The sequence below is a fragment of the Rhinolophus hipposideros genome (assembly GCF_964194185.1).
Source record: "Rhinolophus hipposideros genome assembly, chromosome: 12".
Taxonomy (NCBI): domain Eukaryota; kingdom Metazoa; phylum Chordata; class Mammalia; order Chiroptera; family Rhinolophidae; genus Rhinolophus; species Rhinolophus hipposideros.
In genome coordinates, this window is record NC_138058.1 from 38,351,347 (window position 1) to 38,412,294 (window position 60,948).

Here is a 60,948-nt window from a genome sequence, read left to right on the forward strand (position 1 = left end):
GGTTCAGTCTCAGATGGTGTGGGGGAGCAGGAGGATGCAGAGGCAGTTTGTCTGACTCTTATTAAATCCTGCTAGCGATGCCTGGTCTCCAGTATTCAGAATATGGGGTACTTGGTACCTCTTTGTCCTTAATTTTGGCTCCTAGTTGACAACTGCCCAACCAACACTCTGGTATGTGGTATGCAAATGAGAAAAAGAGAACCTGGTCTGTTGGGAAGAACCAGATTCTTGCCTCTGCTTGTCAGCATTAGCTATTACTGTACTATTATGGTAGCTATTACTATCCTATTATACTATTATTACTATACTATTAATTCACCATATTTTCTCATCTGTAAAATGAGAATACTACTTACTCGATCAGTTGGCCCATACAGGTTAAAAACATCAAATCACATTAATTTCATTCAATATTTAAGATGTGTCTATAGAAGAGTAGTCAATAAAAAAATAAATCAGTTATATCAGTTTCTTAGCACTGATATATAATCCCAACTTGTCATGTATTATGAGGTAATAGGACTACCCTGAGAATTAAATATCATCATGCATGAGAAGGTCTTGGCATAAAGTGCTCAATTAATATTATCCACCATCATCATCATTATCATTATTATTAGCTCTGTGACCTAAGACAAGTCATTTAAGCTCCCTGAGTTTCCATTGCCTCATTTTTAATTGAGGTTAATAATAGAGTTCTGAAGATTCTATAAAATCATGTTATCTGGAAGAAATTGTAAATTTCTTTGTAAATGTTAGGTATTACATTATCTATGAAACAAGGACATTGGGCCTTTAAAGTATTTTCCTCTTCTAAAATGCTGTGTATTTACTATGTGATATTATGAAGAAAGAAAAGGTAATTTTTCGCTTTTCAACAGGGTGTGTAGAAGTCATTAATAAATAAAATCAGCAAACACTGCCTTGTTCTATCCATGAACTCACAATTTCCACAGAGTATAAAAGACCGCTCTTCCCTTCTAGCACACTTTTCAATTCTTATCTGGTCTCCAAAACGTTTACCTCCTTAGTGTGTACATTTCAAGCACCTTCACATAACTTAAAATGTAAAGGAAATGATTTAAGATGCAATGGTAAACTACCAAAGATTCAGCCAATAAAATTTGGTCATAGAGGTTACTTATTCCAATTCCTGACATCTGAGATACTGGAAAATTTTCTTTCTTCCACCCTACCTTCAAATGTGAACACTAATTGTATCACAGGGATATTAACTCCATTTTTGAAATTCTAAATCTTAGCATATTCCTTGCCTGTTGAATAAAGAAGAAAGTGTATTCAAAAACTAAGGGTTTTTACAATAATCTGTTTAATTTGCATTCATTCGCCAGTCTGTCAAAAATATCTTGACTGCATCAGCCAATAGAAAATTTGAAAAAAACACAAATTTAAGTTTCTGTTGTCACAATTGATCATAATTATTTATTGCAATCTTTAAGTACAAAATGGAAGCAAACTTTACTATGTCTGCTTTTAAAGGAATAAAATAGTAGTTATAATGTATTTTTGCTACTTAAGACATTCAGACTCACAATTGTCTCTAATCGTTAAACTTTGAAACAGGAGATTCTCTTGGGAACACAATCAATTTCAAGGTTGAAAGTTGGAGCCTCTGTGCAAATTTGCAAGTGTCTCTATATCAATCAAGCAAAATATTTTTTGAAACCTCTGCCACATATTTATGTAGCCCTTTAAAATTTGAGAAGCATTTTACATGCATTGCTTTATGTGATGTGTAAAATTCCAGGGAGAGAAGCAGAGCAGATAAGAAAAATGTAGCTCAGTGAAGACCAGTGACTTGCACAAGGTCACAGGAAATGGCAGAGCAGAAAGAAGAATGTGGGTCTCTTGATTCCCAAGCCCAGGGATTCTGCCCCCATAACAGACTGCTTCAGAAATCCATGGAGCCCTCTGAAGTTCCAAGAGAATGTATCACCTATCACCCTGTCATCAACAAATTAAAATCATGCCAGTTAAAATCAGCCATTCGAAACCATATCCAACGTGAAAAAACGCTTATGACCTTTTTCATTTATTCATTTACTCATTCAGAAACTAGTTTTCGTGGGCACACTATGTGCCCAACATTGTGCTGGCACTTGAATGTAGTCGTGAGCAAACCAGACATGGTTTCTACTCTCCTGGAGCTTACCGTTTAGTCATGGAGGTAGATACTACTCCTAATATCACACAAATAAATGTGTCAGTACAAACTGGTAGTAATGCTGTCCAGAAGGAGCATAGCATGCTTAGAAAGTGTCTAACAGAGAGACCTCACCTCGTCTGAAACATCAGGGATGGCTGGGACTGGGACAGGAGACAGGGCTGGGGAAATAAGTCTCCCCCTCCAGGCCATAAAAAGATAGCCCTTGCCAAGAGGATCACACCTATGGAAGCCCTGAGGCACGAGGGAAAATTGAACATACTTTGTGATGGCAGTTTTATTTAAGTAGAGGGCAAGTCCTGCAGGAAACACACCCAAATATTAAGGATATTTTATTTTGGCGAGGAATTGGCAATGTTCGTTTGTCATTTATGCCTTATTGAATGTTCCAAATTTTCTACAATTAAAAAATATAAGCTTATTAATGGGGTGGGGTGGGGCGGGGGCAGGTGGTGAGGAGTCAGCCTAAAGAAATGGGAAAGAGCTGACTAGAAAATCTGGCCTGAAAGGTGAAACGCAACTCTCCCAGTCATGCCAGGCCAGAAATTCAGGAGCTGGAGTTTGAAGCTGAAAGTAAATGGTACAAGAACATAATTAGCTTTGGTGACTTAAAAGGTCCCTCAATACTTAAAATGTATAACGCTGTGAATGAAAAGAAACTAATGTGTGTTGAGTCCTCATATGTGCCAAGCCCTATGCTACACTCTTTATTGCATTTCCTGGAACAGTAGTATACAGGTAATGAATGGTGCTTTACTGCCCCAAATTACCCTCTGGTTGTGTTCCTTTTTCTCACACCAACCCTATGAGATGGATTTTATAATCTCCATTTTACAAACGAAAAAGAAAGTGAAATTTAAAGAGAGGTCAAGTAATTTGCTCAAAGTCAGACCTCTATTAGGTGGGAGAGCTGATATTAAAAGAAGAGCTCTGTATGACACAAAAGAAGCTCCTAGAACTCCTGTCACCTGTGTAAATGTGACAGGGATTGTTTATATTAAGATTTTCCATAAGAATTGGGAAAAGATGATTATGGTTGTTTTGCTACTGACCAAAGACGGTAAGATTGCAATGGCAGGATGACAGACCTATGCAAAGCACAGTATTTTTAAATAGTTACATCATGCCTGAGACGGTTCTGAGTGAATTAGAAATCTTATCTGATTTAATCCTCATAACAATCCTATAAGATACTACTGTTATTATCCCGAGTTTACCGATAAGGAAACTGAGTTCAAAAGAGGTCAAATAACTTGCCCAATATCAACCAAGCTATTCTATTATTTGAAGCAGGCAAGGTGGATCCAGAATCTGTAGTCCTGACCATTAAGCAACACATCCTTCCTAAATCCTAAACTGACTTTCTTGGTCCCTTCTACACAGGAGTGATCTATTTCCAAAACTTCCTTCCATGGGCTGGTGCTACTGCTTAAACTGGTGAAGGACAAGTTCCTTTAGAAGCTTCAAGCAGGTAGGAAACCACTTAAAGACACTGACTACCATTTGCCTAAGCGTCAGAGACCTCGTCTGAAAAGAAGTCTGCTCCTAATTCTTAGAGGGGGTACTGACCAATAATACTGAGGCTCTGGTTGCCCAAACGCAGATTGCCTTGTGAAAATAAAGTGCCAAGCCTGGTGGTTCCCAAACTGTGTCGTGTACACCAAAATCATCCAGAGAACTTGTTCAAATGCAGAGTGCTATGCCCCATCCCCAGAAGTTTGGATTCGGTAGTGCTGGTGTGGGGCCTAAGAGTTTTGCATTCTCACAAATTCCCAGGTCATGCTGATGTAGGTGGTGAGGGGTCTTTGAGAGTCGTTGGCATAGCCTAACAGAGGGCAGGACCATCCTGGGAAGCAGGACTCACCAGAGCGCTGGTCAGCACCTTGCACCCAAGCCCTGAAATGGAATGTTCCTATCAACCTGGCCCCATCCCACGCTCAGTAACCTGGTTCCAGAGTAGGTGGATGAAATGAAGAAGGACCCGTGGCTCTCAAACCTGCAATGAACCAGAACTGGAAGTGTTTGAGAACAACAAAAACAATCGATTTGGGGGTGGTGGAAGTTTGAATGTATTTTTTCTTTTTTTTCCCTTTGTTTCCTTCCTTCCTTCCTTCCTTCCTTCCTTCCTTCCTTTTTACCTTCCTTCCTTCTTTCCTTCCTTCCTTCTTCTCTCTCTCCCTCCCTTCTCTCCCTCTCTTCTTTTTTTTCTTTTTTTCTTAGAGGGGGTTCTGATTGCTATGTCATTTTGGGTAATTATTTTTAATCTGAAAGGAAAAACAAAATGTACTCAAGCTTTAAAATACTGGAGTTATATTAATACCAAAGTCTAACTAAGTTTACCTACAAATATAAAAAATAAAAACTCCATTTTACATTTGAGTTACAAAGGAGGTTCCGAAATCTAGAGATGGTTTAAGTAACACCTGAGCGCCCTCTGGTGAGAACTGAATTCTCCGTTGTCTAAACAGGAGTGTTTCCCATGCTAAACAATAAATGAAATTGCCATTATTTTTGAACCCTTTGAATTTGGTGAATGTTTTGCGCATTGCGGAAAAATATAAAGAAAAAGATTGACTAAAGGAGAGAGATTTTGGAGAGCACTGTTATAGAAATAAATGGAAGGAAGCTAAATTTTAGATCAGAAATTGATCTAAATCAAATGTTACTCCTCAAATTTTTACCCATTACTAGTTTTGGCTACATTGATGATTCTTGCCTGAATCCATTATTATGATGATTACATAAAATATTTTTATTTACGTTATAGATTCCAAAGCTTTGGAACATGTTAATATACAAAATGGGGATTCTGGTAAACCTTTGAAATTATCTCATTATGAACATTTGCTGGTCTTACTTGAAAATGTCTGTGACTTTTGTTGAAGTCGTCAGCCTTGTTTCCATTTACTGACATGTTGGAAAGCTACCTTATGTATTTTCTAGTGTCTTGACCTGCTGCATGGATCTCTCTAGATTCACAGAACATACCTGTAAGTTCAGAGCCAGGAATAAGGGATTCGGCTCAGGACATCTTTAAAATATTGATTAAATCCAACAGGTAATCTCTAGCATTTGCATGTTGATTGTAACCACTAGCTGGATTATCATAACGTATTGATACTTTCTTACCAATCCTTCCATCCGTCAAAAGAGCTGATGAAAATTTTGAATGAATTATATTATTGAACAAAGTAACTAAATTAGACTTATATTTTGCAGTATTTCTTTCCTCTTAGAATTTTAATAATAGCAGCTAGCATGTATTAAATGCCATGCGCTATTCACAACAACGTTTCATGGTAAGTATTTTTGCTGTCACAGATCAGAAAACTCAGACTTACTGTAGTTGGAATGCTCATGCAAGTGCATATAGCTAGTTAAGAGCAGAGCAGAGATTTAAATCCAAGAATTTTTTGTAACTAAACACTTAACCAGTATGGCATACAACCTCCCATTTTGTTTTGTTTTGAATCTCTTTGCCAGTGACAAAGAAAAAGTCAAGTAGGGACATAGGCAGTCTTCCATTTTCTTCCATTTGAAGGTGCCCACTTTTACCATTATCTTTATAAACCTGTTTCTCTGTTAGACTCCTGTATTTCTATAGAGGCAGCACCATCTTCTCAATTCCTTATAATCCAAACATCTATAACTTTTGACCTGAGCTCCAATCTTTTTCGTCACTGGTCCTGCCTCTCTATTCCTGTTGCTAGCACCCTGGTACAGCATCCTGACTCTTCCACCTTTAATCTCTCTACATCTATTTTGTCTCACATAAGATCTAAGACGTTTCTTCCCAAAGCATGGCTCTGTTTGGATCATTGTCCCGTGCAAAGCTCAGTGCCCCTTACACACAGAACTCCAAGGCCTTTCATGACCTGGCTCCAACCTACCACTCCAGCCACGTCTCCCTCATCCGGCTTTAGCAAACTCTTTAATCATAAACAGGAAGTCTCAGTTGTTCTCAAACAGTATCAGGAGGGTGTCTGTGCCTTCGCTTGGACAGTTCCCTCCCATCACATCCCTATACCCAAATCTTACCGATTCTCCAAGGCCTAGATCAGACACTACCTTCTTTATCATTCTAACTTACCTGATTCTGTGAAATATAAATTATTTCTGCTTACCTGAATTTTATTTCTAATTCTTCTGTGCCTTTTATTATTTTCAACCTTGTGTTACAGGACAAATCTCCATGAGTTGTCAACAAGCACGTCACACTTTGCGTAACCCAAACTGATATCATCATCTCTCACCCTCCAAACCTTTCAGAAACCTGAGAGTCATGCTACGGTCCTCCTCCCTCACCCTCATCCCTTATTTTGAGTCAGAGGCCAAATTTTATACCTCTTGAACATCCCTAGCATTCCTTCCCACTCAGTCCTCCTGTAATGCCCTAGTTTATGCGCCCCACCCCACTCCATCACTCACTGAACTACAGCAATTAGTCTCAACTCTTTTCTTGTCCTCTATCTTCCCCACTCCAATTCATCTTCCACCCGACCATACAAGACATCTCTTAGGAACTCAAACCTCCACATCACTCCCCTGTTAAACCCATCTAGGGTTCTCCTACCTACAGAGCATAGTCCAAGATCATAGTATGCATTTATCCATTCTCCAGATTTGTGTCCTAGCACTTTCCATTTCATTTTACAATCTAGTCACATCAAACTGATTCCAGTTCCCTGAACACATTTGGTTATTTTACACGTCTCTGTCTTTGTTCTGCCTAGGTGGATCTCCCTCTCTTCCAGGTTTTCTCTGTTGCATTACCCATGGGATCACCATTTACACAGGGTACAATGAGTGCTGCCAGTCATGGCCCCTGGCATCCTCAGCTCCACTTCTGTATTTGATGAAGCCATACTTATTACTCTAGTTCAGTTCAAACTTTCATCTCTTCCCTGGAATTCTTGGGTTGGCACAGGGCTTATATTATAGCACCTTGCCATACTTTTTTGGAAACCATCTAGTTATGTATTTGTGTCTCTCAGACTTGAGCGCAAAGACCTGACATACCGTATTTGCCGGCATATAAGACGATTTTTTGGCCCCGAAAAATATGCCTCCAAGTGGGGGGGTCGTCTTATACGCCAGGTACACTTCAGATAGACTGCCCATAGTGCTTGCCCCGTGCCATAGTGGCCTCCCGATGCCCGCCCACTTCATTCCACATACCGTTCAGTCATCAGCAGCGCTGCTGGGTGTATGCTCGGCTGTTATGCGATTTTGCTGTTATGCGATTTTACCACACTCGCAAAATCGCACACAGCCGAGCATACACCCAGTATGAAAGCGCAAAATCGCGAATCGCGATACCATACTGGGTGTATGGTCGGCTGTGTGCGATTTTGCGAGTGTGGTAAATTCGGGTTACCGTATATTTCTTTACATATGCATTGAAGATTCGCGATTTTGCGCTGTCATGGTGCCTGTTAGAATGTTGAAGAGCTCGCACTTGCGCACTAGTGAGGTCCCAGGGAGATGCTGATGCAAGGGTGGACCAGACTGCTATAGTGACAGGGCGGGCAAACAGGGAGCAGGGACCAATCAAATCAGGCTTTGTATACAGCCAACAGCCAACCACAATACTGCACCATTGTACAGTACAGCATAGAAAATGTCGACCAGTCAAACCCCTATCATCCCTATCATGGCACCAGCCAAAAGAAAGAAGTATGATGCAAATTTTAAACTGAAAGTTATTTGGTGTGTGGAAGGTGTGCGGAAGAGGGGGTAGTCTTATACGGCGAGTACATAACAAACTCTGTATTTTGAGTGGAAATGTTAGGGGGTCGTCTTATACGCCCAGTCGTCTTATACGCCGGCAAATACGGTACTTACCTGTGTAGCTCCAATTCCTAGCCCAGTGTTTCAGACATTCATTAAATGTTGATTAAACTGGAATATTACATTCACGCCATCTCACTTTCAGGACATGAATTTGCTGGAGAGGAGGAATTCTGGCTTACGGTATATCTCTTTATATTCTGCATAGTCATCATGCACAAACCTGACTGAATATCAGAATCTCTTGAAGAGCTTTTTTAAAAACAATTGCTTCAAACTCATAGATACAGAGAAATTGATGGTTGTCAGATGGGAGCGGGTTAGAGTAGATAGGTGAAAAAGGTGAAGGGATTAAGAAGTATAAATTGCCAGTTATAAAAACAGTCACAGGGATGTAAAGTAGAGCATAGGGAATATAGTCAATAATATTGTAATAACTATGGACGGTATCAGACAGATCAGAGTGATTCCTTCACAAGTTGTATAAATGTTTAATCACTATGTTGTACACCTGAATCTAATGTAATATTGTATGTCAATTGTAATTGAAAAACATTTTTAAATTTTTAATAAAAATTTTAAAAATAATAAAGATACAGCTCCTTGGAATTGAGTATATTACTAAGGTAGAATTTCATATCATTTGGGGGAAAGGATAGTAACAATTTATCTGACAGTGCTCTTTTCACAACACATAAGATATAATGGGATCAACAGCTTACTAATTCGATTGTGATAGGGAGCTAACACTAAATGAGTAGAGAAAATGTGTACAAAGCATAGGACACAGAGCCACTTTGCTGGAATGGCTGGCTACTCTGTTGGCAGGTTCAATATTTATTTACCTCGGCATATGTTTGCTCTTACATTTACGTTGGTGCTTCTAAGGTGTGCTGCAAGTAAAATTGTCAGGTCAAAGCGAAAGATTATAAAGCACAATGAGGCTCTGGGGTGAGTGGCATGTAAAGAAAATAAAGAAGTTTGTTTTGTTGGTTTTTACATAATGTTTTATTTTTAGCATTTAATAACTAAATGCACTTATATTCAAAATTCCTTTATTTATGAAATCACTGCAGCAAAAAAAACTTGGTTATTGCTAATCTAAAACTCTCTAACTCCTAATTTCCTTTTCTACTGAAACAATTGTTTTGATAACATACTTTAAGTATTAAGAAATATCTTAAGAATGGTACTATTGAGTTATAGTAGAATAGATTATATTTAATAAACCATGTTGGGATAACCGGTTGACAAATGGAGCTTACAGACTAGGGCAGAAGGAAATCATTAAATAATGCCAACATGACCAAACCGGAACTCATCTGTTTTCCCAAATCTAGCCTTCTTCACACCTCTCCAAGAGAAGCACAGTTGCTCACACCTCTCTAATACAGGTATGCCATGTCATATTTGACTCTTCTCATGCCCTCTCCCCAACATCCAATGTATCACCTAGTCTTATCAGTTCTCTTAAGCATCATGTAAACTTGTCCACTTTTCTCCAATGAACTTCCAACACCTCAGTTTAGACCTCCATCATCTCATATCTAGATTTCTGCCATAGCTTCCTAATGAGTCTACCTTCCTACATTCTTGTGCTTTTTCAATCCATTCTTACAAAGCAGAGCCAGAGTGATCTTTCAAAAAATAAATCCAATCAGGTCACTCCCCTGCTTATAATCCTTCAATGGTTTCCCATTTATTGTAAGATAAAGATCACACTCCTTAACATGGTTAACAGAACCCTACATTATCTGGCTCCTTCTCTAGCCTCATCTCTTGTCACTTTCTCTCTCAAACATTCTTATCCAGACCCAATTAATTTATTTCATTTTTCTCTCACTTCCTGGCTTCTATGTATGTGTGTTGCATTTGCATTAACCATTCTTTTTCTATCCCTTTTCCACTTTCCTACTTATCAAGCAGCTCTTCACCTCCTTTAGAAAGCCTTACCTGATACTACTCCCCACCTGTTTATGTTGGATTCTGATCTCTCTGTTCCCTATGTCATCCTGTGCTATGCACATCATAGATGCTACCACACCAAATTGTATTTATCTGTTGACTTGTCTCTTTTCTCCTATCGGACTATAAAATCATGGAAGGTAGGGATTTTTGCCTCTCATGTTCACTCTCCTACCTCCGAGCTTAACAAAATGGCACATAGTAGGCATTCAGTAGATCATTGGTCAAATGGATGAATAGATGGATTAATTAATGAATGAATAAACAGTGTAAGTGTTACAACCAAAAATTATTATAGAGTAGCAAGACCACCCATAGGTTCTATCACTAGAAACACTCATAGGACAGAGAAAAGTTGTTATACTCACAGTTATGGTTTATAAAAGCAAAACATTACAGATTAAAATCAGCAAGGGCAAGAGGTACATAGTGCAGAGTCTGGGAGAAACCAAATGCAAGCTTCCAATTGCCCTCTACCAGAAGAGTCTCACAGAGCTTAATTCTTCCAGCAACATTGTATTACAACACTTACAAAGCATTACCAACCAAGGAAACCCACCTGAGCCTTGGTTCCAGAGTTTTTATTGGAGGGGAGAGGGTAGGTCAGTCATGTAGTCATGTACATGACCAACCTTAGTAACTCAGTCTCCAGCCCCTCACCCAAAGGTCAAACTAATACAGATGGCCCAAAGCCCAAGGCATAAAAAACAAAAACAAACAATAGGCCTTCACTACAAATTGTGCTGTTAGCATAAACTATCTGTTTAAGTCTCAGGTATACAAAGACACTCTTACCAGGAAGGATATTTCAAGGACCCAGTAGGTGGTCAAAGGCCAGCCCTGAAGACCTTTAGAATGTATAAGGTTTGGGTAGCTCAGGCCTGCTGAGTTAATAATCCTTTACTGCTGGGGCAGCTGGATGGCTCAGTAGTTTAGAGTGTGAGCTCTTAACAACAGGGTTGCTGGTTTGATTCCCACATGGGCCAGTGAGCTGCGCCCTCCACAACTAGATTGACGGACAACGACTTGGAGCTGATGGGCCCTGGAGAAACACACTGTTCCCCAACATTCCCCAATAAAAAAAATAATCCTTTACTGCTTACAGAAACTCAGTAGATTGGGGTGGGTTAAGGGAGACCTTCCAACAGAAACAACACACCTGATTTGAAAGAAAAGTATCAACCAAAAGATATGTAGGTAAGAAAACACTTCCAGCAAATGTAGAAGAAGCATGAGCAAAATCACGAGGGCAAAAGTGAGCATGGTCCTTTAGAGAACTGAAAGTAGCTCATATGGCGGACATCCCCTCCACTCACAGACCCTCAAGCTTCCGTAGCATTCCTGTTGCCGTCCCTCTCCCACCTGGATTTATCCTCTCTCTAAGACATCTTTTCAAAAATGAGAAAATAATTCTTACATCAACCTGTATTCTTCCCGTTTCTATTTCTTTATAGTATATGAAACAAGTGGTTTTGCAGACGGGCATGAGCTGTTGCTAATAAATGGATGATTGTGTGCAAAGTAGCTTTACGTTATCATTGTTAACCCTCATTAAAATCACACGCCTTTAGCTTCTTGCAGCTTGTTGTCTTTTAAAGAGATGATGTTAAAGAGAAGAGGTCATGCTCTATACATAGTTGTTGCAACATAATTGACCATACTTTCTATTTTCTTTTCTAGGAAGAAATAGCTGTGAGAATACTATACCCTATATACTTCCTGAGTAGAGCAGAATGTTAAGACAGCAAAATACGAGAAAGGAGGAATAAGTTAGTATTTCAAAATATAATCTCCCTGTATTTGTATGTCCCCATGCATATTTCTCAAGAGAGAACAGTCTTCCACATCATTTGAATTCCCCATAGCACATACTGCAGCTCATGAATTTATATGTGGCCAAATCTGCATGGCCATGCTCCCTATTCTCTACAATTAAGTAAAATAATACATGCGAAACAGTATAGTGTCTATACCCAACAGACTCCGTAATAAATTATTGTTGAGACGGAACACTAATACTTTGAGTACCAATTCCAAATTTACCTCTTCATCAAAAGGTGTAACAATTTGAATGTGTATAGAACTCCAGGTTTGAATGAAGTATGCCTTTTCAACAATCAAAGCCACCAAACTTTACAAAAACTAAAAGCCAAAACTAAAATTTTCCGTAAGAAAATATTAGGAAAGAAGGAGAAGTTAAACTTTGATGGGGAGAGTGGAGCAAACCAACTATGAAACAATTAAACTAAACTATATACCTAAGGCCAAAACCAGATTAAAGGAGGCCTAATGAGAACTAGGCAGAGGCCTAAAAGAAATCAGATATGCCCTCTTCACCCTGGTATTGCTTTGTTGGGAGTCCATGTGATTCTATATTTAAAGGACAAAAAAATGTGCAGTCATGTGCTATAGAAATTGCTGTGCTTTCTCATGTAATGGTATAGACTCCATAAATGTTTGGTGGTAATGAGAATGATGCATTTTGGAAGTAGAAAAAAACACAGGAATTGTTTAAAGGAAGAGAAAATGCAAGTGTGAATGCCCAAATGGAAATTAAGTTATGTGAAAGACTGAAAAAGACAACAGAATATTAAAGTTAATATTACTTCTCAACTTCAAAGCCTCCCTTTCTCATAAGACTGTGCGTGGGTATAGCCACAAAAAGACAAGTTTTATTTTAAATGTAAACATTTCAAGGAATAGTGCAAAGCCACCTGTTTCATATCCAAGACACAGTAAGTGTATTTTACTATAAAACCATAAGTTGCTCCAAGACATTCTAAATTTAGATCAACATTATCATATGCACTGAGCCAAAACTCAAAAGTACGGATTGCTTCTCTTTTGATCAGCCTTTTGTGTGAATTGTCAAAGGGAGAAGGAGAAAATTGGGTACGGGGTGGTTTACATTGTTCCTGAGTAAACATTAAATCCAGCCTATTCCTATTAGCTTATTCCAGAATAATTAGATCAAAGACATAATTATCCTGTTAAGAAAACAGAACAAATTCAAGGAGCAAGAGAAAATGTTAATATGGTCGGAAATTCCCACTAGCATAATCAACCAAAAATAACTCCAAAAATATCCTCCAAATTTTAATCCACATGAATTACAAATGACAAACACAGTTAATATAAACCACAATGGTCTGAACTAATTTGATTGAGCATGCCATGCAGTGTTGGCAAGGTTAGGCTTTAGTGCTCAATTACTATTCCTTCATGCTGATTTTAAACAAACTGTTTCGTGAGAAGGACGATTCCACTATCCCAACATGAATATTTAAGTAACAGTCCAATGGGGGAGCTGCATTTAGTTCTGTAAAGATATGAGATAGCAGAACCAGTCCATAATTATCAACTCCCATTACCCATTCCAGCCAAAACAGAGAACACTAGAAATTTAGACATGGACTTGAAGAGAGTCATTGAGGTAGGGAGTTGTCAGCCTAGTGAGGGATCATGTGGCATTTTTCCTCTCCTGTCTGTGGAGGAAGACAGAGCTTTCCCTGCCCATCCCACCCTCAACCAAACTAAGCAATAGGAGCCCAAGAGAAGCACTATTAGAGAATAAGGAAAATATTGGCATTTCCTCCTCAATTGGACATTAATTAATTATGGAATCACCCTGTGCTGCCGTGAAATAGGAACAAATACAGGAAGAGAGTTCTCAGGAAGTCTTGACAAATGTCCTCCTAGAGCTGGAGAACTGCAATAAAGAATGTAAATCCATTTTCTGATGTTTAATTATTGATAACTTAACCCTTGTGTCTTACATCTGAGCATGCTGATAAGAAAGCTTAGCTGTTCCCTTTTGTACCAGTGGGAAATTCAAACCACACAAGCCCCTGCCTTACCCATGCATAGGGACCCTCACCTCAGCCATACCTCATAACCACAATAAAATTCCAAGCCAGTCTCTTTTCCCTGCTCTCTCAACCCATTTTCAGATCAGCTTGTGAAGTGTCTTGCTCACCCAACCCACCTCATTGTGTAAGTAATAAACCTTTTCATACCTACTTGGTGTGTGGTGAGGGGGAGGAGTTGTCACACCATTCTTAACATCTCAACCAAATTTTGGGGGAGGGTCCATTCTGCTACTACAAAGTGGCCAAATAGGAACATTTAAGAATGTAGACTCTAGAGCTTGCTTACCACATAAGAATATTTGGCAACCAGAAGCTGACTAGAGCCACCTGCAATGGCAGGACAAGAAAACAGGTTAGTGGTTGAAACAAGCTGTAATTCTACCTGTTTGTACCCACATTAGGAAAGTGTGTGGTTTGGTGGTCCCAGACAAGCCACATATACACCCCATATCATAGCCAACTTTCGGAGTCTGAAGCAATGGTCAACATGAAAAACAGCCAGTACAGGTCGAGTAAGAACTCCACTGGCTCCAGGAATTGAATTCTTTCATCCCTCTTCTGCTGCTTACTCTTGTGTCCCAATCCTGGAAGAGCCATAAAAATTATGGAGGCAAGAGGAGTCAAAAAATAGTGAAAGAACACATTCTACCTTTCCTTCACTTCTCTGGACAAGTGGAGCCTGAGAGGTCTTGAATTGCATGTGAGATCTGGCTTCCAGTGAGCATGCAGAAATCTGGAAAGAGCACCCCACCCTCATTAACAATAGCAACAGTAACAACAAAGCCAGACAATCTGAAAATTCACAACTGTTCTAGAACCCATCAGAGTCAAAGTGACAGAGCAACTTAACTGATATGAAATCGAAGGAAAGATAAGACCCTGGGGAAGGAAGACAGCAGCTAATGTGGGAGGAGCAAAAGTCCCACTGGATTCTTCTCCCCTATCTCTCTATAGAAATAAAAACCATACGTCCTGTGGGAAGGTAACAAACACTGTCACCCTTAAGACACTGTGAAAACCCATTGCAAGTGGGAGAAGGAACAGGACATAACACTTTATCCCTGAGAAAGAGGCAGAATACATGCTGGGCCCAGAATTACAGCTAGGAGAGGGGCCTGAGCACTGAGAAGGCTACTCCACTCAATGTGTGGGTACACAGTACCTTCCTAAGACCGAATGAAAGTTAATCAGAACAGCAGAGAACAGCTTGGCCTTCGCCTCCCACCTCCAGGGTAACAAGTAACAGTGGTCTACTGCCGGGAGAGTGGCAAGAATGTGAAGAGAGACTTTCTCTGAGGAGCAAAGGGATGCAGAAAACAGATTATACCCATAAATCAGCCTAGGGAAGTACGAGAGTATACTATTGAAGCTGAGACCTGATGGACACATGGGAGGGAATATGTGCCGAGCAAACAGAATTGTACATGCAAAGACACAGGCAGGAGGCAGGGTGGTGTATGAGTAGTACAGTTTACTTGGAATATAAAATGAGGAGAGGGAAGGAAGGAAATAGGGCAGACTTTGAAATTGACGAGGCTAAATAGAAAAGGTTTATAGTCCACACCATACAGTTTAGATTTTATCCTGTAGACTAAAGATTTAGGGAGCTATTGAAGAAATTTATTCAGGATGAGGACACTATTAGGCTTGTGATTTAGAAAGCTCTGTCTGGCAATGGTGCAGAGCTGTCTTAAAGCTGAATTTGCTACATTCTTTCAAGGGGAAAAATTTTCATGGACCCCCCCCTCAGTGTCTGCTGATACTTTTTATGTTGCTTAAATATATACAAATATATTATAAGACACAAACTCCTTATAGACTGTCTAAACCAAACTACAAACTAAATTAAATTTCAACTAACAATAGTTTAATGCAATGATGCTTTCCTTAAATGAAATTGCTACTCAGAGCGTAACTATTTTGATTCAGGATCATTGGAGTTTGAAGAAAAAAGGAGATCTGAGTAACATTGCTGGTGGATTTAAATTGGATCACCTTTAACATCCTTCAACAGGTATAGATGAAGAAATTCCCTTTAAATTATATTTTGTCTGTCAGCCTATACTTGGCAGAGCTATGCTTCTAGAATGTGACGTCTCAGATTGAACCTCATAGATCATGCGTCAGAGTTACAAGCACAAGAATTTAAACTTTCTATATTTGTGTTTCTTTGTTAATATTAAAATGTTTAATATACACATAGTCTGAATCACCTGTATGATTACTTCATAACAAAGTGCTAACACAAGAGTTCAGTACCCACATTTGCCTTTGAGTTTATGATCCAATTCTACCATTTCGATTATTTTGGATTGGTGTGAGGAAACACGTGAGCTTAGTCCATAAATACTGCTTTCCAGCATTTCCAGCTGGATGAAAGCTAACTCATCCATGGAGGTCTGAAGAAAAGAAGATTGTTCAGTATTTCAAACAAGAAACTAGAGGGGAAATTAAGAAAAGGCTGCATCAAAGCTGAATCTACCATTTATTGAGTGCTGACAATGTGCCAACATCTTACATCCTCTGTCATGTTTAATCTTTACCAAACCCTGTGAGATTCATATTGTTTACCATTTCTATAGATAAGGAAACTGAGGCTCAGAAAGATAGGGACAGACAACTAGCAAGTGTTAGAGCCAAGACTGGGACCATTCAGGACTAACCCCAAGTCTATGTTCTAAACTATTATGCAATACTGCCTGAATGAAAATGGATATACAGTACTTAAGTATGTTATCAAAAGGTGATTTAGTATTCTTATCATATAAAACCAAAGACATGTTGAATTATGGCAAGTAGATTCTGATACATTCGTTGTTATGACAGGTTTCAAAATCAATGGATTGATTTTGAAAACACTGCTGCAACACAAGGTCAAGTCAAAGGCAGAGGAAGAGGCAAAAACTATACGTTAACACCAAATACCCATAAACAGAGTTAGTCACTTTTATTGGCATGGAAATTCCAAATCAGTGATAATAGTGATTATTATCATGACACCATGAAAGCAAGGTGTCAGGGAGCTGCTTTGTCACCAAATCATTTGTCTCTTTGGAGCTTAACATTTTTAGTTCTTAAAATCATGTTTGAGTGTGTGTTGGGTTTTGTTGTTCCAGTTTCTTTGGGGAAGGGGGTTATAACCTTAAAAGAGAAATAGGACCCTCATAATAGAAAAATGACCATTGGTTTATTCAAGGAACCATATTAAGAGGGGTGAGAAAGATTTATCCACTCCCTAAATATTTATCAAATTCAAATTCTAAAAATATTTTTTTTTATTTTCCAAAATATTTTTTAAAAATAGTAGCTGGCATTTGCATTTGAGTTGGCTTAGAAAATACTAATATTTGACCAAAAGAAGTGGAGAAATGAATTGCTAAATAAATAATAATGGAAATGAAAATGAATCAGAAATTATGATATAAAGATATCTAAAATGATATGCGAAATTGAAATTTCTCAATGAGAAATTTCTATAGTCAATGAGAAATGAAATTAACTTACTAAAAATAAACTAGCTTTGCAGTAATGCATTTGTTGTGTGAAATTCATAAAATAAAAATCAGGGCGAAGGAAGGGAGAGAGATTTCTTTCCATGGCCCACCACACAAATTCTAATTCTCAGGTCACTGAAGCCAAACAATAATAATGTGTTGTCTGATGACTTCCATTATTACTACATTTACTCTACTTATTAAACACATTATTCTAGGACTTTATTTTAAACTATGATAGCAAAAAAAAAAAAGAAGCATTATTTTTCTAATTGCCTTCTATTGACGGATACTGAAAAACGACAAGTTGTCACAGTCGCGTTCAGATATATTTGACCCTCTCTAGTCTTCGTAGAAAGTGGCCAAGGTATCCCTGTCCCCGGCGTTCCGCCCGCACCACGGAAACGAAACTGCATCAGGCTCCGCCCCTCTGCAGAGTGAGCCAATCAGGGCGCAGCCCGGGCTGGGCGCGTGCCGGGTGTCATGGCGGCCTCCAGGCATTGCTGCTCGTGCCTCCGGCTGCGGCCACTGGGCGATGGCCCCCTCCGTCTGCCAGGGCGGGATCGGGCACTCACCCAGTTGCAGGTGCGAGCACTATGGGGTGGCGTGGGGTCCCGTGCCGTGGCCGTGGAGTTAGGCAGCAGGTAAGATATGACGTGCGTTCTTTGTCCTTTCACAAGTCATCCTGTCCCGCTAGCCCAAGTACATTCATCCCGCAGGACAGGAGTCTAGCACCTCTGGTCTCTTTCCCCTCTGTTTACCCCAAACCTAAATTCCAAATTTCCCTCTGCGGGGTTGGAGTCTGTCTCCCGGCACCCATCCACCTCCCTCCCTGTCTCTCAGCCTCGTGTCCTTTGCACCTGATCCTCCCTCTTGCCCAGTTCTGGGCTCCTTTCTCCAGCTAAGCCAGTCCACCAGACTTCCATTCTCTTTACTTTCGGGGATTCCTGGGCTCTGAAATAGGAAACATTCCTTCTCGGGATAATGGACTGACAATAGATGCTTACGTCATCCAGTTCGATTTACTGCCTAAAAGCGTGGCCCTGGGTACGAAGGGAAGGGAAACGTCAGTTTATTGAACACCAGTTGTATGACACCCTCGTTTTAAATCTGAAGTAAAGGTACTGTTACCCCATTTTATAGTTAAGAAAACAGAGGCTCAGAAATGGTTAAGTAACTTTTTCAGAGTCAACAAAGCTAGTGCAATGAAACTAAGTGGATTTTGAACTCGTGTTTCTCTGCTACAAAGCCCATACTTTTCCCAGGAGTACTTTTGCCAGAATTCACGTCTAAAATAACTTTAAAAACTCGCCTTGAATAATTTTTAAAATAATGAAACTGTGAACACTTTCTATATATACATATATTATTACATGTACTTTAAAAAACATTTTATCCTAGTTCATACAAAAAAACAGAAAAATCTGGTTTTGAATCCAGCATTCCTCCCTAACTTACTAAATGACTGATCTTGAACAAATTACCACTTTTTTATTTTGCAAAATGAGGAGACTGGACTAGATCAAGGGTCTGCAACCAGTTTTCTGTAAGGGGCCAGATAGTAAATGTTTTAGTCTTTGTGGGCGGCATACTGTCACATATTTGTGTGTATTTACAAGCCCTTTAAAAAATGTTAAACTACATTCTTAGCTGAAAAGCTGTGTAGAAACAGGCTATATACTCGTGGTTTGTTGACCCCTAGACTAGATGATCTCTAAGGCTCTTTCCACCTCTGGCATTCTTTGATTCTGATTTTTTCAAGGAGAGGATATCTCTTCCATTCTTCAAGGACTGAACATTCCTCACTGAAGAAATGACCCAGAACATTTTATTCAACAGACACCTACTACCTACCATGTTTCCCTGAAAATAAGACCTAGCCGGACAATCAGCTCTAATGCATCTTTTGGAGCAAAAATTAATATAAGACCCAGTCTTATTTTACTATAATATAAGACCAGTTCTTATATAATATGATATGATATGATGTAATATAATACTGGGTCTGATATAATGTAATATAAATTAAGACCCGGTCTTATATTAATTTTTGCTCCAAAAGATGCATTAGAGCTGATTGTCTGGCTAGGTCTTATTTTCGGGGAAACATGGTATATGGTAGGCATTAGCGACTCAAAGCAACAAAATCAGCCCCTGCCCTCCAAATTTTCCATAAATAATTTACTTTGAATCTTTTATTAATTAGTCAACCTGGACCTATTTTGTAGCTAGTTCTTTTTAAACCTGTGTCATGTGTTGTAACAACTGGATTCATAAATAGTATACCTTCCGGGTAAATACATTCTTTTATCTTTGTTCTAAGTTTGTTGCTTTTAACATTTATTGGGTGACTGCTGTGTACCATGCAGTTTATATTGTTATCATATGTATTCTTTACAATGCCCTAGGAGGTTGTGTACTATTGTGGTAAGTGTTTTTTAGATGTGTATTTAATACAGTAACCTTTGAGGCAACTGTTAAATTTTTTATTGAGCCTCTATTATATATTGAGCACCGTATAAGGGAGTAAGATAAACACAAGTTCAGTCCTGGGAAAATCACTGTGGGAGAGGTATGGACGGGTTGATAAGGGAGCACAGAGGCATATTTATCCCACCCTAAAGCTTGTCATTGAGGGTAAATCTTGAAGGGCAAGGAGAAAGGAGCACAGAAAGTGGCAAGTGCAATTGCAGAGAGGTGACAGAGTGCATTTGAGTAGCTACAAATAACTTACTATGAATGGAATAAGCTGATCTGTTTCAAATCCTCAGTGACCTCTTTATGTATGTCTGCAGAAACTGGGAAATAAGGCTGACATTGCTGCCTATTTCATATATATGTTAGCTTTATTAAGATATAATTCACATAACATACAGTTTACCCACATTGAATGTACAAGTCAGTGGGTTTTAGTATATTCATAGAGTTTTGCGATCATCACTATAATCAATTTTAGAACATTTTCCTCACCTAAAAAAGAAATCTCTGACTCATTAACAGGAATGTTCCATTTCTCCCCAAACCCCATAATCCCAGGCAACCACTATTCTACCTTCTGTCTCTATGGATTTGTCTATTCTGGGCATTTCATATAAATTGAATCATATGATATGTAGTCATTTGTGACTTCTTTCACTTCACGTGTTTCCAAGGTTTATCCATATTGTAACGTGTATCAGTACTTCATTTTCTTAATGCCTGAATAATATTCCATTAAATGGATTATACCACATTTTGTTTATTCATTCATCAGTTGACAGACAATTGGGTTGTTTCTATTTGGGGGCTATTATGAATAATGCTGCTATGGAAGTTCATGTGCAAATTTTTGCATGGACATATGTTTTCTTTTCTCTTGGGTATATACTACACCTAGGAGTAGAGCTGTGGGGTCATATGGTACTTCTGTGTTTAACCTTTTAAGGTATTGCCAGATTATTTCCCAAAGCAAGTGTACCATTTTACACTTCCACCAGCCGTGTATATGAGGGTTCCAGTTTCTCCACATCCTCACCAACATATAACCAGCTTAGTTTGTGTGAAGTAGTATCTCATTGTTTCTTTTTAATATAAATTATTTTTTTCAATTACAGTTGACATTCAATATTATTTTATATTAGTTTCAGGTGTACAGCATAGTGGTTAGACATTTATGTAATTTATGCAGTGATTCCCTCTAATTAGTACCTACCTGGCACTATACATAATTATTGCACTATCATTAACTGTATTCTTTATGCTGTACTTTACATCCCCATGACTGTTTTATAAGTATCAGTGTGTATTTCTTAATCCCTTCACCTTTATCACCCAGCTCCCCAAACCCCCACCCCTCTAGCAACCATCAGTTTGTTCTCTTTATCTATGAGTCTGTTTCTGTTTTGTTTGTTCATTTATTTTGTTCTTTAGATTCCACATAAAAGTGAGATCATATGGTATTTGTCTTTCTCAGTCTGACTTATTTCACTTAATATAATAGCCTGTCGGTTTATCCGTGTTGTTGCAAATGGTAAGACTTCATTCTTTTTTACGGCTGAGTAATACTCCATTGTATATATGTACCACATCTTCTTTCTCCAGTTGTCTGTTGATGGGCACTTACGTTGCTTCCATATCTTGGCTATTGTAAATAATGCTGCAGTGAACACAGGTGTGCATATGTCTTTTTGAATTACTGTTTTGGATTTCTTTGGATAAATACCCAAAAGTAGGATTGCTGGGTCATAAGGTAGTTCTGTTTTTAATTTTTTGAGGAACTGTATAGTTTTCCATAGAGGCTGTACCAATCCCCAGCAACAATGCACAAGGGTTCCCTTTTCTCCGCATCCTTGCCAACATTTATTTGTTGATTTATTGATGATAGCCATTTTGACAGGTGCAGGGTGATATCTCATTGTGATTTTAATTTGCATTTCTCTGATAATTAGTCATTAAGCATCCTTTTTTTTTTTAAGTTTCAAGTACATTAAACAATATAGTGATTAGATATTCATGTACTTCACAAAGTGATAACCCCAATAAGTCTATTATCCATGAGCATCTTGGTCTATTGGTTAACTCTATATCTCATTGTGGTTTTGATTTGCATTTCCCCACTGGCTAATGGTGTTGAGCATATTTACATGTACTTTTTGGCCATTTGTATGTCTTCTTTGGAGAGACATCTATTCAAATCCTTTGCCAGTTTTTAAAAATGGGTTGTCTTTTTATTGTTGAGTTGTAAGAATTCTTATATATCCTAGATACAAGTCCCTTATCAGATATATGATTTGCAAATATTTTCTCCTGTGGGTTTTCTTTCACTTTCTTTTTTTTGAAAAAATAGACCTTTTTTAAAAGCAGTTTTAATTTCACAGCAAAATTGAGAGAAAGTACAGAGATTCCCCACTTACCCCTGCGCCCAAATGCACAGCCTCCCAATTATCAATCCCCCCACCTTTCTATCAGTTTCTTAATGATATCCTTTGAAGCATGAAAGTTTTTAATTTTGATGAAGTCCCATTTATCTTTTTTCTTTTGTCACTTGTGCTTTTGATATCATATATAAGAAGACTTAGAAGTTTATTAAGATTTACTCCTATGTTTATTCCTGAGAATTTTATAGTTTTAACTCTCATACTTAGGTCTATGATCCATTTTGAATTAATTTTTATTTATAGTATGAAGAAGAGATCCAGCTTACTTTTTTGCATATGGATATCCAGTTGTCTCAGCACTATTGGTTGAAAGACTAGTCTTTCCCCCGTTGACGTGTCTTGGTACCATTGTTGAACACGAAGGTCTTTGTAGGCAATTTTTGAAGTATATATTTTGTCCTGAAAAGCAATAGGGAAATTTTAAACGATTTTAAATAGGGAAATGATCCAGTCTGTGGGTTAAAAGTCTACTTTAGTCAACAAGGCAAGGGATGATGAGACTATATACTAAGATGGTAAATGGGAATTAACATTTAGGAAAAGAACTTCTTTACCCCTAAAATACTTTATTTCTCATTTAAATTACTCTTGTACCTTGGTTTCTATAATATATTTTCACTTAAACAGCTCTTAAATTCCCCTTGAACTTTTAATAATTATTACGAACTCTATCCCATTTTTGTTTGTTTGATTTTTGCTGGGTGGGGTCCTGTGGGACTTGGTAACCTTTAATTCTTATGTTAGAATGTTTCACTATTTTATACTAAGCTGACTGATGACTTAAGTCCTGTTGTACTGAATTTTTATTTTTAAACAGAAAATTGGAAATATCCTCTGGAAAACTGGCCAGATTTGCTGATGGTTCTGCTGTTGTACAGGTAAAAAGTCCAGTTTTTTATACTGACATCTTAAAAATGGTTATAGAGACTGGCACTGAATACTTTTACAACATCATATAACTTCTGAGAATTGTGATAATGGTAATTCAGACCATTTCTAGACCTGTAAGATCTCTTCCAAACTTGGGGTTCTATTTTATTTTGTTAGTAAATTCTATAAAGCTTTTCTAGAGAAAGGACTTTACTGGTTTCTTCAATAGTAATACTTGGAAAGTTTTTCTTTAAGTATAGCCTAAATTTCCTCATAAGAAGTAGAAAATATAATTGGATGTGACTAAGCTGTCAGTGAGCCTTTTTTCTTTTAATTCTATTGCTTTTGAAAAGCTCAGTGACTGTTCTAATACAACCATGATCATGCCGAAGGGCTCAAGATTGGACTACTTGTGAAGAATTATTTTCATTGTCACTGGGTCATGGATAACAGTTTTCTTTCTTTGGGTTAAACTGGAGCAGGGATTCATTTAGTCACTACTTATATGTTAATATCTGGTTTTAAAAGAATTTGCAAGTATTGCTGTTTGTGTTTAAGTCAGGTGATACTGCGGTGATGGTCACAGCAGTCAGTAAAACAAAACCTTCACCTTCCCAGTTCATGCCTTTGGTGGTAAGTATTTGCTGATTTATCCAAACTGTCATATAGCATAAATGTAGATTTTGTCTTATTTTTGTCCAGTGTCTAGTGAATGTGAAACGTAAACTTCCCACAACAAATGATTTTCCTTAGTTGTTTGATACTGAGTAATTAAAAGAACTTAAACTGAATGAATTCTCATATTAGTTAGCATACTTCAGAGTGTTCAGGTTCCTAAATTGACAAGAATAGTTCAAGTGCATGAGTGCTTTGATGTTGAATATGAATCCATTGCTTCATAGGTTTCCCTTCAGTATGAGTCTGCAAGTATATGAGTATGTTTGCTGAAGAAAGAAAAGTTCCTTACAATTTGATGGCTTCTTTCTATTATGAATAAGGGGGAGATGCAGTTATATCTAACAGAGTTGATACAAAAAAGAAAATGTTCAACTTAACCAGAATAAGCTACTGTGGGGAGTAGTGAGGCTAGGTGGTCATCTGACTGCTAAGTGGTAGGCTTTTGAAAAATGAATTTGCTGAAACATTTCTATCAGCTCTCCTTTCCTTCAGTGATACAAAATGCTAAAAGTAAATAAAATATTCTCCACTCTTAGTCTGGAACATGTTGTTAGCAACCTCAGCAGAATTGGCATCATCATAGTATAATAGTTCTTAGGGACTAGTTTGTTAACGACAAAAAGCAGTCAAATAAACTTCATTTTCTTCATTGCTACTTCAGGTTGACTATAGACAGAAGGCTGCTGCAGCAGGTAGAATTCCCACAAACTATCTTAGAAGAGAGATTGGATCTTCTGATAAAGAAATTCTTACAAGTCGAGTAATAGGTAAGATCTTAAGATAGAAGCATTAACCCTCCCTGATATGCCTGTTAGCGTCTCTCTCTTCCATCTGTGTTCTATAATATCTCTTACATTTTCTTTCATTACATTAATACCGCCTAAGATTATTTACCTTCTGTATTCCCTCACTCAAATGTGGGCTCCGTGAGAGAAAAAACTTTTTGTTCACTACTGAATCCCCTGTACCTGCTACACTGCCTGTCACAAAATAGGTATTCAGTAAATATTTGTTGACTAAATAAATTAATTTCTATTGATCATATAAATCTCATGGCCCACACCTCTACTCTGTTGAATCTGTCCCTAGTCATTTTCATTTTCATGTTTAGCATAGTAATTCCCAAAAGCATTATATTCATCAGCTACTGAAATGTCTATAATCTTTCAAATCTTTCACATCCTTCAATATCGTGAGATTGTAGTTTATAGGTCTTCTACCCAGAAACTGCTAGTTTGTATATGTTTATATGCATTCGTCTGACACAGAATACCAAAGATTTTCTTTTGGTTTGCTATTGTTCTTAAGTCTTTTTCCTCTGCTTATATAACTGATACTTGTGAAATCAGAATGAAAAGTTGCTCCCCAATTTTAGACGTGTGTGTTCCTGCTCTGCTAATTTTTTGTTGTTAGGCCATGGTGTGTATTAATTGAAGCATTGACATTTGTCTTTGTCCTTTTCTGTAAATTAGTCTAAGGGGATTTTTTTTTCTTTTTCTTTTTTTTGACCGATTGAACAGGTAGCTATATTAATTTTTAGCTGATGTTTAATAGGGGGAAAGTTTTGAACTATAGAGCAACTTCTGTCAGGTCTATTTCATGTTTTCTTTTTTTCTTTTGGCAGATCGTTCAATTAGACCTCTCTTTCCAGCTGGCTACTTTTATGATACACAGGTAGGGTTTTCTTTATGTTTATTTGTTTCTATCTCAATCAGTCAAAATTGTTTAATGAATCTCTGTGATATACTTCCTAGGCTAAACATTACAAAGACCTATATACTTTAATTAAGGTACTATTTTATTTATTTGATAAAAATAAATGTGCCTTGCAAATATACCTTTGCAAGGATGTCACTGCCTCCAGAAATTATTTTCTTAAGTATAAGACATAGGCATGTTGTTGCAGTGTAAAGTAATTCATTAGTTTATTTTGTTTGTGCTTACAAACAAGAGATAACAATATTTTTACATACTAGAAATAGCCAACATTTACTGACTACTTTGAACATGCCCAGTATTGTAAATGCTTTACACACAATATTTCCAGTAATTTTCATAAGGACCTTTTAGGAATATGCTAGTATTTTTCCTTTTAAAGATGTGGAAACTCTTCACGCTTAATATGGTCAAGCATGTAGTTAAATGACAATCAGAATTAAGTGGTTTGACGACAAAGCCCCTTCTTTTAACCATGTTTTAGGCCAAGATGTTAACTGAAATGATAAAACTCCCAAATCAAGCATAGTTTGCTAAGTGCTTTGAATTTTTTCCCTTGTACCAGGTCCTTTGTAATTTATTAGCAGTAGATGGTGTTAATGAACCTGATGTCCTGGCAATTAATGGTGGTAAGTATAAACATAGAGATTAAAATTATCACTATTAATTTTTTTAGAAAGTAATGAAATACGTTTATTTCAGCTTTTTTTCCTTTCTTTTTTAAGCTTCGGTAGCCCTCTCATTATCAGATATTCCTTGGAATGGACCTATTGGTAAGTTAGAATTTGAAAATAAAAAACAGTTATGATTTTTCCGAAAATAGTAGTGATCATGCTATAGCAAGGACATAGATTTATTGGCTCTGATTTATTATCTCTTATTATTGTTATGTTGAATTAGATGATATTCTAATACATCTTTCAGTCCTTTGAGACATTTTCATCCTTGACTTGGATTGTGTTTCTGATAACAATATGTCATGGTGTTCGAGATTTTGGATCCTAAGATACTTTGATTTCTTGTTTGCCTCGTCTTTTGAGGACTAGGAAATTGTCAGAGTACATACTCTTTCAAGATAAACAAACATATGTTTGTATTTACTGCTTTTATCAGTTGTAATCATGCAATATAAAAACAATTCATCAAGTAAATAAGTATTAAGTGTCCTACATGCCAGATTCTGAGCTAAGCACTGAAGGAACAAAGGCAGACTAGGCACCAGCAATTCAAACACAAATGAGGCAGTTGTGGCTTTCAGTGTGAGTAAGGGAAACAAATAATTATTTATAAACACTATTATAAAGGTGTAGTCAAAGTGCTAAGAAAAGAATAGAGAAGAATAGGTTTAGTCTTGTAAGGTAAGGCTGTCGATGGGCTTCTCAGAGTCGTCAACATTTAAGCTGATCCTTAGTAGGATCAGATGGTAATCATTTGCCTTAGAAAAAGTACAATCTAGGCCAGGAGAAGATCATGAGCATAATCACAGAGGTGTGGAAGAAATGGTGTATTTGAACAACTCAGAGTGATCCAGGAAGGCAAGAAGGTAGGGTGGGGTAGGATGTTCTGTGGGCCTTAAATACCATGGTAGAAATATAGACTTTATTGTGGTCACAGTTGAAGACAGCGGTTGAAGCCATTGCTGGAATTGTGTCTTGAAAACTGAGAGTTTGTATTACACAATTGCCAATATTTTAATATATTTTAGGAGCAGTACGAATTGGCATGATTGATGGAGAATGTGTTGTTAACCCAACACGAAAAGAAATGTCTTCTAGTACTCTAAATTTAGTGGTTGCTGGAGCGCCTAAAAGTCAGATTGGTAAGTAGTTTAAGTACTACATATATTCTGGATTTTACTTACAAGTTCTTAAAAATGCATTTAATTTAAACTCGTTTTTTGTATGTGTGTTTTGTCTATTAGTCATAAAGATTTTTTTATTGGTGCCTTATTTTGGTAGTACTTTTGCTTTACATCAAACAATACTTAGAAATATAGAATGTTATACAACTTTGACTGAAATATACAAAAACCTTTACCAAGATAATTTTAGTAATTATTTTTAGATCGATAAGCTAGTCTGAAAATTAAAGTTCTAAATCTGGTAATAGATTAATTGTTTTATTAGTTTAAATATATTAATTTAGCTAATTGAGTCATTCTAAGCCTATTTGATGTCCTCTGAGAAACAAGGAACCTTTTTGGGGGGTAGAAAACTAGTAACAAAGTAGAAGGAATGCACTGGGTCATCTGCACTCCTTGTAACAAAAATGTCATAATTGTATGAATGAAAATCAGGGCCTGGTTCTATTGAAGAAGAATGGGCTTTAACAGAATGACCTGGGTTTGAAGCCTAGCATCTTCCACACATTAGCCATGTGACTTGACAAAATCATTAAGGTCTCTTATCAGTTTATTCTTCTACATGACATTTGATGTCTGGGACTTTTTGACATAGTACCTTCTTACCTGGTAACATTTTGACAGAATGTCAACTATTACACTTTTAATGCTTTTTAATTAGTGTATGAAGCACTGCGTTTCCAGCTTCTTTTGGATTATTGGTCAATAATGGAGTTAGAATTAGGTGCTATAAGATAGAACACATGTAACAGTTCTATGTTATCTACATATTAGTTAGGGGTTGTGTTGTTAAATTAAGTAACAAGGCTTTCTCTCAGGTAAAAGAAATTCAAAGGTAGTGAGTCCAGGAGAGTTATAACAGCTTAAGAAATCTAGATTCCTCTAGCTTTCTGCTCTATTATCCTCAAAATGTGGCCCTCATCTTCATGCTTATGAACTGGCTACCAGAGCTCTGGCCAGCTTATTGGATTTACAGGCAAGAGGAAGAAAAAGGAGGGGAATAGCCAAAAGGTGTGTGTGCCAGCTGAGTGAGTCGCCCTCTTTTTTGAGGAGTCTTCCTGTACGTCCCCAAAGGGCAGTTTCCCCTCACATTACATTCAGAAGTGTGACACATGACTACATCCTTAACTACCAGGGAGGCAAGGAAATGGTTTTTAAATTCTTCCTCCAGAGGGAGGATTCATACTGTGGAGAACTATCACAATGTAAAGAGGGTATTTCAAAGATTTGGGGGAGCTGTGAATAAGAAATCACCCCTACATTGTATTTAAGCATCTCAGAAAGGGCCATGAACAAAGGATTGGTTTACTGTTTAAAGTTCACTTGGTCCACATCTGAATTTTTTTTGCTTAAAGTTAGTTTCAATTAGTAAATTTATTTGGCTACTTTACAGAGTTGTTGTGAAACTTAGAGTCAAGGTTTATAATACCTAGTAGGCATATCAAACAGTTACTACCTGCTATTATTAAGACACAGAAGTAGACTTTCTTCTAAATGGTCACATAGCCTCTATTGGCCTTAGAGTTTAGCCAGTCTAATTTTACATAGATGTTGTAGGAATGAATTAAGGATCTTTACTGTATGTATGGCATGCCATAGAAACCCTATAGGTAGCCTTTGAGCTGGCTACCTTCTCAACTGTTGCTTTCTAGATGGAAGAATGAGACTCTAAAGAGTGCATAAACCATCGAAGGACAGTCTTGAGTAATTAGAGGGAGACTGAGAGTGATTCAGAACCAACCTGTAAGGAGACTGGTTTCAGAAATTAGCCCGCTCCATTTTATGATTTTTACATCACTATTTCCATGAACATATTAGCCAGCTCTCTGTGGTTTCATAGAGGTGCACCAAATATACATCTGACCCTATGTTCATGTTAAAGTTAAGATTGGGTCCAAGTCAAATACCACCATCATGGAACTTATGGAATACAAAAATAGAAAAAAGTAATTGCAATCATTTCATTATTAAAATATTTAGTAATCCAAATCTTTAAAGTATGACCTTTTTGGGGCAAGAATAGTTTCTTTGTGCTGTCAGCTACTAGATTACTTCAGCAGCCATTATTCTGTACAGTGCTATTTAGATGCTTGTTTTCAACTGATACATTTAATATCACTAACCTTTCTGTGTATATGAAGACATAATTCAGGAAAAAGTATACCAGTAACAATTTTTAAGAAGAAAATTGTATCTAGAATTCTCATAGCTTAAACTAAGCTCAAAAATCCTTTATCTTTACTGAAAATGATTAACAGCTTAGAGCAATCATTTTAATAAGCTTTTTTGTTTAAATTTTTACCTCTATGGTAGTGTTACCCAGTAGAACTGTCTGGAATGAAGGAAATGTTTTATATCCGAATATGTGGCTGCTGAGTACTTGAAATGTAACTGGAGAGATGAGACTGAGGAACTGAATTTTTAATTTTATATAATATTAATTGATTTAAATACAAATAGCCATATTGGGCCAGTAGTTACCATACTGGACAACACAAATCTATAGACTCAAAACTATAAGGAATTTTCTTCTAAAGCATTTTTAAAAATGAATTGCTTTAAAGTTTAATTGGTGAAACAAAGTTTATTTGAGGAATATTCAGTTTCTTTACCATATTCTTTCATATTCTCTTTTTAAAATCAATTTATTGAAGTGTAATTTACATATGTTAAATTACATTTTTTAAATATCTCCAATTTAATTCTGTGAAAGTGACAGAGGATGTTAGGGGAATACAGATGAGTAAAAGAATATAACCATCTCAGTATCATGGTTATCAGAGGAAGTATCTTCATTCCTCTAGTGAAATACTGAAACCTTACTTTCCTTTATCCTCCCCCATTTATAACATAATTGTTTTAGAACAGTTATATATTTAGAACCATAACAGGCAGTGATATAATTTTTGCTTTTGCTTCAGCCATCAAACAATTTAGAAGAGAAGAAAAGTATATTGTATCTACTCACATTTTGCCATATTCTTAACATGGTTTGCTTAACATGGCTTCTCTTCCTTCATTATTTCCTTTCTGTTTAGAGAACTTCCTTTACCATTCTTGGTCTGCTGATGACCAATTTTGTTAGTTCTCCTTCCTTCATCTAAGAGTCTTGATTTACCCTTCATTCCTAAATATTTTCACTGGGTATAGGATTCTGGATTAACAGTTCTTTTCTGTCAGCAGCTGAAAAATATTATACCATTTCCATCTGGTCTTCCTACTTTCTGATGATAAGTCTGATGTTATTTGAATTGTTTTTCCTGTATGGGTAAAGAGTCGATTTCTATGGTTGGTTTCAAGACTTTTTTCTTTGTCTTTGATTTTCAGAAGATTAATTATGATGTTTCCTTCTTTGAATTACCCTTTGTAGGGTTTACTCAGGTTAAATCTGTAGGTTTATGTCTTTGTCAAATTTGGGGAGCTTTCAGCTGTTTTTTCCCCCCGGGACTTTTCAGTCCTGCCATCTTCCTCTTTCCAGGACTCCAGTGACACCAATGTTAGATCTTAGATCTATAGTTTGACAGTTCTGATGCAATTGTTTCAGTTGATTGATGAAATTCCAACTCATAAAGCACATAAGGAGATTTCTTGTTTCATTCTAGTTTATACCTAGAAGTCTAGAAGTGACTTTTTAGATAGTAAGTCTTAATGACATGATGTGATTAAATTATTAGATATGATGCTAACTATGCATTACGTGATCTTTGACTTTGTGCAAGTTGAAAAATGCCAAGAATGACACACAAGTTGGCAGCACTCTATTCAGCCTTGCAGAAACCAAAGATAAAGCTGAATAACAGATTTTAGTGAGATACCATACTAAAAGCCCACTTTGAGCTACGCTGTTTTACATAGGAGTTTTACTATTACAAAACCATAAGAGCAACCTTTTTGTGGTAGTAGCTAGTGTCTTTTAAATGGCGTACTTGAAACAATGTCGCTGCACAGATTTTCCCACCTGTGCAAGAATTAGATAATGTGACAATGACAGAATTAAGGGGAAGGTCACATCAAATACTTGCTAAACAGGAAACATTTATTGGACACCTACTGTGCTGATATTTTAAAATTTTATTTTAAGCACATATTCACAATCAATGCAGTTGTATACTTTAAAAGGTAAGATTTTATGGTGTTTGAGTTATATCTAATAAAGATGTTATAAAAAAGTATATATAATTTCTTTTGTTTTTTATGAGAAATCCCTCATTTAAGAAAACTATAAACCTAATTTCAAATATCAAAGTTTCTTTATTCATTTACTGCTGTTTACATTTGGGAAGTATGTTGATTCTGAGGGGAAGAAAGGTGGATATACCATTAATAAACAAAATTGATCCATAGAATTTATGTCATGTCATGTTATTTGAAAATGCTATATTCGTGAAATGTTCAAGAGCAATCTTTTTTTTCTTTCTTTCTTTCTTTCTTTAAATAGTCATGTTGGAAGCCTCTGCAGAGAACGTTTTACAGCAGGACTTTTGCCATGCTATCAAAATGGGAGTAAAATATACACAACAAATAATTCAGGGCATCCAGCAGTTGGTGAGAGAAATTGGTGTTACCAAGAGGACGCCTCAGAAGTTATTTATCCCTTCGCCAGAGATTGTGAAACACACCCATAAGTAAGAACATCTGTATAAAAGAAACTATGAAATTGTCACCAGATTTAATTTTCTCTCAGAAAAAAAAACTTCCCATGTCCATGTATTACTTCTTAGATAGCATCCTTCTGTTTTAAGAGTTACTGCCAAAAATACCAGTGTAATGCATTAAAAAAGATAAACCCAAATACCTCTTCAATGATCTAAGTTTGAATCTCAAATGAAAAGGGGAGTGAGTTTATTGGTCAAGATTCAGATAATCCGCCTATCTCTCTGTGTCAAGGAAAAAAAGAGAATAAAGCATATTTGAATATCTAGGGAAACTGGTGAGGTTCTCAAAAGAAATCAAGTGTAACCACCATTATATGCCCAGTGCTTAGAACATTGTGACAGCATTTAGTATATAGCGCTTAGTATCACACTCAGTAAATGTGAATGAATCACCAGAAAATTATTTCATTTTATTTGAAATAAATTGAAAAATTTAATATTTCCCTTAGTATCAGTCTCACAGCCATCAGTCAGATTCAAGTGTTAAATAAACTGTTATATTCTGTGCTATATAAACAAGAGTTGCCTGCAATAACAGCCAAATGGACAGAACATAAAAAAGCAAGAAATTAAAAAGACAGAGTGTGTAAGAAAAATCTAAGGTGAAGTAAATTGAACAATTAAGAAGGCAGGCATAATACCATGTATGAGTGAGTCCCCTGAAAGGTGAGCAGAAAGAAATTTGTGTTCTTTACCATCCAAATGGTAAACAAATTAGCGATGTTAAAGAGCAATAAATACATGTTTTAATTTTTTATGAAATGTTTATTAAATATTTTAGCTTATTGTTAAATATTTCAGTTTTATTTGTAATATACACTACCTCATAGTTCCAAATATTATGCTGATGTTTTCCTTGTCTTAAAATAGACTTGCCATGGACAGACTCTATGCAGTTTTTACTGACTATGAACACGATAAAGTAGGTATACCTGGATTTTGTCTTATGTAATTGTTCTAGGAATTTTTTTTTGTCATAACTCACATAAATTGTTTATGAATGTTAGTCCTATTTTTATGAAAAAATCTCTAAACAGAAAGCTATACAAAAGCCTAGCTGTTTGTTTCTCCATTCTACTTTTGTTGATTAATACAAGTTTTAGGGACGTGTTTATATATTTGAATGATTCATAAACAGGTAATATTTCTGGTAAATCAATAGCCAGTTCTAATCCTTTAAAGAATACTACCATTAGAGAAATCTGAGTAGTATTACAATGTGTTAACTGTAAAGTAATTTAAAAATAGGAATGTTAAACTTAGCATGTATATATTAGAACTGAATCTCAACTTTCTTTTAGGTTTCCAGAGATGAAGCTGTTAACAAGATAAGATTAGATACAGAGGAACAAGTAAAAGGTGATTTTTTTTTTTTTAATTTATAAAATCTTTAAAGGAAATAATAGATTTTTAAATTTTTGGATGTGAGACCTCAAAATAATCAGTTATTCTCATTGCTCCTTAGTTTTATCTTCAGTAAACTTGTGGTAATGCTACATCATCCTAAGGTTACTATTAACTTCTATGAATGTGGTCAGCACTGCCTCTGACACAGAGTGGGCTCCAGTAAATGCTGAAGGTGAAATATTCCTGATCTTTTCTGGATCAGGCTTTTATACTCTAAGATGGGTATCCTTGTATCCTGTTATTTGAAAACCTGGAAGATGTTCTTTAAAATTCTTGAGTTGTTAATCTGTGAAATTGCAATACTAATAATATCTGGTTAATGGGGATTAAAGAGGAAATAATTTACTTCTATGCCTAGCATGTAGTAAGTGTTCAATAAATGTTAATTAGTGCTATTGTTATTAATACCATATGGAATTGTGAAATTTTAAATTTTAGAGAATTTAGCTCTCTAGAAATTATTAAGGATTTTATTATAGAGTATCAATCAGACATACCAAATATGACATATAGTTCTTGTTAGTTTTTCTGCTAACAGACAAATAACCTCTCACCTGATTATTTTAAAATTCTACTGTTTGCATTAATATTAAGGCCATTACTTGTAATTTCCATTGAAAAAGTTTGATCTTCTCTCTATATTTCATCCCATTAAGAATGAGAAGTTGTATAACACCTGTGGCCTTATTTAAAAAGAAAAATGATTTTGTGTTTGTATTATACATAGTAGAATATCTTCATGACTCTGGGTTCATAGGATAATATTTTTAATGTTTTGTTATTATTTTCCTCTCTAAGTACAGCCCCTTTAAAGCACAAAAGTTCATATTAAAGTGTAATATTTAAAATTATTCTTGCCTGACAAAGATATAGTACTTAATATATCTTTTTTTATGGCCATTTCTTATGTTCTGCTTACTTTAAAGTTATATTTAATAAATAAAATGCTTGAGAGAACAGTACTTGAAACTTGACGTAAGTCGACTGATAGGTAAAGTAGCTTAACATTTAAAAGCACAAGCCTAGGCAGACAGATCTGTATTCATATTACAGCTGTGCCAGTTACTACCTGTGGGGTCTCAGGCAATTTATTCTTATCTCTTTAGGCCTGTTTTTGCTTCTGTAGAATGGGGATAATAAAAGAATTTACCTCATAACTTATTACAAAGATTGAAGATATTTTTAAAAACCACACACAAAGTACTAGGGTAATGAAAGACCTTGGTAAATGTTAACTTAAAAAACCTGTTGGTAGAGATTTGCAGTATATAAAAAAAAATTATTCCTCTATTTGCAGACTAAGTTAAAAGTTCCTCAGGCAAAACAGTGAAGATGATGACTCTTAAAAGTGTCAGACTTCTCATAATATAGTTGGATGGATTTGTCAGGTAGCAATGCAATAGAGAGTGATTTCAAAGCACTATTCTGGTAGAATGCAACCAAAGTTCCCAGTAACAGTACATTTAAGTTATAATACTTGTGTCTCTCCTACTTGAGAACATTTGATTTATCTGCTTTGTTTGCCCAAGGACTAATGTTCAGAGTGAACTCCATTGGTTTACTTCCATAGCTAATTGATTTGATACTGTGAACTTTAAGAGAAATCCTATCTTCCAAAAAAAAAAGAAAATCTTTGTTTTGCTTTGTCTTTCTCCTATAGAAAAATTTCCAGAGGTTGATTCATATGAAATAATAGAATCCTTCAATGTCGTTGCAAAGGAGGTTTTTAGAAGTATTATTTTGAATGAATACAAAAGGTAAACATCCTTTTTTGATGGAATTGAAACATGCATTGTCTCTGCAAGTTGTCTTGAAAGTCACTAACTTTCTCAAAGCAAGGAACTGTTTTTTTTTAAGAGAACGGGGAAGAAGGATAATATTTATTTTATAAACGGGTACCTGTTGAACAGTGTGTGGATTTTGTGGATGTGTTTAACTGTTTCTCTGTGAGCCTCATGTATAGAGCAGTGCTCCACAGCCCTAACTGCACATAAGAATTACTTGCAGAGATTTTTAACAGTACAGATGTATGGGTTACAACCCCCAAGATTCTGGGGGTGGGGCCCAAGTACAGTTCTTAAAGTCTACAGGTGATTATGACATGCATATGGGGTTGAGAACTTCCAGTGGGATAAAAAGGTAATATGTGATTTTTCTGATTTCCAACACTGCTTTACACACTTATTTCCTTTATTGCTGTAGGTGCGATGGTCGAGATTTGGTTTCACTTAGGAATATAAATTGTGAGATAGATATGTATAAAATTCTTCATGGATCAGCATTATTTCAAAGGGGACAAACGCAGGTAATATATGTAAAAAGCTACATTTGCTGGTTCAGGGTTGCTTAATTAGGTAATAGAGGTACATTATGTACACGCTATAGGTTTTTTTTCATATGGAATGCATTACCCAAAGAAACGTGATTTTTTTTTTTTTTTTTTAAGATTTTATTGGAGAAAGGGAACAGAACTTTATTGGGGAACAGTGTGTACTTCAGGACTTTTTTGCAAGTCAAGTTGTCCTTTCAATCTTAGTTGTGGAGGGTGCCGTTCAGCTTCAAGTTGTTGTCCTTTCAGTCTTAGTTGCAGGGGGCGCAGCCCACCATCCCTTGGGGCAGTTGAACCGACAACCTTGTGGTTGAGAGGACGCACTCCAACCAACTGAGCCATCCGGGAGCTCAGCGGCAGCTCAGCTCAAGGTGCCATGTTCAATCTTAGTTGCAGGGGGCAGAGCCCACCATCTCTTGCAGGACTCGAAGGATTGAACTGGCAACCTTGTGGTTGAGAGCCCACTGGCCCATGTGGGAATCGAACCGGCAGCCTTCAGAGTTAGGAGCATGGAGCTCTAACTGCCTGAGCCACTGGGCCGGCCATATGTGATTTTTTTAAAACATTTTTAAAAGCTTTTTTGAGGTACACAAAATTGAGTTACTCATACTCCTCAATTTATGGCATATTGTCATTGGTCTTTTCAAAACCTTCATTTGTTTTCTCCATTTAGCCTGTACTTCAGTCCTTTTCTTTTCACTTACATAGGCACCCATTCTCTTGTATTTAACATATATGTATCTATTGTTTTTGTGTATGGTATAGTGCTTTGTACCTCTTTCTTACGTTAATCACTAAGTTGGCTACTCTCATGGGTACAGGGTGGCATGCCATTCTTTTCATTTGTAATGCCTCCATGAAGAGTGAGGCTGAGGATCTGTATATAATAACCAGTCAGCATGGGGGCTGCCCACCTCTAGGGCCCGATTTTCACATAGTGTCCCTGGAGCTGAGCAGAGTCGTGGCACTGGGTCAGGTTTGCTCTTTTATGAATTATGTGTTCATATCCTTTGGCTAATATTTTTTCTTTTTTAAATGTGGTTTACTATCTACTTCCTGCTATTTTTCAGTGATTTGTTATGTGTTTAAAAATAAACCCTTTTCAGTAACCAGAATTTGTATGTATCATCTACCTCTTTCTCATTCATATACCTTTTAACTTTGCTTGTGGTAGCTTACTATATGTCTAGAATAAACCTGAAATCTTTAGTTTTAATGTAGTTGATCCTTCCATTGTTTACTTTTGTGGTTTGTTTCTAAAGTCTTTTTTTAAGAAATCCTTCCTTATTCCCAAAGTCACAAAATAAGCACCTACTTTTTCTTTCTATTAATGTTCTAGCTTTAGCTATCAAATTTAGACCATTAATCTATATTGGAATTTATTCCTACACATGGTGTGAGTTGGAAACCTAGAGCGTGAGCCAATTTTATAACACTGTTTACTAATAATTCATTTTTCCTGTTGATGTGCAATGTCACCTTATATTCAAAGTTTATATCATAAATACACTTTTGAAATATATTCTGTTACATTGTTCTGTGAGTTTCCTGGGCCACTGTCAAACTGTTTTAATTATTTTGGTTAGGGGGTATGTCTTAATATCTGAAAAGCAAATCCTTTCTTATTTTCCCTTCTCCCCTCAATATTGTCTTAGCTATTTGGATACATTTGTGTCCTCACTTAAATTTTATTATTATGTCAAGTTCTGAAAAAAAATTTCTAGGATTTAGATTGGTATTTCACTGAAATTATGGATTAATTTGAGAGAGAAATGATTTTTTTACAATTTAAATCAGTCTTAGCTATTGTCTTAGCTATTTGGATACATTTGTGTCCTCACTTAAATTTTATTATTATGTCAAGTTCTGAAAAAAAATTTCTAGGATTTAGATTGGTATTTCACTGAAATTATGGATTAATTTGAGAGAGAAATGATTTTTTTAAAATTTAAATCAGTCTTCACAATGAATATAGCCTATTTCACCTTTGATTGAGGTTTTCTTTTATGCCTTTTAATAAAGTTTTTAAAATAACTCCTTTATGATATTCTACATACTTTTGTTAGCAATTCTGACAATCATTGCCTTTTACTTAGTGTTTAGTCTGTTAATATTCAATTTAATTATTTATGTGATTGAATTTAGGTCTGTCATTTTATTATTTGGTTTTGTTTGGCCCCTGTTTATTGTTTTTCTGTTCTTTCTGTCTTTTTGAATTAATTGAACATATTTTTAGAGTTCTGTTTTTGTTTGTCTATTTGTTTTTTAGCTATACTTCTGCATTATTTTCTAGTGGTTACCATAGAGAATACAGTATACATCTTTAACTTTTCAGTTTTTTTAGAGTTAATTCTGTACCACTTCACATAAAATGAGGAAAGTTTGCAAGTATTTAGGTCCATTTGCTCCTCCTTCCATTTTTTTATACTGTAGTTGTCTTATCAGTTACATTTATATATGTTATAAATGCCACAAGGCAATGTTATAGCTTTTAATTCAAACAATCATAATATGTTTTAAAGAGGGGTAGTTTTTTTTTCTTAATGACCCACATATTTACCATTTCTGATGCTTTTTATTTCTTCCTGAAGATCCAAGTTTTCATCTAGTATTATTTCCCTTCAATCTGATAAAACTTCTTTTGGTATTGTCCTATGGGTCTTCTGGCAACAAATTCTTCTTTTTCATTCATCTGAAATGTCTTTATTTTGCCTTTAATTACAAAGAACTGTTTTGCTGTATATAGATGCTGAGTTGATGCTTTTTTTCTTTCAGCACTGAAAAATGTTCCAATGGTTTTGTTTTGTTTTGTTTTCCATTTTTGTCTGATGAAAAGTCAGGACTCATTCAAATCATTGTTCCCTGTATATTATTTATTTTCTTCTGTGTGCTTTTAAGATTTTGTCTTTGGTTTTCAGTAGTATGAGCATGAAAAGTGTGGTTTCTTTGCATTTATCCTGCTAAGTTTCCTGATCTTGAAGACCACAGGGCTCTGCCTCTCTTCCTACTGTAAAATTGTGTCTTTCATTTACCTTGAGAAATTTCAGCCATCATTTCTCCAAATATTTTTTGTACCTCATTCTCTCTTTTATTTCCTTGCAAATACATATGTTAGTCCTCTTGATATTGTCCCACTGGCCCCTGAAACTATGTTCTCCCTCACCACCCTGTTCTTCAGACTGGGCAATTTCTATTAATCTGTCTTCACGTTCACTGACTCTTACTCTTGTCATCTCCTTTCATTGTGAGATAATATATTTTTCAGTTCCTTAATTTCCATTGGTTCTTTTTTATGTCCTTGAGTATAATAGCTATTGAAATCCCTGTCTATTAATCCATCATCTGAATTAGCTCAGGGTCAGTCTCTAGTCATTGTCTTTTTCCCTTGAGAGTGGGCCCTGTTTCCAGTTTTTTTTGTAGGTTGTATCCTGGACATTTTGAATGATATGTAGAGTCTCTGGATTATGTTATGTTCCTTCAAAGAAGACAGATTTTTTTTTTTTTTAAAGATTTTATTGGGGAAGGGGAACAGGACTGTATTTGGGAACAGTGTGTACTTCCAGGCCTTTTTTTCCAAGTCAAGTTGTTGTTTCAATCTTAGTTGTGGAGGGCGCAGCTCAGCTCCAGGTCCAGTTGCCGTTGCTAGTTACAGGGGGCGCAGCCCACCATCCCTTGCGGGAGTCAAACCAGCAACCTTGTGGTTGAGAGGACGCGCTCCAACCAACTGAGACATCCGGGAGCTCAGTGGTAGCTCAGCTCAAGGTGCCGTGTTCAATCTTAGTTACAGGGGGCACTGCCCACCATCCCTTGCGGGACTCGAAGAATTGAACTGGCAACTTGGTGGTTGAGAGCCCACTGGCCCATTTGGGAATCGAACTGGCAGCCTTCGGAGTTAGGAGCACGGAGCTCCAACTACCTGGGCCACCAGGCTGGCCCAGATTTTTTAAAACAGGAAGTTTTATTGGCTTAAACTTTATTGAGGCTTCCTTTATGGTCAGGTTTTGTCACTATTCCTTCCTCTTCCTGTCCTCCTCTTTTAGCATTCCTACTACAGTGCTTTACATATGTAGTCTATGTGATGATATACCTTTGGATTGTTAGATGATTATTATATTAAATACCATGACAAGCTTTGTATTTATTATACTTACCCTACTTCTTTAAGAGCTAATTGGGTTCTTCAAATATTTTTAGTTTTCGTTTTGTTGTTAGTAATCTAAAGCCTGGGGAATTCTGTTTCTTCTTTAGGTGCTTTGTACTGTTACTTTTGATTCATTAGAATCCAGTATTAAGTCGGACCGAATTATAACAGCTATAAAGTAAGTTATTTTTTTTGCTTATGATGTTCCACTATATAATTAAAACTCATGTGGTATATTATTATTCATTATTACTTTTAAAAACCTATACCTCTGTACTTTTTTCTGTTGTCAAGGGAATATTGTCTTCTAACTCATTGATTAGAACAAATATTGGTGAAGAATTCTTTACTATGGGTGCATTTAGTTTATACTCTGTTTCTAGAACCATTCCTCAGGACAGATTTCGTAGGTGGTCTTGAATGGATAGGTTTTTCTATTATAAAGAAGACAGCAAATAAATAAGCAGGAGTCCAGTTACTAAAAATAACCTGAAAGATGTTAGTAAATGAAAAAAACCTTGTCTAATCCTAAGACACGTTTGAATTTGTGTTCAGAAATACTTGGCTCTCATTCTCTGTTCTTAAAAAGTTAGCAGTAAAATCACTTTGCTCAATTTTATATGATAAGAATCTATATTACAGTCCCCACCAGCATTACTGCATCAGTGTCCTAGGACTCACAGCCCACGGCTTTCTGTCCTCAGTGCCCTACAAGGTTGCGTCCCTTTCTCTCATTAAGAGTCTTGGAAGACCACAGGACTCTGCCTCTCTCTCTTCTACTGGCCAACTGATGAGGATGAATCCCAGTATCTTCAAGATAGCATCACCAGTTGTTTTTCATGTATCTAATAAAATTGACAATGCAACTGTTTGTAATGTTCCTTGTAATCATAATTCTTTGGCAGGGGTGGGGGGTGGGGTGGGGGAGGGCTGCACTCTTATACTTTGTATTTTAAATTTCCATGGGTGCCAAATCTTGGCTACCCTGCCCCTTTTTCACTTTGACTCATTTCTAGGAGGCAACACAGCTTCATAAGAGCACTGGGCTTGGCCAGGGTACCTCTTTATATTCTAGTCTTAGGTCTGTAACCTATGTAAGCAAGGGGGCACATATCATTCAGCCATGCTGGCCTTTGGTTTCTTCATCTTATAAAATGCAGGTACTGGGATGATGATCCCTATATTGCTCTTTAGCCCCCCAAATCATAGGATTCCTTTAGTGCTATGAAGAAGTCTGGTTTTTAGATTTCTTTTCCCAAGGCTGTATTTTATGGTTATGCAGATTTAGCCTTATCCCAGGACTTTGTAAATCCTCTGCAGAGTTGCCTTTTGTAATCTCACTGAAAGGGGACACTATTTGTGCTAAGATCTTGTGTGTGCCTGTCAGTTAAAGATAAATCTGGTTTCCGACTTCCAGGAATTGTTTTTCCTCATCCTTATTTTTCCCCATTGTAGATACAGTCACAACAGCTCTCTTTTCAAACCCTGAAAAGATCTTTGCCTATCAGATCTTCTGATTGCTCTCAGCTACATCATGTCAGTTACTGATCTTCATTTCACATGTTGACTGGGAGTAAGATTGTAACTCTGAGATTTAACTAATGTGTTTATAACATTTAGGATTCTTTCAGCTAGTTAGTGATGCTTAAAAATATGTATCATCTTATATTCAAATCTGGATATTTAATTGCTTGTATTTAAAGCAAAATTGTCTTTCGAAATCTGTGAGAATTCATTGATAAGCCCCAGAAAAAGTACCATTTCTAATTTTCATCCTTCTAATTCTCGTTTTCAGATCACCTCTCTTTGATACCCAATTGTTTTTAAAATCCCCTTAGTTCCTTTTTATATTGTTTGTTGAAATAAATTTGTATCTGTATGATGTTTATAATAATATGCTTTTTGTTTGTAGTGGGATAAAAGATAAAAATTTCATGCTGCACTATGAGGTAACGTGAATTTTTTTCCCTATATTTTATTATGAAAAATTTCCAGGATACAGCAAAGTTGAAAGAACTTTACAGTGAATACCTGTACGCCCACTACCTAGGTTCTACCACTAATATTTTACTGTGCTAGTTTTATATATCTGTTCAAGTGGATTTGGGGGCTGTTATTTTATTGCATACAGAAGAAATTTAGAGATAAGTAGTAGCTTTCCAATCAACAACTTCCTGTTCTGAGTCATATATAAATGTATACATACATTAAAGAATAGTAGACAATGTTGTTTTAGTCAAGAAAGAGTTGTACACCTGAACTAATGTAACCAATATAATATTATATACTAACTATACTCATATAAAAATATTTTTTAATTAAAAAAAAACTTTCAAATTTACCTAAAGAGGAACTTAAGACCACTAGGTTTAGGCATGACCTAACGTAACACTTTCCATCACTCTATAGTTCTCTCCCTACTTTTTGATTACGTTTTTCCAGCACTTTCCGCTGATGCTATATGCTCAATTACATTTATTTTATACATTGTGTTTTTATCATGGCTCATCGAATTTGTCATCCTCACGAGAATGAAAATTCTAAAATATCAGGGACCTTGTGTTATATTTTCTGTGTTACATTTTCTTGTGTCATCTAGAATGGTGCTTGTCACACCTGGTAACAAGTAAATATTTGTGGAACAAATGGAAAAAAAAAAGTTGTACTTATTCACATGTGTCAAACAAAAGTGGGGCTTTTTAAATACCACAAGTGGTAAATCACCTTCTCCCTTTTAGTTCATCTATATGTTCATATTTTATGCACTTGATTATTAGTGAAAGAACTAAGGTATTTAATATGAAATTACTTTATATGAAATTAATATATATAATTGAGTTTCTGATTGACTTTATTCACAACTAATAGTAAAGGACCAGACATGACATATAAATTTTAGTATTTACAGTATAAATGCTGGGAGGTTAAAGTAGCAAGACACTTCACCTTTGAGTGACTGTTGTTGGGGGCCCAGAATCCCAACATCTCAATTTTGGTAAACCTGCTATAATTAATAGAGAACATTTTATGTAATGTATGTTAAAGAGTATCCATAAACCTGGTGATTCTCACAGTTCTTGAGTCCTTATAAATATCCTATTCTGGATTTACCCAGAGGATACAGAAGGATATCCTTTGTCATGAGCTAAAGAGTACTGGCAATCTTTTCTAAAAGGGCAGCTGTGAAAAATGCAGCTCTAGCTGATAATGGGAAAACAGGTGGGGGGAGGAGGCAGAAGGATGTGGGATGTGTTTGTTGTAACATCTCATTTTTAAAAGCCTTTTTATTGTAAAATAAAACACAGATACTTAAAACCATATAAAATAAAGAATGGCCTCATGAGTTTTTATAAGGCCCATGTAACCACCACCTAAATTATAAAATAGAATGTTGCCAGTCACCCCAGAAGCCACTCCATGTCTTTCATCCCAGTCTCAACACCCTTCTTCCCCTAAAAGTAACTACTCTCCTAAGGTTTATATTCACTTTCTTGTGTTTCTAGTATATATCCCTAGATACTGTATTTAGTCCTGTCCTATTTTTAAAATTTGATATTTCTTTAAGTCTCTTTTAATCCATAGATTTCTCCTCCATTACCTTATTTTCTTTATAATCTATCTGGTGAAGCCCCAGAGCCATTTGAACTGTAGAGCTCCCTGCAGCGTGGGTGGTGCTGTCTCACACTTAGGATGCAGTGCACTACATTCCTCTGCCCTTCTGTCTGCTGAAAACTGACAGCTGGATCCAGATTTACGTCCCATTACTCCTCCCGAAAACATGTTGTTAAAAAAACTGGAATTCCAGATTTTTATGGGAAATTTCCCAATTTTTTAAATGATCACAACCAATTCCTAGCCCTTTGAGACAATATATTGTAGTCAAATAAGTTTGTAACCTCTGGCTAAAGTTTATAAAACCCTTATTGGAAAAGATCTCTGCTTCCTCAATGTGTATTTTTAAAAAATTATATATACTTACTACAAAAATTTATCCTGTTATTAATAATTTAAACATTATAAACATTTATGATGTAAATCCCCATAACCATCTGCTTCCCACCCTGATTCATATACACACTAGAAATATCTACTTTTAGCAAGTTGGTATATGTTTTAGATGTCCAGACATTTTCTGTGTGTACTGGGGATGCCAAAAAATGTATACAAGTGGACACTTTGGTCAATGTTACTCAAGCAGTAGTTCGCCATAATCAGAAGTGTCTGAAAGCTGATGGTAACCACTTTGAGCATTTCTTGTAATTGCAGAAGTCAAACATAATGTGTATTCATATTTTGTTATCAGTATATATTGAGTATTACAATTTTAATAGTTTTTTCCTTTGTTAAAACGTGTATACATTTTTTTGTCACCCTCCGTATATATGAATATACTATTTCTTTTTTTAACAGTAATGGATTCTATGGTTTTGTTTTATTATTTGTTTTATTATTTTGGTAATATATCTTGGCTATCTTTTCATGTCAGTTGTATATGTGGGGGTTTTTTGTTTTGTTTTTTAAGTTTCCTCCTTATGCAACAAATGAAACTGGCAAAGTCACTGGTGTAAACAGAAGAGAACTTGGGCACGGTGAGTACAAATCTATAAACTTACATGATTTTTTTATTATTTTCTTAACGGTATTCTTATAGAGACATTAGTACATTTTTTGCTTATTATTCTAATTTAGGTGCTCTTGCCGAGAAAGCTTTGTATCCTGTTATTCCCAAAGATTTTCCTTTCACTATAAGAGTCACATCTGAAGTCCTGGAGTCAAATGGTATGGTATTGAAATACATTTTTCCTATTCAAAAATACTAGACTCCCTGTTATATTCTTTTCATAAGTAATGTTACATTGCTTATTACTACTGTACCCAAACCCATTACAAGAGAAAAATGTGTTTAATCATATACTTGTCTGAATCTTTGTTCTTAGCTAATTTGAGGTTTTGAAACAATATAAAACAATATTTCTCTTTATATATCTGTTATAATAGATCTAGTTTGGGTTGTTTCTTTATTTTTACCAACAAACCATAGAGCAAGGCCATCTAGGAAACAGGAAAGCCAAAATAGAATGATCCATTAGGCAGGGAACACCAGTCATATTTCACAGATATAAGTAGACACCATAGAGAGTGGCTGTGTTAAAAGGTCAAACTGAAATAAAAAGATCAGTCCACGAGTCAAGGCGAGGTTTGGCCATTAAAGGCAGAAAGGGTACAGAGTTCTCAAAGATGGAGCAAACACAGATAAGATGGTCATAGGTATTTAAACAAATAAACAAACAAACAAAAGTAAGTTCAAAATTTAAACTAGAGACTTTCTGTTCTTTACTGGGTGTGACTAGGCTATGGCTTATGGCCCAGTGTGAGAGCCAAAGCCCGGTATCTTTAACTGCCTTCTAATTAAGCAGCAAAAGAGGCATGCTGGTTCTTCTGGGAGAGATTCTTAGAATCAGAATCTCTGGCACTGCTATCCAGTAGAACTCTCTGATAATGGAGCTTCTCAATCTGTGTGCTGTCCATTGAGGAACTGAATTTATTTCAATTAACTTGAATTTAGTAGCCTCATATGGCTAATGGCTATCATATTGGACTATGCAGCTGTATAGTTCATGGTTTGGGAGAGCTTGCCTTCATTGCTTTATAAAAAGAAGGAAAGAATATTGAATTTCATATAATTGAATATTTCTAAGGAAATAACCAATACTAACAATTTTGTATATTTTAAAAAAATCAGTATATTATAAAGCAGGTACTTTTCTTCCTTTCTATAGGATCATCTTCTATGGCATCTGCATGTTGTGGAAGCTTAGCGTTAATGGATGCAGGTAAAAGAATTATGTTTCAATATTTCTAATGCTTCAATAGTATAAAATATAAGATTTCTTTAAAATTGGATATTAGTAAGACTTGGAGAAGTCAGATTACAGATTACCAAACCAGGCCAGAAGCAAGACAGTTATAAAGTACAATTTCAGCTCTACAGATATCTGCTGGAATTCCTAGTTTTGGTTAAAAGCAGTACACTGAAATTATTTACTTGCCCTGGTGACCCAGTGAGCTTTCTTACCTTCCAAAACATGGAAAGTCGTGCATTAATTCCATTCACAAAGGAAGTTTGGATTAGCAAGCCGAAGTACCGGTATAAGGACCGATAAGGAACAGTAACCATGTAATCTTCCAGTTGATTTATACAAGCCATGAGAAGCACAGTATCACTCATAGAAGTGTACACAGAAGACTGCAAGTGGTTCAGTATAATCTCTGCATGTGAAACACCAAAAGGGAAAGAGTCAGCATGCCAAGAGGCATTTAATGAAAACAATTATTGCCAAATAGTCACCAATGATGCTATTGAAGAAAAAAGAGAAAAGGAATTTAAAGACACTCAAGAGGCCACACAAGGAATTCCCTATAAATTTACACATTTACAATACAGGTATAAAAGGTAGAAGGACAACATAACTAAGGACGAAATAAAATAATGGTGTGACTATACTATAATATCACCTAGGAAGATTAAAACTTTAGCCAAAGCAAAAAAAAAAAAAAAAAAAGCTAAAGACAATTAAAGGTACTTCTCTAGTTGTGGTCAGTGGAAGGGAAACATAATCTAATATTTAAGGTAACTACTAAAATACTATTCCTATTTTTACCTTCATGCATTCATTCAACAAATCTTTACTGTGTACCACTTGTGTACCAAGCACTGATCTAAGCTCTTGGAACACAAAACAAAGTCCCTGTGCTCGTGGAGCTTGCATTTATCAGTTTTCCAATCTCAGATTAGAAAACATAGAACAGGGTAAAGAAGTTGTGGTATATATACAATATGGAATACTATTCAGCAGTAAGAAAAGATGAAATAGGACCATTTGTGACAACATGGTGGATCTTGAGATTATAATACTAAGCAAAATAAGTCAGACTGAAAAAGCAGAGAACCATATGATTTCAGTCATATAAACAAAAAACAACAAAAGAACAAGACAAACAAATGAGAAACAAAAACTCATAGACACAGACAATAGTCTAGTGGTTATCACATTGTAAGGGGGAAGAGGGTTAGTAGATGAGGGTAAAGGGGATCAAATACATAGTGATGGAAGGAGAACTGACTCTGAGTGGTGAATCACACACAATGTGATTTATAGATGATATAATACAGAATTATACACCTGAAATCTATGTAACTTTACTAACAATTGTCACCCTAATAAACTTTAATTAAAAAAAAAAAGAAAACACAGAACAAATTCTGAGAAAGATCAGCTGAAAGGAGATCATAGGAGAGTCTTTAGGTATTTTTAAATAAATTCAGATCTTTTGCTCTAGACAAAAACCCATCCTAAGTAATGGCAAGAACTTCAGGTTGAGATAACGGAAATATTTGAGAAATCAAAGAGCCTAGTTAGTATTCCACGGACACAAAAAGTTCTCTTAAGATAAGAAAGGTATTTTCTTTAAAATATAACCCAGTGAACCTGAAAGTGACTAAAAAGAATGGTTTATAAATATTTCGTAAGGGACAAGCGCTGTGGAGAGAAGGAACCAGATTTTTTGTTTTCAAAAATATTACTAGGTTTGGAGTGAGGAGGGAGGGTACTGTTTATGCAATGTATCTAGAGTTCAGCCTTGGCAGTTTATGATCTTTGTATAAATGATGCAGAAATTGAGACTGGATGATAGATAGGTGCACCTTTCATAACTGGTTGAAGGATGAGCAAAGGGGATTGGATAGTCTTATCAGTAGGTAGAAGAGGGGTCTCAAGTGGAATACTTCGGGATAGTTCATCCTAATCCTGTCCTTTTCAAGGTTTTTGTTACTGAGTTGACTGAAAACAACAGGCCTGCCGATAAAAGGATACTGATAAAAGGAAGGGATAATTGATAGGTATTTTTGACCTCTGAAAAATATCCTAACAGAATTTAAAAAAAATATGGAGCCAAATATAAAAAAATTAAATTTGACAAGAATGAATGTTCAAGTCCTGTGGGTAGCGCCAACAAAGGGTATGCAATTCAATTCAAATACGACTTATTGCCATACCCTGCGTCAGTCACTGTCCTATGCTCCAGTGATACAAATGGTACCCATTTTTAAAAAGTTTTTACAGGTGCAAAAACAACAAAGATACCAACAGATCAAAGAAATCAAATACATACAAGGTACAAACATGTACAATATGGGTAAAGAACTAGGATGCAGGTAATTGACATTATAGACACAGCTAAATTTCATCTGGTTTTAAAGGTTGAATAAGTTGTTGACCAGGCATATTAGGAGCAGGGCCTGTATTTTATGTGAAAGAAACAGCATGTGCAAAGTTATGAAGCAGTGTAGCGTGTTTCTGAAATATATTGGAAAGAAGTGATGAAGTAATAAATTGAGACCAGATTTTAAAGGTCTTGTTGTACTAAGGAGTTGGAACTTAAAGCCAGTATTTCCCAACTCAGTTTTCCATAGGATGTTATTGTATACTATGAAAAAAATTATTCTGAAGTAGGGTTCAGCAGTTTTATTTAATATGGGTTGAACAGACCTTAATATGCTATAATAGGAGCTGAGAAGAGAGACTAAAATCTGGGAAACCAGACAGGGAGACTAGTTGGCAGGGCAAGAACTGATTTTAGCTAAAACAGTAACAATAGATATTTCAATATTTAGCGAAAGGAGAACGTTTTAAAAACTTTAGAGAACAAACTAATCAGATCTTTGTGACCTGATGTGATGTAGTAGGAAATGAGGAAAACAAGTGTTGATTTTGGCATGAGTGTCTACTAAGTTGCTTTCTACCAAGATAGTAAATGCAGGAGAAAAAAGGATTTATTGGGGTGATGAAATTTTGGAAAAAAGTATTTTTATATGTATATAAACATGTATATATGCATATGTATATATATATAAGTATATATATATATATATATATATATATTTTTTTTTTTTTTTAAGGTGCTTTGGGGACATGTAGCTGGAGATATCCAATACACACATGGCTATACATTGTCAGGGCTCAGTAAAGAGAATTAGGCAGGAGAGATAGATTTTTTAAGTCATCGCTATTGTAGGTGATAGTTAAAACAATGTGCATAAGTGAGATGCTTGGAGACTATGAAATGAGATCGCTACAACATTCCAGTATACCATAAGATCCAAGTAATCAAAATTTAAACTTTTAAAAGATGAAATATGGAAGATTTATTGAAATCTTGAAGAGGAAATACCTTTCTAAGCAAAATCTAGGAACCATGATTGCATATAACTTTCAAAATTCTGTACAGGAAAAAATAAAACAAAGTCAACAGACTGGAAAATTATATTTCATATATTTCTTTATTATAATCTACATTTATATTTAATAAAGATCTACTGTCCATATTGAAAGAGCTCTTGTGAATTACTAAGGAGACTAACAACGTTGAAGGAAAATGATTGAAGGCCATGAACAGGCAGTTCACAGAAAGGAAAACAAATGGTTTGCAAACATGGGGAAAAAGTTCAACCCCACTCAAAAACAGAAATCAAATTAAAAATAATAAGCTACCACTTTTACCCTTTAGATGGGCAAAGGCCAAAAGATTTGACAAGAATTAACAACAGTGTAAAATAGCAGGTACCCTCATATACTACTGGTAAAAGGATAAAATGCTACACTCTTTGGAAGGCAGTTTGACAGTATAGCAAATGTAAATCCACACGCCCTTTGACTCAGTAATCCCACTTCTATTGTGTGGCTTATAAACATATAAGAGGAGTACTATGCAGCCATTCAAGAGGAGGTAGTGCTTTGTGTGGTGTTAGTGTCAATATCCAAGATGTTATTAAGTGAAAACAGCAAGATGCAAAAGAGTGAATGCATGTAGTAGGCTCCATGAGTAAAGAAAATTAAAAATTACACTTACATTTATACTTGCACATATAAATTTTATGGGAGAATACACGAAAACCTAATGGTAGCTGTCATGGTAAGGTGGACTGAGGGGTTCAGGCTGGAAGAATTTAGCAAATACAGTTACTTAAAAAAAAGAAGAAGGAGAAAGAAAAAAAAGAAGGCACCAAAAGCAAAAAGGCAAAGAAACTGATTAAGAATTTAGTTTGCTATTATGAAAGGTTTTTGCTGAGAACAATAAATACCTGTTAGAATTGTTTTAAGGAGCTTTTATTATACAAGGTGTGATCAAACTACGGTGAATGTTTAAATTTTAAAAAATATATTACAGTGAAAGACACATTGCCATTAATCCCCCTCAAAATACTCCCCCTCAAACACACGTATCCTATCTGAAGCAGTTCTGGAAGTCGTCTTTCATGAGTGTGTTTAGTTGTACAGTCGTGGCTGCCTCGATGTCCTTAATCGATTCAAAACATTTACCTTTTGTGGTCATTTTGACTTTGGGGAAGAGCCAGAAGTTGCACTATGCCAGATCCAGTGAATAAGGTGGATGAGGACACACTGTAATGTTTTTATTTGACAGCAATTGCTGTATCAGACATGATGTATGACAAGGAGCCATGTCATGATGGAGGATGAAACTGTTTGCCCATTTCTCAGGTCATTTCCTATGCACATCGTTTCTTAAACGCTCTAATAAGCCCATATAATATTCAGAGTTCATCGTAGTATTCCTGGGTACAAACTCAGCTCACCCAATTCCATCAAGGTCAAAAAACATATCACCTTGATATTAGATCTTGAATGATGTGCTTTTTTTGCATGAGGAGAACTGAGGGATTTCCATTTAGAACTCTGAACCTTGGTCTCAGGATCATAACTATAGACCCAGGTTTCATCTCCCGTAATGACATGTCATAAAAAGCTGGAATCTGAAGCAGCACAATTGTGCAACTCCAACAAAACTGACAAATGCTATTGTTTTTGTTCGACAGTCAAAATGTGTGAAACAAGTTTCACATTCACTCGCCTCACGTTCAAATCTGTCATTAAAATGCTTTGAGTGGAACCATAATGATGTTCATCGCCTCAGAAATTTCCCCAAGTCAATGGCCTGTTTGATTGAATCATTTCATTTATTCTTTGAACATTCTCTTGGGTTTTTGATGTTGAAGGACTCCCCTATCTCATCTTCAGTCCATTTATAACTATTACGAAATCCCTCGAACCACGTGTGAATTGTCACTGCAGCATCACCATAAACTAATTTTAACATTTCGTGTTTCTTTAGCACTTTTTTGCAGTTTGAAACATCATTTCATGTTAATGCACTGTTTGTGATCCATGAGTTACGACACACTTTAAAACACACCTTCTCTCAACCATAGCTCACATCTGACTGACTGCACTGAGCAAGCTGAAACTTGTCACACACTGTACTAAGCTTCCCCTATTGAAAATCCTGCCTTTCTGTCGGATGGCATTCGGCAGCATCATTCACCGTATTTTTTAATCACACCTCATATGTTTAAGAAGAAATGAGGTAGTCAGATAACATATTAAGACCTTTCCAACTTAGTTTTGGTGATTGTCAATTTAGAACACCATCTGCTTACATTAAAATAAATGTCAACAAAATAATGAATATGTGTTAAGCTGATGTACACATCATACACAAGTTCTTTTTCTCAATTATAGGGGTTCCAATTTCATCTGCTGTCGCAGGAGTAGCAATAGGATTGGTCACCAAAAACAATCCTGACAAGGATGAAATAGAAGATTATCGTTTGCTGACAGATATTCTGGCAAGTATATTCACATTTTCAAATATTCAGTGGTGAAGGTTTTATACACAACACACACACACACACACACACGTTACAAGCATCCTATGCTACGACTCAAGAAATATAGGTCATTGTTCTTACTTTCTTCCTCAGCATAGTTGCCTTGGATTTTATAAGACGTGAGTTAAAAATATATATTACAGTGTAAGTATCCATAAATATAGTTCACTTCAGGATGATAGTAAATTAATCTTTATGCATTTAAGGGGGAAAACACGATCTGAAAATAGTGATTTTCTGGTGAAATATCTGTACTTACAAAAAGTCACCAATTGGAAGCAGTTGTTAATGTAGAATATATTTCTTTGTGTGTAGTGTTAGAGGACATGGTTACTTTGAAAGCTATTTTTTAAAATTCCTCTGCAATGACAATGGGTGAATTTTGTTTTTATTTAAAACTACATCATAACTTCTTAAATTCCTTAAGGGTATTGAAGATTACAATGGTGACATGGATTTCAAACTAGCCGGCACTAATAAGGGAATAACTGCATTACAGGTATTTTTAAACCTATTTTGTTTCACTTTTGTAATATGTAATATTATCATGAATCAATACTTATATAATTTTTTGACTTTTCCTTATTAGGCTGATATTAAATTACCTGGAATTCCATTAAAAATTGTAATGGAGGCCATTCAACAAGCCTCAGGTAAGCCAAGCTCATGTCCCTCATTCTCCTTTCATCGTCTAGTTTGTTAATAGAGCTATAATTTCCATTAGGCTTATTATAAAAGACAGGCTTTTTAAAAGTAGTGCTTTAGAGAATGAAATTTCATGTAACAACCTAGATCAAGAAATATTAAGTTATTAGGCACATGACTAACCACCAAAGTGGGAAGAGACCAATGAAAATTCAATTTTTACAAGTTAAGTAACTCTCTAAGATAGGATTTATAGAAAAGGAAATAGAAGTAGAAATGTCAAGGTAATTGGGGTGTGAGGAGCTTCGATTATTAAGCTAAAGAGTTTGGATTTTATGCCATAAAAACTAAGAATACTGCTATATCTGATCACATTTATTTTATGTAATTATAATTTTTATGTTAATCTCTTCTAGTGGCAAAGAAGGAGATATTACAGATTATGAACAAAACTATTTCAAAACCTCGAGCATCTAGAAAAGAAAGCGGACCTGTTGTAGGTAATACATTAAAATTATTACTGATTTCATAAGATAAACATTAATATATGAAAGTATATTACTATTTTTAAATGTTTTTTTAACTCCATACATAAAAGTAAACTATTTTAAATACTTTTACAGTTTAAATACATTAAATTTGGGGGGCTATTCTTGACGTTAGAACTTTCAGTAGTTATTGTCAGGTGAAATACTTTTTCTGTTTCATACTAAAATATTTATTTTACATGTATCTAGGCCAAAATTTAAAAAAATCTTAAGTGACCAGGACATGTTTTACATTCATATATGTATTTGAATTATTTATGTTGTTAACCTGTACTACATTTCAGAAACTGTTCAGGTTCCATTATCAAAACGAGCAAAATTTGTTGGACCAGGTGGATATCATTTAAAAAAACTTCAGGCTGAAACAGGTAAGAGATGTATGAAGGCTGGGTTTTTTATTTCATGCTAACCCATGTAAGTTTGCCATTTCATCTCTATTGTATTGCTCCAAAAATATGTTTGATAAGTAAGAGAAAGACCAAGAAAAAAGGATATAACACTGACATATCTTTGCCGTAAATTTTCTGTATGCCTAATTATAAATTAGCAAATTATCATCCTTAACTATATTCAAGAAGGATAACCTAGAATTTCTCAGTTTTTTTGCAACAATTTAAAATCAAACGTTTAGTTTTTCACTTTAGAGGAATTTTACTTTAATTTTCTCTTACAATTAACTTCTGCTATTTTTCACGTAGTCTTAGACTCTTATTTAAAGAGTATGTGTAGAAATCATATGCTTCGATTCATTTTTTTCTGGAAGCAATCTTTGGGTTGCCAGATTTAAGGTTACTGAAGGAGAGTGAGAAGCAGTCTCTTTAACTAGTTAAGATTGAGAAACTGATGGTTTTGTCCTTTATCCACGTGTTGCAACTCTAAAGGGTAAGAGGGAGAAAGAAGAAAAGGTGAGGAAAGGGTTCTACCGTGTCTCCCCGAAAATAAGACCTACCCGGACAATCAGCTCTAATGTGTCTTTTGGAGAAAAAATTAATATAAGACCCGGTATATTATATTATATTATATTATATTATATTATATTATATTTATTATATTTATTATATTTATTATATTTATTATATTTATTATATTTATTATATAATTATATTATATAAGACCCAGTCTTATATTATAGTAAAATAAGACTGGATTGTAGGGACAGAGTCCTAGAGAGCAGATTCCAGGCTCTCGGCCTCACATGGAAGGTGCTGGCTCGGTTATTAGATGGCCATCTGCTGTGGCTGGGTGGCCATCAGCTGTTACCGGTTAGCCATCAGCCACTAATATAATTGCCGTGGCTAGGCTAGGGCGTTGGTTGGTTGGTAGGTAGGCAGAGAAGCAGACAGCAGATTGCGGATTGTGTGGCTCCTGCTTCCTGTGTCTCCAACCCAGCCGCCAGCGAGAATATAGTGGTATGACTCCCCTATCTATGGCTCCATTGGTGTTCCTTTTTGACCTCACCATATCCTGTGTTCTTGTGCGGGGAGCGGGACCAGAGACCCCGCATGACATGGATCTTATATAAGGTCCGGTCTTATAGTAAAATAAGACTGGGTCTTATATTAATTTTTGCTCCAAAAGACGCATTAGAGCTGATTGTCCGGCTAGGTCTTATTTTCGGGGACACACGGTAATTATGAGTTTCTACTCATAATTATGAGTTTCTACTCATAATTAAGAGAGCAAAACCACACCCTCCAAAATTAGAATTTATATGCTTTTTATTCCACCAGGTTATGGGCTGCAAGAAAGAGGGGACATTGGCTAACACAATGTTGAATACATAGCAGGTGTGCAATCTGTTTGTCAGTGAATGAATCCCTTCATTCCTAAAGCATTGATTAAACACAACACAACCCTGCTCCAGCTACTTCCAGTTTGCTCCCCTCCTCTCACATCTAATTTTAAGACCGCGTTTCCCCAAAAATAACACCTAACTGGAAAATAAGCCCTAACATGATTTTTCAGGATAACATCCCCTGAACATAAGCCCCAATGCATATTTTGGAGCAAAAATTAATATAAAACCCGGTCTTATTTTTGGGGAAACATGGTAGTCTCCACTGGAATGAGCAAGTTAACTTTAATACGTTAAATTATCTTTTTAAAAGGTGTAACAATTACTCAGGTGGATGAAGAAACGTTTTCTATATTTGCACCAACACCCAGTGCTATGCATGAGGCTAGAGACTTCATTACCGAAATCTGCAAAGATGACGTAAGTATAATCTCATAATAGTTACTTTTTTCTACTTCTCGTTGCTGTTTTCTTATGATTTATGGCTTATTTTGCACTTACAGCAAGAACAGCAATTAGAATTTGGAGCAGTATATACCGCCACAATAACGGAAATCAGGTAATATCAATATGCTGTCCTGTTCTTTTAATAAGATTTATATTACAAGTCTGTTAACTTCATATTTTTTCTTTTTTTACTTCGAAATTATATGTTTATATTATACATCAATTGCCATATAATCATTAATTATTTTTAAGGTATAATTTTATTTTGTACATCACTTTGTAGATTTTCAATAATTATATAATTATAATCTATGATTACAATTATCTTAATAGATTCTTCTAACTGAATTGTTTAACCAAATTTCCCACCATTTTAATTTTCCCACTAAATAGTTAACAGACCCAAAATAGACTTAGCAATATTGCCTTTTCTTTCTTTCTGCTTTTTCTTTTTTTGGTAGTTTCTTGTTGGTTTCTTTTAAAGATAGTACTATTTAATGCCTAAGTAGTACATTTTTTTAAAATGCCAGTTTCAACCTCAAAGCATTTTTTTTTTACCAGATAAAAAGATTAGATTTTCAGGATCAGAAAAATCCCCTTTTTAAAGAAAAAAAGAAATCAGATGTAGCATGAATGTTCAGAACAATTTGAAATGAATAATAAAAGGCAATGGGATAATTTAATATCACAGGTGAAAACTAAGAAATGAATGGTTTATTTTAGAGAAAATAAGAAAATTTGTTAAATAAGTATCCCAGTTTATCTAATCCCCTTCCATCAGTCACTACATAATAAGTTGATGATAATTCTACACTATTTTAAAATATTTAATGTCATTTTCAAATTTTTTGGAAAATATGAAAAGAAATACAGAAGAATACATGTTCTAAGAGCTTTCACTGCACATTTTTCTTTTATCTTTTCTGTCGTTTGATTCACAAGTGTTTAAATATAAAGTATATTTTCAATTGAAAAAAGTATCCTTTTTATAGATAATCATAATTTTTTTAGTTATAAAAATATGTACTGGAGGCGTTTGTTTTCTTTGTTCAGTAAAAACATATCACCATTCATTTGATTATCAGTAGATACACAGATTCTTAATGTTTTAACCAGGCTTATTGCCTTTTTATAGAGACATTGGAGTAATGGTTAAACTATATCCAAATATGACTGCAGTACTACTTCATAACTCACAACTTGATCAACGAAAGGTAAAAAAAAATAAATGACTGATACGATTATTTTTAAAATTGCCTTAAAAGAACCATAGTGAAATTTTCTAGGTTGATAAGAATTGTATACCAGCCTCATATAGAAAACCAAAAATGACAGAGGTGCTGCTGACAAAAAGTTTTATGTTGTTTAACACAGATATTTGTTTCTCCTTCCATGGTGGAATAAAAATACTCTTGAATGTTTTGAGGTAGAATAACATTTTAACACATAGCAGTTACTAAAAATACCTAGCTGTAAAGCAACCCATTTTTCTTGACCAAACCAATCATGGCAAGATAATTCTCAGGTTGTTTTTCAATTTATTTAATCTTTGTTATAGTTTATATATTTGGAAGACAGACTATGAAAACATTCAAGAAAACTATGGCGCGGGGGCAGAAGAATGTCTGTTTTACCACATATTAAAATAAGTATAAAAGAGAATAAAACAATGTATTACTGGCCCCAAAATAGAAATCCATGCAACAGAGACCAGAAATAAACCCAGTTATATACATGGAACTGTAATACATGCTAAACATTGTATTTTTAGTGAGTGAAGTATCAAAGATTATTCAATAAATCATATTAGTACAGCTGATTATCATAAAGCAGGATCTCTACTCTTTTTATACCAAAGTCCAATGTGGATCAAGGAGGTAAATCTTAAAAAAAAAAAAAATTTAAGGTGGTGAAAGAAGAAAAATAAAATTTGGGACTGGGTAAATATTTCTCAACATGATATCAAATCCAAAAATGTAAATAGACAAAATTTGACCTCATAATTTTTAAAATTATATGGGAACATTACAATAAAGTTGAAAGACAAACAGCAAGTTAGGGAAAAAATGCTTATAACATATGGCAGAGACTTCATATACAAAGAAAGATAACTATCAATAGGAAAATGAGCAAAGAACATGGACAAACCGTTTTTTAGTTTTAAATTAAGCCTACCAAGATATTCAATATCTACAGCAATTTTTTTTAAATGCAAATAAAACAAAGCTACCATTTTTCAACTTTCAGATAGTTGAAAATTCCCAATGTGGTAAGAATGTGGAGAATAAATGGACATTCTCATATATTATTGATAGGAATGTAAATTGTGACAAACTTTTTGGGAAGTATTTGATAAATGTATATGAGTACTTTGGACCTAGGAGTTCCACGTGTAGAGGATAGAGTAGATGAATACATAATCATTGCAACACTGCAGTTTATTTTTCTTCAACTTTTTATTTTGGAAAATATGGGTGTTCACCATATACCTTTCACCTATATTTGCCAATTATTAACATTTGCAACACCGGAATTTAAAACAAATTAAATGACCATTTTTAGGAGATTGGTTATACAAATTATGTCATTTGAATGCTCAAGTGTAATATTCCATTTAATGGTGTGAAAAGATGTCCTCAACCTATTATTGGATGAAACAAGCTCAGCAAGATCCAGTTTTACAAATGCATACACACACACTAAGTAGGGAGACATTTGAAGAGATATTCATTGGATTGTTAGCAATAGTTTATCTACAACTAGAGGGTTTTGAATGATTTTTATTATCATCTGAATACTTCTGTATTATTTTAAATGTTTATAATTAAGACTTTATAATCAGAAAAACCAATAAAGCTATTATCCATTTGGGGGGGGAAATGTATACTACCATAGCTATTAATTATGCATGACAACTAATAGGTTAACATTTTCTTTCAGATTAAACATCCCACTGCCCTAGGATTAGAAGTTGGCCAAGAAATTCAGGTACTTGTATTCAAGCTCTTAGCCTTAGAGCTGTAAATTGTACTTGAAGTTTCAATTATTTGTTTCAAAAAGTAAGCTGAAAGAATCAAATCAGCATCTGTGATTTGTATTATTTATATAGTGTGTTTCTTTTGTAATCTTAGGGTTGCTTAAACAGATTCATTAAGGGTTTAAGACACAATTCTTTTCCTCAAGGAGTTTACAGTTAGAACTGTAATCTGATCCTTTAGAGCTTTTAGAAATACTTGAGCAGGTCAGTGATGGCTATGCAGTCAGTGATTTGGAGACAGGACATGAGAGTCCTGATACATGTAACTGTTGAAGGCCTTGAATGTCATATTTGAGGAGTTGAGACTTTAATTGCGTCTATTTGGCTTGAAGCTAAAGTTTTTTGAGTTTGATGAAAGCTGTGTTGTTTAGTTCTAGAATTCTTATAACAAATTTGACATTTTTTATAGTCCCTTATGGGTGGATAAAAGAACTTACTGCTGACCTGGGTTTTTTGGAAACACCACATTCTGTCCAGTTATGTCTAATACCCATGACCTGAATAACTAAGGCTTTTAATTTCTTCCTAAACTGTAGTCCCATTGTTCAAATAACCTCTAGGGAGAGATGAGAACTAAGACATAATATCTCTGTATGAGGTGATTTGTTTGTTTGTTTGTTTGTTTGTTTACATCAGAAGAGACTTAAAAACTGTTCCATTTCCCCCTAACTTTCATTATCTAAGGTGAAGCTAAATAACCTCCAGTGTGAAATAGTCCCTTTGAGCAGAAGCCTGAGTGACCTACGCATAATCCCGTAGTTTGTAGCACAGTTAGGCTCAGAAAACCCTTGTCTAGAATCATTCACGATGGCTTTGACTGTTCTTCTGGTATAGGGACGTGGCCTGGAGAGAATAAGAAGGCACAGATGAGTCTAACAGATTATAATTAGGCAACTAAATGCCCCTATCTCTTTTTCTTTTTTATAATCACTGCTTAACCAAATTAGATTTATTAGCATATACCTTCACTTAGCATTGAACTATGCTTTCATGAACAAGTAAAAACATTAATGATTGCCTTATTTGGAGCACGTAAATTTAAATATCTTTTAATTTGGATGTCAATCAATGTACGATAACTTTAGAAGTACATTTGTTTCTTTAACATAGGTGAAATACTTTGGACGTGATCCAGCTGATGGAAGAATGAGGCTTTCTCGCAAAGTGCTCCAGTCTCCAGCTACAACTGTTGTCAAAACTCTGAATGATAAAAGCAGTATTGTAATGGGAGAATCTGTTTCACAGTCATCATCTAATTCTTCCCGGTGATATATATTTTTTAAAGACAATTCTAGAATGATATCTATAGAGCAAAATTTCAGTAGTATCTTCTAATGTATAGATTTATATGTACTATAAATATAAAATGTTCATTTTACTTGTCATTTTTTTATTTCAAGAGTTACCTATATTCTCTCATTCTTATTATAAATCAAATATTTATTAAAAGTAAACCATTTATACATCTTAGGAAAGATTATTACCCTTTTTTCCTATAATTCTGACTTGCCATAGTCAAAACCAGTGCCTATTTCTTTAGTACAGTTACCAGATAAGTAAGGAGTTGAGGCCGCTAATTTGATCTGTTTTTAGTGATATACTGCCTTTCAAATTGGTCACAAAACCATAACATAGTGAAGTAAATATAATAAGATCCTAAATAGAATGAGGTAGTATGTTTTTTTCAAATTTAGAAAATATTAAGAATATGTAGGAAAGTGATTTACTAATCATCAGTCATATTTTGATTATGTATAGATAGTCTTGGTATATGGGATAGAGGAATCATGATTTTCATTTAATAAATATTATATTAAACAGTCATATAGAGGTTGTTGATATAATTGTTCGTCATAGATGTAAGGTCCCATCATTTATCATATTATAATTCTACAAAGTAAATGGCTCATAGAAGTCATAACTTAGAATATGCAACTTTTATAAATCTGGTAATTTTTGTAAATTCAGGACTCAGGGATAACTAGTTCATAAAATATTAAAAATTTAGCCGGCCAAAGATTTTTAAAATGTGTGTATTTAAGTTAGTAAACATTGGTTATATCTATAGTGTGTAAAGTAACATGTTAGACAATGTTGATATAATTTCTGAAATATTGAAGACTAGTTGAAAAATGAAAGATTCAATTTAAAGTGTTTTGTACATTTGATTGTTCTATTTTTACAATAGAGACAAAAATTTGTATTCTCTTTGCGTTGTTTAAGACATAATCCTTAATGATAGAATTTCAAAATTATAATTTATGTTTTTCTTAAGTTTTCTATTTTCTTTTTCAAAGGGACTCCCAACTGCTAATAGTATGGAAAAATGAAGCTAGTTCTTCAATTCTAGAGACCAATAGTACCACAAAGCAATACTGTTTAGGAAACTTATCCCAGACCACCAAGAGGGTCCTACTTCCACTTTAACCAAGAGCCTTCATGTCTGAACTTTTCTTCTTTTTGTCTTCCCTCAAATCTTGGTAGTTTTCCCTACTTTCTAGTAAGGGCTATTACATTCTGAAAACTCTATAGTGACTCAAATCAAATGGAATGCCCATCTGTGGTAGTTAGTGTAATATAGGTACTTATAAGGCTTTTTCCTTCATATTTTTTGTTATTGACACCTCCTGCTCATAATTTCCAGTTTTTATACAATCATTTTTCCTTCCCTTATAGAATATCTTGAATTTTTGGATCTAAGGGAGTAGAATGAATATCAGTATCTTTCTTAGTTCAATTCAGCCAATCATAGCATTCACTTATTCAGCACTTATTATGAGCCAGGCACTAGAATGTACGCAGGGGATGCATCAGTAAACAAAACATAAGTTCCAGTGCTCACATTCTAGTTGAT

The 60,948-nt window shown here is 35.3% G+C and overlaps 1 protein-coding gene across 4 annotated transcripts; it reads left to right on the forward strand.

Annotated features, from left to right (window-relative positions):
• Window positions 1-17,748: 17,748 nt before the first annotated feature.
• Window positions 17,749-60,367, forward strand: PNPT1 (polyribonucleotide nucleotidyltransferase 1). 4 transcript variants are annotated; one of them, XM_081069169.1, is made up of 28 exons: window positions 17,749-17,947; window positions 23,037-23,097; window positions 23,648-23,722; window positions 24,429-24,534; window positions 25,392-25,441; window positions 26,049-26,112; window positions 26,209-26,256; window positions 27,189-27,302; window positions 31,783-31,969; window positions 32,870-32,921; window positions 33,301-33,358; window positions 35,067-35,163; window positions 35,609-35,711; window positions 39,984-40,054; window positions 41,789-41,825; window positions 44,399-44,465; window positions 44,566-44,655; window positions 45,657-45,710; window positions 51,474-51,580; window positions 52,050-52,121; window positions 52,212-52,275; window positions 52,684-52,767; window positions 53,100-53,183; window positions 54,924-55,030; window positions 55,114-55,169; window positions 56,193-56,271; window positions 57,998-58,045; window positions 59,205-60,367. In XM_081069169.1, the coding sequence occupies exons 1-28, from the start codon at window positions 17,787-17,789 to the stop codon at window positions 59,361-59,363; spliced, it is 2,355 nt and encodes a 784-aa protein (XP_080925295.1). In that variant the 5' UTR covers window positions 17,749-17,786; the 3' UTR covers window positions 59,364-60,367. The 4 variants fall into 4 exon arrangements, with proteins under 4 accessions (XP_080925295.1, XP_080925296.1, XP_080925298.1 ...); XM_081069172.1 differs by having other exon boundaries at window positions 17,769-17,947; window positions 23,652-23,722; XM_081069171.1 differs by having other exon boundaries at window positions 17,770-17,888.
• The last annotated feature ends 581 nt before the right edge of the window (window positions 60,368-60,948 follow it).

Bases quoted from the DNA above. Each gene is read 5' to 3' on its own strand.
- PNPT1 (XM_081069169.1), top strand. From the start codon at position 17,787: ATGGCGGCCTCCAGGCATTGCTGCTCGTGCCTCCGGCTGCGGCCACTG. The intron at 27,303-31,782 runs GTAAGTAGTTTA...TTCTTTAAATAG, and splicing joins AGCGCCTAAAAGTCAGATTG to TCATGTTGGAAGCCTCTGCA. The intron at 35,712-39,983 runs GTAATATATGTA...TTTCTTCTTTAG, and splicing joins TTCAAAGGGGACAAACGCAG to GTGCTTTGTACTGTTACTTT.